The sequence below is a fragment of the Ptychodera flava genome, chromosome 17 (genome assembly GCF_041260155.1).
Source record: "Ptychodera flava strain L36383 chromosome 17, AS_Pfla_20210202, whole genome shotgun sequence".
Lineage (NCBI taxonomy): Eukaryota > Metazoa > Hemichordata > Enteropneusta > Ptychoderidae > Ptychodera > Ptychodera flava.
In genome coordinates this window covers 37,659,418-37,717,566 of record NC_091944.1, presented here as the reverse complement: position 1 = coordinate 37,717,566, position 58,149 = coordinate 37,659,418, and the positions used below count along the sequence as shown (strand labels likewise).

At 34.9% G+C, this 58,149-nt stretch overlaps 1 protein-coding gene across 1 annotated transcript; it reads right to left on the bottom strand.

Annotated features, from left to right (window-relative positions):
- Nucleotides 1-1,029: 1,029 nt before the first annotated feature.
- On the bottom strand, nucleotides 1,030-51,769 carry LOC139116254 (centrosomal protein of 164 kDa-like). The gene is made up of 30 exons (XM_070678842.1): nucleotides 51,631-51,769; nucleotides 50,648-50,764; nucleotides 49,773-49,884; nucleotides 48,608-48,830; nucleotides 47,179-47,322; nucleotides 46,516-46,629; nucleotides 45,722-45,793; nucleotides 43,316-43,390; nucleotides 41,690-41,779; nucleotides 39,410-39,579; nucleotides 38,424-38,651; nucleotides 38,172-38,303; nucleotides 35,468-35,639; nucleotides 35,084-35,206; nucleotides 33,562-33,681; nucleotides 32,871-32,993; nucleotides 31,152-31,379; nucleotides 27,659-27,727; nucleotides 26,861-27,054; nucleotides 24,414-24,537; nucleotides 20,806-20,872; nucleotides 17,651-17,739; nucleotides 15,512-15,630; nucleotides 14,559-14,772; nucleotides 11,881-11,988; nucleotides 10,968-11,112; nucleotides 9,803-10,219; nucleotides 9,181-9,271; nucleotides 5,733-5,891; nucleotides 1,030-4,445 (listed from the first exon to the last, which is right to left on the bottom strand). The coding sequence occupies exons 2-30, from the start codon at nucleotides 50,712-50,714 to the stop codon at nucleotides 4,283-4,285; spliced, it is 4,152 nt and encodes a 1,383-aa protein (XP_070534943.1). The 5' UTR covers nucleotides 50,715-50,764; nucleotides 51,631-51,769; the 3' UTR covers nucleotides 1,030-4,282.
- Between the last annotated feature and the right edge of the window lie 6,380 nt (nucleotides 51,770-58,149).

The window sequence follows — 58,149 nt, the reverse complement described above, 5'->3', positions numbered from 1 at the left end:
ATACAGCCCAGCTTTACCATAAAAACCCTATCACTTTGACCACTCTTTTAATTGACCACTCTATTTTTTTCCTCAAAAAGTAATTTTATTTTATCCTTACCAAGTCAACCATAAATGGAAATTAGAACTTTCTCTATCTCTATCTCTATCTCTATCTCTATTGACTATTTTGAGCAATTTCTTTTAGATAACATACAGGGCACAATAAATGACGGTTCAGAATATGTCAAAGTTGGGATTCAGGAAAGTTGCCTCTACATGTTTTAATCCTCCAAGATGGTAAGCATTTCACTATGAACTGTCAAAAAAAGTTGAACTTTCTGATAATTCTACACTAAAATTATTTTGGCTTTGATGATTTCCTAATTAATTCAATTATTTAAAATCATATTAATTATTTTTTTCTGGGTGAATTGATAGGGTTTATACAGTACAAGAATTACATACAATGTAAGTCAAATTTTGACCAAAAATGACAAAAAAATTCCTTAAAAATACAGATTTGCATATTTCATCACAATTTGAACAAGTCTAAGTTGGGTTACCCCTAGGGACCTGTATACCAAATAACAAAGCTGTCTGACCAGCGGTTATGAAGAAGAAGATTTTTTACCAAAAACACCTTTTTTGGCATTAATTTGCCTATTTTCAACAATATCAAAAAATTAAAAAAATAGTTTCTCAAAATCGTATTTTTCATCTACACAACAAATATCAAATCAGTAAGTACTGCGGTTCTCAAGATATTTGAGTGGACGGACGCCTCACAAACGGACATACATACATACATACATACATACATACAGACTGACGACGGACGCCGGACGGATACCCATCCCAATAGCTTCTATAGACTATAGTCTATAGTAGCTAAAAAATGTCAGCCCCCCCTCCCCCCACCTACAAAAATGCTCAGACAAAACTGCCCATCTGCTCAAAAAGAAATTGCCTGTATACATAGATAATTTTCCTATGCTGAGATGAAATGGAAATTTTTTGCACACTCTATTAAATAAAGCCACTCAAACATTTATATTCATGACTTCATCAACAGCTGATTCTTTGTTTCTTTATTTGGAAAACATTACAAAATATAACAAAAGGATAAAATGTACAAGAAGACATGAATGGAACCTTTCACTTGTCTCATTTCTGAATAAAATAATTTAAACTTGTCAAACTGACACAAAAATATTTTTTAAAAATCACTTTAAGCTGTACAAACCACTTTAATTATTTCAGAATTTAAAACATTCAATACTTTGCTGATGTGGGTTTCATTTGATGGATAGAATTAACAAAGTCAATTACAACAAAAATTACATTTATTTTAGCATTACAGCAGTAAAAAAATAGATACAAATTCTGTTTGTGATTTTCACACAAAAACGTCAAGCTTGAAAAAACTCTAAAATTAGATACTATGGCCTGAACACAAATGTTATAAATGATTTAACATTGATACCATAAGCCTTGCATCAAAGAGTGAATCATAAAGATGACACACAAACATTGAATATTAAACAATGAAGAAACAACATAACCACATATTATACTTTTGTAGAGAACTTTAAACATTACAATTAGAAACAAATCCACTTCGTAAATCACAGTTTGTGAAGTTTTAGGATGCACGAGGAGAGAGGGAGAGAGCATGATAATGAAGGCGATTATTGCAAAATTTAAATAAACATCTGACAGACAAGCTGTACAATGATCAACACATCACAGCAATAATTTGTTGAATATTGACAGAGGACAAATCATTCTCAGCACTTCTAAATTTCTCCAACTCCCATTAAACACTTCCAAGACAAAATGCTCAGCTAGCTCTTGGAGTTAATTACTAGAGTATCTTGTACTGTACTATACCTCCTTGTCTTGCATATCACAAAGTTTGGAGTCTTGAAATATATCATTAACAACACAGCAGCAAAATTATTGAATAGTGCATTGGAATGTATCCAGATGATACACATAAACTAATTTATAATTATGCATGGTATGTTATCATTATACAAAAAACACAAAATGTGGTCATAAATAAATTAGTTTATGTTCAAGACACTTTGACAGCTAGTGGTCAATATGCCATACATCTACATATTCTATAGATAGCATTCTTGTGTGCATAGACAAAGAGTCTCATTAAGTCTACAGACAGATTTCATAGAAAAGCTTGAAATCACAGATTTTGTATTTATCCTCAATAGAACATGGAATGTGAAAGTGATCATGTAAAGTCTTTCATGATCTGCCGTATGTCCAATTTTCCAACGTGGTGTGTGACTAGTATTGACATTCATATTGAATGAAATGAACTCACAAATTAAATCCATGGAAATCTGTAAATTGTTAGTTTAGTACCTTTTTACATCCATATGGCATACAGCAGATAAATCCAAAAACAACCAACATGAAATAATCATTTACAGTCCCCCACAATTCTAGGATTACATAGGGATTTCCACAATTCTAGGATTACACAGGGATTTCATAAGTAAGAAACAAATAAACAGACATCTTTAAACCTGCAATAGCAACTTATATATTATTGGTACAACTTATAGTGTTTTTCCCCACATTTTTTTGGCTTGCAATAAACAATGTTCCTGTTTTGTGTACAAATCATAGGTGTGCTGTTGTTGTTAATTTACTATTGTTCACTGTAATTCACAATATTCAAGAATATAAACACAATGGAGATTGTCTCTTTCTACCTCTTCATCTTGTTCATCTTATTTTTGTAATTTTCCTTTTATACTGATCCAACAAAAAAACGGAAATGTTCAGTGGTGTATTCAGCCTTAAAAAGAGAGAACTGTAAAATGACCACAGATTGGCTAGTAAGAGAAATTTATATGACACTTGTGAAACATGTTGTAGAATGAAACTTACAAAGAGGATATGTACAGTGTTTGCCAGTTATCAATTGTTTCTTGTACAATGAAGCAGTGTTAAAATCATACTTTGGATTTCAATGCCAATACTTCCAAACTAACAGGACACTAGCTTGAGGTTTAAACGTGTGCAGCAATTAACAGCATATCCATATGATTAATTTTTAAATACTCTAAATCCAAGTGTGATCAAAGAAAATTTAAATTTGGACAATATATTTACAGAAAAAACCAAACAAACAGGATAAATTAAATATCATGGATTTGGAAAATTGACCCATCAACCAACTTAGTATTCTGAATCTGCTAACTGTTAACTGTGTGGATAAACTCAACCAATGTGTAGACATGACCTGAAATTAAGATTTGTTCCGTTTTAAGGAATCTTCATACCAAATTTCGTGGCAGTAAGTTAAGAATTCCTGTGTACCATATGTGAAAAAAAATATTCTCATAATTACAGTATTTTCAGTTTTATTATGATTTGAATATGTATGTACAAGAACATTCTGAAAACCAAAATTCAGATAAATTTGGTGAGCAATTTGTAGAAAGTAATATATTTGTACCAAAATGGAGAAAATATGAAAAAAATCATAAAAATACAACATTAAAGATATGAATTTGCATAATTCTACCTTGGTCACTGCAATTAAAAATCAGTGCAATCTGACTAGCAGTTCCTGAGTTCTATATTTTTTCACCATTTTCAAATTATTCAATTTTATTTGCATCTCTTAGGCACTTACATTTCATTTTAACATTGACATATTACAAAATGGGAGCTGAAAATTTTATTATAAAATCTCAGAATCAAAGTAATCCAGCCCTTCAATACATACATATTTACATAATACCGTATATGGATTTCAATGAAGTCCTCCATCAACTTTCTACTATTTATTTACATACCGTTTAAGTTGCTTTCTTTAACCTCCATTTTCTACAGGTATGGATAAACTGTCAAAACAATAACATGTGTGTGTGCAGCATTGCTATCATTGACTGATTGCTGACACTACTAGTCTCTGTCTCTGTACAATACAATAGTCAATACAAGACTGCTCTGTGACTTGTGAAACCTGTCTCCAGAAAATGAGTTAGTAAGATCTGTAACTGTGTTAATGTATCCATAGGTCATTCATGCAGGATTTTCGTAGACTGGGTTTAATGCGTGTATCATAAATTATGTTAATCATTCCTACAAAGCTGTCTGTCAGGGGATAAACAACATCTATAAAAGTAAGATGGACAAACTTCCAACTCTACAAAAAATTCAAATAGCTTTGTGAATATACCATGTTTCAAACCTAAGAGAATGATGACCGAAATATGAGAAATTTGAACATGTATATTTAAAATTGAAAAAAATATATTATCAATTAGTACTGTCTAATTTGTAGTTGGTTATGTTCATCAAGTTCCAGTCTAACTTTCCCAGCTTTTGGATGTGTTGTTTGTGCGATTTGTTCAGGATTACTAGCAGCAAACGGCATTCTGTTGGCTACATTTCCAGACGATGACGATGCGACACTGTAGTTACTTCTGAATGGTACAGAGTCAAGGAAGATATTTGATAAGACATGATTTCATGACAACCTGATGGAGTTGCTTTTGTACGAGTTGCTTACTGATGGCACTTCAATACAGTGAGTCTATCTATAGCAGAACAATCAAATGCATGAAAAGAAATGCTGACTCAAACCATTGACACTTTCTATAAGAATTGAACTGTAAATCACCTTGATTTGTGTACCAGCAAAAGCTTACTTCTCATAACCTAAACAACTTACAGAATAATCATCACATTGTAAAATTGAAATGATGAAAAAGTTATAATTTTAAAAGATTAATGTATGAAGTTTCTTGAAACTCAGGGTTGACAGGAATTGAAAATTACATTACTTGCCAGCTTGAAATGACAAAAGCATGGTTGTCTCTCACTGTGAAGGAACTAACACAGGTAAATTTCCTTCATTACATCCATTCACATTTGTCCCTTGTATTGCAAAATAGCCACAGCTGGTTTCCATCAACTTTAATCTGCAAAGCTGTCTACAAAACAACTACCTCCTACAAGCGATCACTCAGTTTCCGGTTCATTCAAAACATCCAAGACAATGTTCTCCAAATTAATGAAACTCCTCTTTGAATTCTATATCACAATGGATTTGCTTGATTTTATGTAGCAGTATTAACAAATCATATGTCATTGCCAGTAATCTACATGCAGTCCACTAGCAGCAATGATAGGATAATGGCAGAAACAAGATATATTTGTCCCTTTAGACTGCAGTGTTTTCTTGCAAAGTAATAAAAGTACACCTACATTCCTTTCTTAAGGTAGAACTCTGGGACAGATGGTTGGACTCTCAAACTTCTACAATTCTTTTCTGATCTACCACTTGTAGGGGCTCATTTTAAAGCTCTTGGAGTAAGAAAAACTTTCACCTGCTTTGTTTTTGGAAAATCCAAAATTTATTTTTCCCCCATAGAGTCAATACAGGAATGGTGGCCATTTTGAATTTCAAATACCGCAAAGTGTTGGGTAATTTGTTTCACTTGCTCCAAACTTTGTGTGGTGACCCCAAATTTTTATTGTTATTTTGGTAAGAGAATGGTTGAAAGTTTCACTCAGGAAAGTTGGAGCAAAAGTTTAAGTCTTCCACTTTCGAGGTGCACACTACCTTAATCCAATTGAAAGTCTCTGCTTTTATGCCGGCCTATGCAAGTAGTGTTTATAGATGAGCCTTGACCTTGTGATGACCTTGTTAGTTTTGTAAACCATCAACAACTACTGAATAAGAATGTTAGTTTTCATTTAGAGGATACAATGATGCATTATCTGAGGGTTTCAACTTTTGACCAATTCCACTGCTTTTTGTAAACTCTTTCAGCCAATCACTTTGCTGCTGTAGCATAGTTTCAGTTGATCCTGGTTGAGGCATCCACTCATTGTGTCCACTGCTTCCCATATCCCGTAACCGTTCTCTGAATGAAGAATAAGAACAGTTTCAGAAACCATGTTTTTATACATAAATGAGAAAACTGGACCAAACATTGATTTACCAAAAATTCATCAATGTCTGAAACAAATTGGAATTAGATCAACCTTAGGAACCTGAAAACAATTCATTTGAAGGCTATCAGACATGAGATTCAGAGGAGTTTTAATAAAATGCAATGTTCTGCCGAGGCCGCGGCCTTGCGGTATTGCCGCAAGAAAAAATTGATGACCCAAAAAAATTCAATCATCGGGTCTGCAAGGCGCAGTGCGCCGTCAGTCCCACTAAACTTTCAGCAAAATAAACATAGGGCCAAAGTCCCTGAAGCTACTATAGACATGGATACAAAATTAAGTATTTCCTGACTGTATGAAATTATCTCACTAAGGTCATCCTAGGGACCTGTAAACCAAATATTAAAGCTGTCTGACCAGCGGTTTTGAAAAAATAAGCGACCCAACAGTTGACAGAGCTCTGCTGTGTTATGTGGAGAATAAGCTTTTGTGACACATGTATTGATGAAGAAGGTGGATATCTTTGATAGCTCATTTCAGGATGGCCTGACCAAAAATGGAAAATGATTCCGTAAAAATACAGATTTGCATATTTCATCAGACTATATTAGTCTATAATAGCAAATAAACGAGAGTTAATTACATTCTTATTAAAGTAAACAAGACTTGCTTAAATCAAGATTTACGTCATAAAAAAACAGCATATCTGTCAGGTTATAAAGAATCTTGAGCTGGGTATCTTTTAATATCAGTATTTTCATCCTATTAAGTAAGCACATTTTAATTTTCAAATTAACATTGTAAGTAAGTTCTGTTGAATAAGTTGAGACTGTACGTACTCAGAGAAAGCACACTGAAGAGACAAATGTTTGAAACTTAAGAAGTTCAAGGTCATCAAAAGCATTATAAGGAATCATGTTACACTTTCATTGCACTGTTTACACAGATTGCATAAGTGCTATAAATAGCACATGAGGAAACTTACAGCCCAGCTTTACCATAAAAACCCTATCACATTGACCACTCTTTTAATTGACCACTCTATTTTTTTCCTCAAAAAGTAATCTTATTTTATCCTTACCAAGTCAACCATAAATGGAAATTAGAACTTTCTCTATCTCTATTTATTTGACCACCCTATCATGACAAACTATTATGAGCAATTTCTTTTAGATAACATAAATTGTGGTTCAGAATATATCAAAGTTGGGATTCAGGAAAGTTGCCTTTAGATGTTTTAATCCTCCAAGATGGTAAGCATTTCACAATGAACTCTCAAAAAAAGTTGAACTTTCTGATAATTCTACACTAAAATTATTTTGGCTTTGATGATTTCCTAATTAATTCAATTATTTAAAATCATATTAATTATTTTTTTCTGGGTGAATTGATAGGGTTTATACAGTACAAGAATTCCATACAATGTAAGCCAAATTTTGACCAAAAATGACAAAAAAATTCCTTAAAAGTACACATTTGCATATTTCATCACAATTTGAACAAATCTAAGTTGGGTTATCCCTAGGGACCTGTATACCAAATAACAAAGCTGTCTGACCAGCGGTTATGAAGAAGATTTTTTACCCAAAACACCTTTTTTGGCATTAATTTGCCTATTTTCAACAATATCAAAAAATTAATAAAAATAGTTTCTCAAAATCATATTTTTCATCTACACAACAAATATCAAATCAGTAAGTACTGCGGTTCTCAAGATATTTGAGTGGACGGACGCCTCACAAACGGACATACATACATACATACATACAGACTGACGACGGACGCCGGACGGATACCCATCCCAATAGCTTCTATAGACTATAGTCTATAATAGCTAAAAATGAAGTCTGGAGCATACACTTATTTATGTGCTATACGCGAAAAGCGGAAGTATTTCCACGCTGCTCATGCTTGCATGCTGCTTGTGAGACGTGCTGCTTCCATAGCAACCTTCAGAGATTTTTCATTTGCATAATCGTGAACTTGGTTTTCATTGGCTAGATTCAAGTCAGCCAGTCAGCGTTTCTGTTTATTTCAATGCCTCACAGTACTCTCTGGAAAGGAAAATGCTTCCGTGAATAAATCAAAACACCGAGGCAGAACAATTCTTAGTTTCTTTGGACCAATTCCGCCCCCAAAAAGGCAAATCTAAGAACCGGACGAGTGAAGACAATGTGATCGAACATGACATAGTGTCTCAGCCGTCTACATCCTTGGAAACTGAAAACCTGTGCAGGCCGCAGCCATCCACATCGGAAACGCATCAGTCAGAAACAGAGCAGTCTCAAAACATTGAGCAGCCATGCATCGGAAACTAAGCCTTCATTGAGGCATGTTTGATGTTTACATGAAAAATGGTTACGCAATTTCAGCTGGCTCCACTACGACTGCAAAGTATGCATAAAGCATAATAATAAACAAAATATGATGACCGGAGCTAACACGAATCTCCGAATGAGTACACTTAGGACCATAGGACCGCAGTACTCGCAGAATCTGTGAGTGTGAGTTCGAACTTCGAAACAAGAACATGGGTATGGCACGTAATAAAGTGTAGAGAGTGTCTTGAGAATGACCCCCTCATTTCAACAGCGACCCACTTTTTGAGCTTCCATGGGCCCTCAGACCCCACTGATGCAAAAGCTTGGTAGAACACTGAAAATGTTAAAAAACTGGTCCAATAAAATTTAGAGAAGTAAATTTCATCATCTTTGGAAGAAATCATGTCCAAGTCATCAGCATGAACATAAAACAATTTAAAAAGCTATTGGCCATGGAGTTTTGACTAAAAATATGCAAGTTTCCCTTTTGCAATTTTTTAGGATCATTTTAACAAACGTAAAGTGGGTAGTCCAAAAAGAAACTAAAACCAAATTTGAAGTTATCAGACCACTGGTTTCATAGAAGACATTTTGACCAAAAATGAGAAAATTAACCTAAAAATTGACATTTGCAAACTTGAATGCCAAAAGAAAAGTAATCTGAGAAATTTTCAGCCCAAAATTTCTAGAAAATACAAATAAAATTGTATTAAGAAATATCTCTTCAGGTTAACAGACCATTTTCTCAGTGAGAATTAGAAATGTCAGTTTTATCCAAAACAGTTAATGATGGAAGATGGAAACCATATAACTCATAGTTCATAGGAATTTAGTGTTGCAGGGAAATAAAAATTAGGTGCAGCTGGAAAATAAACTGTAACTGCTGTGTAGTAGAAATTCAACATGAGTAATATTGGAATAGATGTATAATGGTTGATACCTTGCTGGTATGTAGCCTCCATAACTTGATCCATATACTGAATTGCTAGATACAGGACCAGCTGGAGTACTATTGAAGACTGGCTTGTGAGCTACAAGTAAAATAGAAATCAGAAAATCTTTACTTATTGATGGCAATGAATCAGATGGACTACAAATCCAATCAAGGATTGATATAGATAAAAGGATGTACCACTTAGGATTAGTTTGTTCATCTACAAATCAATCCTAATCCTAATATTACTCCTTTTATCTAAATTTCAAGTTCAACTGTATTGCAAAGTTTTCATCACAACAACTACAAATACATGAACTACACAAAATATAGTTTTGAAAAATTACTCATATTGATGTCTTTAAAGTCAGTGAAATAAGAATGACCTTAAAAATGTGTAGATGTCTCGAACTTGCTGTTTGAAGAGTAGAGACAAATAAAGTATAAAGAATGCATTATATAGATATTGACAAATTGATATGCATAATTTCAATTTGAAGTCAATGTTTACTCTATGATTGGGATACATTGTAAATACTTGAGATGTCATACATGCAATATTGCAATATTTAATTTCACAGTTCATGCAAAGCCTAGCTATAAAAACTCAAGCAGATGACAACATTACCTCCAAAATAAGTTTTCCATTTTCTTTCCAACATTTGCTCAGTGGTTTCATTCTGGGATGGTAATGCGATTCCAACGGGATCAAATCTTACATCTGGAGCACTTCTTGTTCTTCCTTGCCATTGAGATAGCACTGGTGTAGTCAGTGTAGGATATACACTTGTTGCATAGTATGGTTGGTATGGCAGAGTAGCAGACTGGGAGTACACATTATTGGCTAGTTGTGTGTTTGGTTTCGACTGTGATGTCAATACTCCCATCACTTCATCCAACTGTTTGTTGATTTTATTCAGCGATGAGGAGATTGGTTCAAAGTCCACTGTTGGTGATTTACCTTTCCTTTTTGATTTGAGTTTAGTTTCAAAAACTCCCAGATCATTGAGAAGTCTTGATGATTGTTGTTGTCGGTATTGTTTACCTAGGAGAATGATAATTAGCAAAGGTTCTTGTCAGAACACTCATACTATCATGCACAAGAATTGGAGACAGAAAATCAAAAAATGAAGCATATTTTCAATGATCATTTCAATCCATGAATCCCGAACAAACAAACTTCGACCAAGGTCCATGTTTTGAACGTTGGACTTCACTCGAAAACTTTACCAAATGAAAAATAGTAGCTTCTTGCTGGCAGCACCAGCCACAGTGTGTAGCCAGTGAGGGGGCCAGGGCTGTGTGACAATCTATAGATCTAGATACAAGAGACCAATGCCAGAGGACTCTAATAGTATACACCCTCTATAGACCATACATGGGGATGTACATGATCAGGCCATCTTGACCTCCTGCGAGACTGTCACCATTCTACCCAGTACATATCAAATTTGAAATGGTCTTCATACACATATTTCACATTTCATGGCAGTTCAAAATTGGTATAGATTGAGTACAATTAATCTGGGGTAGATCTGAGATCTGAGGTCTAAATTGGAGTCTTAGAATCTGAGAATCTGAAAAGTCGCCTCTAGCAATGGAAGTGTAATGCAGATATGAACTATAATAAACCAGATAACTAATGAATCATTCTTTTCAACTTAAGAAACACTATATATCTCATTACATGATAAGCCCTTGCTAATGCAATGGTATTATATGTAATCTGATGTACTGCAGGCCACTCTCATTGATTCATAATACTGTCACTGCAGTACTATCAGCAGCCTCACCTTGTATGTGATCTTCAGCAAAGTCACTGCTACTAACACCACTGCTATTTTCTGAATCACTGAGAAAGTCAGGAATTCTATTTCTTGGAGGAAGTCTACTCTCGATATCATCTAGCAACATTTCTGTATTATCAGGACTAGACGTCTGCAAGGTTTATCACAAAGTCAAAACAAATGAATTGTTATTGTGCAAAGTATAATGAGCTTTCCAAGATATGAACCATCGGATTAAGAAATGTGGTCAAAGATTTCCATGTAAACATAAATGAGTGGAACATTTTGGTAATGTTTTATGATTGGCATTGGGTATTGTCTAACACTGTATTAGGCAGTGTTTAGCTTCTATACCACACTTGCTATACATCCAGTGTCTGTATTCTCTGGGACAATTTCAATGATCTAAAGACATTCAAATTTTGCTAAAAGACATCACACCAGATACAGCAGCACTGAACACATCACAGTATGATGTTAAGTCACAAATATGAAACAAAGTTACTGTATGCATTCCTTGCAGTAGCATATGTACAATAGATGAATCATTTGCATGCTTGTATTTCATGATTACATCACTGAAGACATCAATGACAGAGCGCAGTAACTATCCATTGCCACACACATTGATATTACACTGTCACATGTATGCAAATTCATGAATAACCAACACTTAATGGTCTTTCAGCAACTGCTGCTTTTTTTATTGTTATTAAAGATGACAAGCATTATCACTGCAACTGCTGCATTCATGATCTGTGTGCCTTCTGACATTGGAGGGTGTTTTACAACAATTGTACCAACAATAGAACTTGATGCTAATAATTATAACTAATAAACATAAGCCTAACCTTGGACAGTTAAAAATCAATATTGAAATAAGATAATTCGCATTGGAAATGAGAATAAATGAACTTACTGCTTCTGCGAGAGATTCCTCTAATAGTTTCAGCTTTTGTTCTTTTTCTTTGACAAGTCGATGACCAGCACTCATGTTGACCATGGCTTTGTCTAGTTCTAATGCTTCCTGTAATTGAACATTGGAATCACAGTCAACATAATAGTTCATGCACAGCAAATGATTACACATTTTCTGGGTAGTGATTCACACAATGACTGATGATTACACATTTTCTGGGTAGTGATTCACACAATGACTGATGATTACACATTTTCTGGGTACTGATTCACACAATGACTGATGATTTCACATTTTCTGGGTACTGATTCACACAATAACTGATGATTTCACATTTTCTGGGTACTGATTCACACAATGACTGATGATTACACATTTTCTGGGTACTGATTCACACAATGACTGATGATTACACATTTTCTGGGTACTGATTCACACAATGACTGATGATTTCACATTTTCTGGGTACTGATTCACACAATGACTGATGATTTCACATTTTCTGGGTACTGATTCACACAATGACTGATGATTTCACATTTTCTGGGTACTGATTCACACAATGACTGATGATTACACATTTTCTGGGTACTGATTCACACAATGACTGATGATTACACATTTTCTGGGTACTGATTCACACAATGACTGATGATTTCACATTTTCTGGGTACTGATTCACACAATGACTGATGATTTATGGGCTTACAGAGGCATCACGTGGAGCACTAATTTTTGTTCCAATTGCATGCTACTTTGCCTATAAGATACTGTATTACAGCTTTGTCAATACCAGTGAATATTGTGACATCATCCCCCCAGATTATTACAGATAATGTATCCAATTATACAATATTTGGCTCCCAATGTTTTCTACATCAACAAATTCACTGGCATTGCCAAAACTATAAAATAATAGCAATAATGTACCCTCTCTAGGCCAATAATGGACTCAAGCAAACTTTACATGACATAATGTACCAGGCAAAGCTGAGTACATTAGGGGTTGCAAAGTTTACTTCAATCAATTATGAGCCAGGAGGGAGTACATTATTGCTTATTATATTATAGCTTTGTCAATACCAGTGAATTTTGTGACGTCATATCCACACATTATTACTGATAATGTATTCCATTATTCAGCATTGCGGCCCCACATCGAGCATAACAATCCAAGTTTTTTTTTGAAAACGAAAAAAGGACTATGCATTTAAAAGGAGGGAAAGTCTCGGATAAACCATGTAATACACAAAACTAGAAATCTTGATAATGGTGCACAATATTGATAATGTCTCACGGTACGATTTATCACATTTTGTGAGTCCTCCCGCATGCACTTGTCGTCTGCTCTGTTTGGCTCGCGCTCGGCATGCAGTCTCCGTCTGATATGCTGGTTGTACTACTACGTTTGTTTACAACATGGTTTGCTTCTTTGCTGTATAGGTGAAACAGAACTGAGTACGCTTGCAAACTCCTAGACGATACTGGGTTTGACACATGGCATATTATGTATGTCAGTGGCCATGTAGACAATGCAAGCATGAAGAAAGGCTACTCAAACCAGCCGTAAACGGGCCAACAACGGCAGCTTGCTGTAATCAACCTTGACCAGAAATTACTACAAGCCATTCAAAGTCTCGGTCAAAGGTCAGCTACTGCCAACAATCATGACGACCGTGGATTCTCCGTTGACAACTTTCATTCATTGTTTTTCTCTCCTTATCTGTGGTTTCACCTTGCCTTGTTTACGATATCGTGACAGAGACCCTCCAGTATATTTGTCAACTGCACCTTTCAAGCACCTGTTTACGTCACGTTTTCTCGTTCGCGGAAATAAAATAACTCTTCTCAAGAAGCCATCAAAAATTAAATTTATAGACACAATTATTAATGAAATATAAACATTTGAATAACATTGTTGAATTCTTTTGATATCGTTTGCAATGAATGCTGTACTACTAGCGACATAATAATGATCGTATTGATCAGCTGATACCATGGCATGCAGCTCGCTGATCATACTGATGTCGATGCATGAGCATTCCGTTTACTTCATCTCTGGCATTTCACCGAGTCGGCTTTTTGAATGGCATGATATTTAAAGGTGATGTTTCAAGTTCGATATAGACGGTAGGGATGCACTTCCTTTTTATTTCCTTCAAAAATACATCATTTTCTAATTCCAAATTGAATCGTGAAAGCACTGCTCATTTTTTGTGTTGAACGTACGTGTTGAGTGCGGTCAGTGTAGAGTACATGTAAATATATACTGTATACAGAGTCAGGGCCGATCATGCCGGATGACGCTCACTGGTTCAAACTCAGTTTAAATTTCCTTTTTTATTCGTTTTCTACAACTACAAATTCACTGGCATTGCTGAAACTATAAAATAATAGCAATAATGCACCCCCTCCCGAAAGCAAACTTTGCATGACATAATATACCAGGCGAAGCCGAGTACATTATGGAGTGCAAAGTTTGCTGCGTCCATTATGGGCCAGGAGGGGGTGTATTTTTGCTTAAATAAATACACTACAGTCACGATAATTTTCCATATTTATGATACCTCCCGCAATTAAAGTTGTGGAAACACTCCTGGTAAAAGGGCACAGTTGCCAAATTAAACAGTAGCTTCCATAGATTGCGTAAACTTTTATTTATGATGACTTGTAATTACCTTTTCTAGATTAACTTTAACATCTTCCAAGAATGATGCACCATCAGCAGTGTCATCACCATCCAACTGTTGGCTTGTTAAATCTTTCCTCAATTCTTGTCTTGCTTCTTGTAGTGCTAATTGTCTTCTTTTCAATGAATTCCTTTGTCTACGTAGAAATTCCTTAGCTCTTCCTATCGCATCATTTTCCAAGACAAGCCTGACTTTCAAATCACTGTGATAAAATAACAATAAATTCAAGAGTCACTGTCTATTCCATAATTGTAACTTTAATATTCAATTAGAAATGACCTAATTGTGCTGTGTTTAAACACTTTCACTACTATATCTCAATACAACTTCATTTCTATAGCAAAGAGAGGGGGGGGGGCTCAATGAGATGATAACAACTCAACAACAAGATAATAAGGACCAAATAAACAAACTTGGCAAAATCATTCAATCATTAAAAAATGACAACATAATAACTGAGTATCTGTAATAGTAAAATAACCCTGAGACAAGTTCCAAATAGCGAGATCACACCAATTTTGGTGTTCTATGACAGTTGAGCTAAAAGAATGATTGGAGATATTTGCCTTAAGGTTTCTTATAGAAGTATTTCTTTCTTTAAAAGGTGTACTCTCTTCAAATATCTACCCGACAGTAATTTTTTTGAAAAACGATGCAAAAGATTTTGCTAACTTGCATAAGACAAAGCATCTATTGAACATAATATTGCTGACTTTTTATGACCTTACTGGCTTAACCCTGGTCATGATTGATTGAATATTTGTTCATTATTTTGTACATGGGTTCAATTGACTGTTTGTTACCAATGTTTGGTATTCATGTCACCTTCCTTGCAAATCTGACTGATGCCTTGAACAGAACTGATCAAAAATACTCTGTGTTAATATTACCTGAGATATTAAACCTCTGATTTGTATCCTAATCTTTCCTCATAGTCTTACCTCTGATGTTTATATCCTCTGTGATGAAATGGAGTCAAGTCATCAGATTCATCAGAATCACTGGGTACATCATTCCAGGCAAGACGGTGCTGTGTTAGTTTGTATTCTGGTGAATCAGCCTGCAGTGTTACAAAGAAATGCAAAAGCAGTACTCTTGTCAGCCTTTCCATCAATGGTTAACATTCAACTTTTGATAAACTCTATGGATCATAGCATATGTAATCAAAATGAGTGTCTCACCCTGTTTTGAGATAGGGGAAGTATCATCAAAGTCAGCATGTTTGTGAATTGATTAGTTGATATATAAGACTGTATCAAGAAGTTTACAACCTTTCTCTGTTAGCTTTACTTTGTAGATCCATCAGTAAATCTAGAACTTATTCCCAAAACTGACAAACAGGCAAACGATTGTACACTGTCTTTGTGTTAGGTTTGAATAAAATCAGTTCTGGTACTTGTGAATCATTGTGCAGACAAACAACCTACAAAACATATAAACAGCTAAACAACGTAAACATCTGTCACTCGATTCTTTTCTATTATTCAATTATTCTATGAAGCTATTGATAAAACTGCTTGACAGTTTTGCAATATATTGCTGTTCTATAAACAATCACTGTTTTCTGATTTGCGCAAATGAGCATAGAGAACAAACAGGGACCAGTATCTAAGTCTATGAAATGCTCCTGTGAATATCTGTACACAGAGAAGATTTGTCTGACATCATGAAGTATTATTTGTTAGTAGTAAAGTATTATTTAATATTAACTGAAGATTACACCAAAATAAAATCAAAATTAAATTTCTTTGATTGCACAATGTGCAAAGTTTCAAGTAAAATGACAACGACAGAAGTGGATGCTCTGGTAATTCTCAGTGTAATTCTGCATGATTTCTCACAAGATAAATTTAACATTTGATTCATGTCAGAACATTGTGAATGGAGCATTCTTCCTGTCAGGATTCATCTTTGAGTGAAAAGTTTCTTAAATACTCTACAGAGTTGTGTAGAAAAGTCAGGCATGGAATCAAAAGCTTTTCACACACATGAAAATGACAACTGCAGGATTTCCATCACTTCAACAAAAGACAGAAAAGTAATACCATGTCACAGTGAATGCCTATCCATAGCACAGTTCCAATGCCATCAAAAATACACTGATTTAGCAGAGTTTTTTTATTTATAAAAATACCGCAATTATACGGTGTCGCTCAAATTTGATCAGAATTGGTACATACCAAAGATCAACAATAAGTGTTGCAGGAAAATTCTATGTTAATGTTATGACAATGATTTCTGCACAGTACAACCAGAAAAACAACAAGAAATATTTAAACCAGAAAAACAAGAATGACAAAAGTAAATAGGGTCTGAAACTTTAGGTACTGGAGGTCAACTTTAGCAACATGCATAGCAGAAACAGATAGTCCCTCTTAGTTTGAGAATAGACAGTCTCCCCCCCTCTACTGTCTATGGTTTGAGCAGGTCTGTTAATATGTAACAGCTCATAAACAATGACAGGAAATGACTAATTAGCTGTTTCAGTTACTGCCACCACTCCCACACATAATAGGTACCCTGCATACAAATAGGTTAAAGGTCAAAAATCTCTTACTCAGATGTGTGGGCTGTTTCAGTTACTGCCACTACTCCTGCACATTTGCAGGATTTCCCCCTTTCTTTCCTCATTTGCATATTTTTGACACTGACACGTTCATTTGAACATCGTCACATCTCAACCCCTGCATCTACCTGTACACCAAATACTGAGATGGTAGCTTTGGCGGTATGGGAGCCTTTGCGTGTGACAGACATACATCCGCACATCCATACCCACATACATACAGACATACAGACGCCATTGACTCACCATATAAGCTGTTTTTGGTATTTATATAAATACCAAATACAAGCTAAAAACCTTATTTCCAAAATCCTTCTTTGGCTTCCCTCCACAGTAAAAGTCACAATAAAAGTCATCCCAGTTACTTCCTTGGTTGACTAAGAAAGATTGCATTATTTAGACTCCAGCAGCATCTACTGCATTCCATACAGATGCATGCCATAAAAATATCTTCACTGACTATGATGTTCTTGGAAAACAAAACAAAACATTCTGGGCGACTTTGCAGACTCACCAAACTACGTCGACCAGATCTTTTACTTCTGTCTCTGTCTGTTTTCCTCTTTGGACGTCTCTCTTCAGTATTATCTCTTTCATCTTCACCTGGTGATTACAATTGTGAAAAATATCATATAGTATCTACATGTACTCAGTATAACTAGGTTATCTTGTAGAATGTGTCGAAGGCTGTGTCTACATTTCTCTGCCTTGACATACAACCATAGACCCTCGAGGGTCTATGATACAACTTACATAATTCTATCTTAGCAGTCTATATGCTGTCAATGTCTCATTCAAGTATCCTCCATAATTTGGTACTAACAATTACCAATGCAGGGGTTTATTACAAACATTCCATTTCCAGTTCACATGGTAGTACTGACATGGATAAAACTGGTGCTCAGAGGTTAGAGGATGGAATTGAAGAATGTGATAATATGATTATGCACAAGAACTGTTTATCATGTCCTCTGTTGCTGATGCCAAAAAACAGACTTCATGCAAGAAGGAAGGACCTACTACCATGCACAGAAAACCCAAATCAGCTCTGAATGTACAGTCCATTAGGTTTTTGCACCAGTGATGTAAACTTCCTGAATCTTAGTACCTGTATATTCATCTGTGTTATTTTCCTCAATGACTACAAAGTCATTGATTAGAGTCCATTGCGACTGCAACTAACAATGAGTGCCTGCACATGTACAAGAGAACTGCAAAGCGCCCAAGATTTTTAAAATGCCATGCTGACATTGACAATGCCTCAATTCAAAGAATCACTTCATTCTGCTTTATGCCATCATCAATTTCATTTAATTCTTTAATCATGTTTTTGATTTTCATTACTGATTTGTCTCACCTCACAGATGGAATTCAGTGATTGGCTTTGTGATTTATAGATGCCTGTCTGTAAACCAAAGAGGGCTTGTAAATTGCTGGAAATTTTTTGCTTAGCTTACATTGAATTTAACAAGAGAAATTGCCTTTGTCACATAAATTACAGAAATGTTATCCTTCAAAGATTTCAGTCTATGAACTCTTGAAAGCTACTGACCGTACCCAATGAGCAACATAAGAAAAATAGAGTGAGTGATACTTTGGCACATTTAACTTTGTATTTACCTGATCCCCAGGGACTAATGATTGCATCATTCATGCACTTAGAGATTATCACGGAAAATAAAACACTCAGTTCATTAGCTTATAGTAACACATTGTTACTTTTTAGCCTGTATCGCAATTGGAGTGATTGTGAGGTGCATAAACTGAGTAGATGACAAGAGGGAGGAGTGAGGTGTGTTATCCAAACATCTAAATGCTTCAGTTCTTTGCTTCATTGTATAGCACACCAGGCAAGTGTTTCTCACAACAAGCGACCTAGCGGCCGATATAGCTCCGCTGTGTTTATGTAGAGAATAACTATTTTTGACACATGTTGATGAAGAAGGTGGAAATCTTTGATAGCTCAATGCAGTGGCCAGAAAAAAGTGGCTAAAATAGCTGCAAAATACACAATTGAAGATTTCATCATACTTTGAATATATCACATCGGACAATCCCTAAGAACATGTCAACCAAAGCTAACTGATGAGTAGTTTTTTGAGAATAAAATTTTCTGACCAAAAATGGCAACGATTGCCCCAAAAATAAAAATCGCAGATTTCATCATAATTTCAAAAGATCAAATTCAGTTCATCTATAGAGACCTGTATACCAAATTTCAAAGCTGTTAGACCTGTACTTTTTGAGAATCACATTTTTTGACCAAAAATGGAAAAAATTGCCCCAAAAATACAAAATTGCAGATTTCATCATAATTTCAACAAATATCACTTAGTTTATCTATAGAAACCTGTATACCAAATTTCAAAGCTATCAGATGAGTAGTTTTGGAAATACATATTTTTTGACCGAAAATGGCAAAAATTGCCCCAAAAATACAAAATTACAGATTTCATCAGAAATTATATATTACTAAGCTCATCTGTAGAAACCTTTATACCAATTTTCAAAGCTATCTGACCAGTACTTTTTGAGAAACACATTTTTTGACCAAAAATTGGCAAAAATCGCCCCAAAATTACAAAATTGCAATTTTCATCATAATTTCAACAAATATCATTAAGATGATCTGTAGGAACCTGTATACCAAATTGCAAAGCTATCAGATGAGTAGTTTTGGAAATACACATTTTTTGACCAAAATTGGCAAAAATTGCCCCAAAAATACAAAATTGCAGATTACATCATAATTTCAGTAAATATCATTAAGATGATCTGTAGGAACCTGTATACCAAATTGCTAAGCTATCAGATGAGCAGTTTTGGAAATACACATTTTTTGACCAAAAATGGCAAAAATTGCCCCGAAAATACAAAATTACAGATTTCATCAGAAATTCAATATGTATTACTTAGTTCATCAATACAAATCTGTATACCAAATTTCAAAACTATCAGTTGAGTACTTTTTGAGAAATACATTTTTTGACCAAAAATGGCAAAAATTGCCTTAAAAATGCAATTTTCAATATTTCTGCAAAATTTGAACAAATCTGAAATAGATCATCCCTAGGGACATATGTACCAAATATCAAAGCTATCTGACTGTTAGTTTTGAAGAAGAAGATTTTTAAAGATTTTTTTACCAAAAATGACAAAAATTGCCTTAAAAATACAAATATGCAAATTTCACCACGATTTAAAGAAATCTGACTGAAGTCACCCTAAGTAAACTGCATATAAAATTTTAAAGCAATCGGACAAGCCGTTTCAGAGAAGAAGATTTTTTTACCAAAAACAGCAAAAAATGCCCCAAAAATACAAATATGCAAATTTCACCACGATTTGAACAAACTTAAGTGAGGTCATCCCAAGTGAACTGCATATAAAATTTCAAAGCAATTGGACTTGCAGTTTCAGAGAAGAAGGCAATTGTTGACGGACGACGACGGACGACAGACGACGGACGACGACGGAAAATCAACCTATTTGATAAGCTCCGTGTCGCTGACAGCGGAGCTAAAAAGATAACATAAAGACAACTGTCCACCCAAGCCTTTGCCTGCTATATTGACCAACACATGATTTTGTTAGTAAATGTAAGAGTAAATACCATGATGGAGCTATGCTATTTAGAATTCACAGAATCTTATGAATCTTTTGATTTACCTGTAGTCTCCTGAATATCTTCTTCATCAGACTTTCCAAAATCTCTTGGATGTACCATTTCACGTTCCTTTTAAAGGCAAGAATACAGGTAAGTTGGGTTGAGTGAGATGGTGTGATAGCAGGGGCAGAAATTACTTTATTGTTGATCAATAAAACTGTATTGGTATATGAAGAGGTATGTAATGATATGGATCTAACAAAAGTGACCAGTGTGGTTACTGATGTACGACTGCAACTTGAAGGCATGATTGAAACAAGCAGGCTACTACCTGATACAGCTTCACTGTGAATTTTAACAGTAAAAAATAATGAAAATAATTGTCTCTCATATTACAGAGTTCACAGACCATTTTAATAGCTGACAGCTTTAAGTTACAAGTCAGTAATTTTGCAGTGATAGGAATGGGGTAAAACGCTGAAGTAATTTATAGCATCTACAAATCAAAAAATACCGTCAATGACGCTGTACCTTCTCTAATGTGTGGCCAGGTCAGGTAATTGGTTGTTGGCATGGAGTTGTTGGTAAATAGTTGATGTTGTAGGGGCATGAGGTGGGATATGGACCCAAAGAACCCAAAAGATGATTAAATACATCAATTAAAAAAATTCTAAGCTACAGTATAAACTGCCTAAAGATAGTTCAATGTGGGAAAAAGTTAAATAATTCAGAAATAAGAATTCACAGTCCAAAATAATAATGACGCACTTCCTTACTGACCTGAGTGCATGTGAAATACACAACCTGGCATCTGTAAATTAAATGTATACCAAGTGATCATTTTAAGTCACTTTTAACTGTTTTTAATGGATTTTCCAAAGAGTCCTGTGAAAATGATGAAAAACGCTTTATCTGGTCTTGTGTTTGTATAACCACATGGCTGATAATTGTCATAGTATTGAAAAAAAATTGAAAGTGAAGAAATTACTGTTTTTTAATAGGCATATTTTCCTTGAAATACGTGACCGTGTAAAGAATATATGCTAAAAGTGTTTAAGAGTAAATTTCTTTTTAAAAAATAATTTAATCTGTGACCAAAGGATTTTTATTCTTTGAGTTTACAAATTCAAACATAGCAATTTGTTCAATCATCTTGTGCAGCGCAAAATTTATAAAATGACTGAAAAACAAAACAAATTGGCAGAATTACAGTCTTTGTGATGTAAAATTATGGGTTGACATCACGATAACTGTTAATCTGTTTGAAGTTCTAATATACTATAATTTAAAAAAGAAAAGTTCATGCAGAAACGGTAAAATATATTGTCAGCAATGTAGTGTTAATTTTGACTTTACATCAAAATATGCCTTTGCTGGATACCAAATATATAGGGCGAAATATTAAAATCAGCCATGTTCAGCAAAATCCACACAACAGCATTGATCCTTTTCTAATTTCATTTGATTTGCTTATGTTATCCTTGTATGACAGTCAGTACAATATCGAACTTGAACACAACACAGTGAATAAGTATGCTGTAAATGAAATGGTGTGGCTGCATCCACATGCAGCAATAGGAGTGCCTTTGTCTCTCACCCCTCATTTCCAACCTGTCCCATCCCTGAAAAAATAGTTTGGTCTTATATTTATAATGTTAATAATTTCTGTATTTGTTAAAATGTGCGCATCTCAAAAACTTTTGATCATATACATTTTCATTGTTTTTTATAGCTGACCAGTCAGTTAACCTGTTTATATTGAATATTTGCGCATTTTTCCGCAGTATTTGACATTTTCTGAATACCTTCTTATTCAGTTTGTCATTTTCTAAAAGTTTAAATGCTCCATTGTGTGGTCAAGCTTTCCACAAGCATTAAATGTGGTACTTCATATGGGAGGGTCTGCCTCTAGAGGGCGGGCATCATGAATAGTGTTTGTTGGTTAATTCTTCCACGTAAACTTCTGATTGTACTGTAAACATTGAACATGGCCGACGTCCGATTTTCCTGTCTAAAACTTTCACTCATTTTCGTTCATATGACTCTGAAACTCCAGGAAACGATTGGGAAGAAGGGGTTATCTTGAAATATTGAGGTACTCGCCGATATTTTGCAAAATTAAATGAGAAAAAATGCAAGGAAAATGCCGACAGGTTTACACAATGACAGTTTTCAGACTCGGAGGCATATGATCATCTCTGCAGATTATGCAACAGGCCAAGATCACGTGAGGCCATGAAGGGATATCCATGCAACTCAGTACCAAACACTAGCGCTCACAGAGTGAGCAAACACAAAGTGAGTACCCCTAACGTCAGCTCAGTAGTCTGTAATAGATTGTAGTCAACTAAGAAACCTTGGCGAAAGGCTTAACACTGTGGCTATGCCGCTAAGTCCCTTTTCATTTTTGTCATAGCTCAAAATCGTTCTCCCACACCTCAACCTGAGCCATGAACACCCCCACCAGTTTATGATATGACCCATCACAATGGCATGACGTCAACGTTCAACGGATCTTGACAGACGGAAGTCTTGACAGACGGAAGTACTTGACAGCAGCATACTGGTTTTCAACTCTAATACCTTCTCTGTCTATAAATAGACACGAGAAGGTAATAAAAAAGCAGCTACACTTGGCGCACGAGTTATTGGAACACCAAATTAGGTAATTACCCAGCAACTTGGCTGAGTACTTTGCTATTTGACCTGGCGTTTACCTAAACAAGAGTCTGTTTTATGGTCTGAAGACTGATAAGATATCCACCACACTCAGCAGGCAGCTCCTCCACTGAGTAAACTGATATGTCTACACTGCAAAAAACATTTTTGACTGGCAGCTGCATGTAGTTGATGGGAGAGTTTTGAAGGGCCGGAATAAAATGTTGTAAAGTGTAAAAGATGATTTGCCGCTGTCATTTTGTGTCCTGTTTTTGTTTATATGCATGTTATTACCAGTTTTTTAATCGCAATTACATACATTGAAGAAACACTGACTGTCAGAGCAACCATCCAATCATATGATAAAATGGACTGTTCCATCAACGTCGGTGGTGGGCTCATGGAAGGTGGTAAATTTGACGAGTTTTGTAACTCTAGATCTACAAGGGATGCTGCGATGTTTCAATTCCAAATAACATACAGAGGCAAAACCTGTCAGGTTCAGGCCCAGGACACAAAATGAGTACAATAGATTGTGTTACATCATAATATTTATTCCCCCTTTTCACAATTTTCCCATGAACTAGATGCCAGTTGAAAATGGGTTGTTCCAGTGTAGGCATATCAGTTTACTCAGTGGGAGCTGCCTGCTGAGTTTGATGGATATCTTATCAGTCTTCAGACAATGAAACAGACTCTTGTTTAGGTAAATGCCAGGTCAAATTGCAAAGTGCTCAGCTAAGTTGCTGGGTAATTACCTAATTTGGTGTTCCGATAACTCGTGCCCTCGCTGTAAAACAGTCGTTCAAGGGATTTTTCACAAAAAATTAATTTACAAAGTAGAAAAGCAAGCAAACATGTATAAGATTTATGATCAAAAACATGGAAATTTGTCCCTTAAATTTATAAAGTCATAATTTCAAAACAACAGACTGAGGTCAGTTTTAGGAACTTTCCAATCAAATTTGAATGCAATGAAAAGGATATTAGAATATGATCCAGGATAACCTACCTCTTCATTATCCGGACTAGGTGGTGCCAACTCATCCAGTTTCAATCCTGGTGTTTTAGGTGTTCTCATTACATCACCATTTATTGCAATATCTTCATCATTCTCTTCAACATGCTTGGAATCACTGTAACATCAAAGACAACAATTGTACTAACATATCTTCTAAATAGAAATGATTATTTTGCAGAAGTTTGATTACTACATCAATGTTCTGTTCTAATATTCAATAACATCAATATCTCTTCCATTTTTGATTTATGTTGTTGTTCTCTTGATTATCAAGTAATCTTTTCTCTTCTGAATGTATTTATCTGTGAATCATAATACTAAACTTTATCAATACTTCAACTCAAATGTGTCTACACCCACACTTATACGGATATTTTTAAATCTCATGGACTGATTATACCTATTTTACACTGTGGACCGAAATTCCCATCATTAGATTTAACAAAGATAGATCAAATATAGATTTGTTGTTCAGTGTTTTCTGCTTATGTGTCAGATTAATAGTGATGTGTTTCAGTGTCAAAACAAGTCATTATATACCATTTCACAAAACAATCATATTTAAACACATCATTGATTGATACAAGACCAAAGAGGCAATCCCAAAATGTTCTTAGCAAAGCGATATAGGCTACACTTCAATGATAAGTGTGCAGTCTCACTGCTTGAAAAATCAAGAGTTGAATAGTGGAGTAGTCTGGTGAATAGATCCCTTTCAACTCTGAATACAGCATGGACAAATGGTCAATGTTTAACACTGAGAATGATTTCAGAATCTATGGGTGGGAATGTGGTGTAGTGTGCCTATCACTAGGATCAGCGATAAACATTCTTGCCACAAGTCCAACTTCATCCTTCATGTGAGGTTATTTAAATATTCTGTGAATCCAATTGGAAAGCTTCTGCTGAATGAATAAGAGTTTCCATGTGTTTTTGTGATTTATCATATACCGGTACATGTACCTACATTCACGTGCCTTTGTAAAGCTAGGGGGCAAGTGCCCTCACTTCTGTGAATTTTATTTATGTATCACACCCAGGCCCGGTGCCAAAATATGGACAATCACGTGCATTTCTGAACTATCTCAATTCTGGTTGCTACACGCGTTGCTATCCGCAAACATTCCATCGTACACAAAGCCAGCGGGAGATTAGGAAAACGTCTGCTCACTCAGATCGTAGTTGTGTATGGCAACAATAGAGCCACGACGGTGACATCGACTTATATTCCTAAATTCTAGTGAAATCCTGAGTATACTAAGTGCGTGCTTGTTCAGTATATATTACAATAAATTGACATCATGCTTTTGTCATTCTTACATCTCGATTTCAGCCTGGATCTCTGTTGGTCACGTAATAGTACGGATGTTGCTTTGTGCGTTTTAGAATTCTGCAGTTATGTATGTCAATCCGCAAAGGGAAGCGGCCATCGCATTTATGAAAAATTGACACAAATGGCGAAGAATTTTTGATATCGCACACATTTTTATCGCCTAAACAATGTTGAATATTATGTAAACTACATATTTGTCATTCCATAAGGTATATAATAAAACTTTTACAGCCCTGATACAGCTTTTGCAGGGCTTGATCGTACGGCGTATGGGCCCTCACAAGCTCAGGCCCTTCCGCCGTATGACCTCGGGCCGCAAAAGCCGTATCAGGGCTGTAAAGATTACTATGTAACACATCATTTTTGTTGTTACCTCACAAAACTTGCATATAGTACTCCTGATACTGAGACATTCAGTATGAATACCAATTCTTTTCAATACTAAGGTCACACCATCCTATAGACATTCAGTATGAATACCAATTCTTTTCAATACTAAGGTCACACCATCCTATAGACATTCAGTATGAATACCAATTCTTTTCAATACTAAGGTCACACCATCCTATAGACATTCAGTATGAATACCAATGCTTTTCAATAGTAAGGTCACACCATCCTATAGACATTCAGTATGAATACCAATTCTTTTCAATACTAAGGTCACACCATCCTATAGACATTCAGTATGGATACCAATTCTTTTCAATACTAAGGTCACACCATCCTATAGACATTCAGTATGAATACCAATTCTTTTCAATACTAAGGTCACACCATCCTATAGACATTCAGTATGAATACCAATGCTTTTCAATAGTAAGGTCACACCATCCTATAGACATTCAGTATGAATACCAATTCTTTTCAATACTAAGGTCACACCATCCTATAGACATTCAGTATGAATACCAATTCTTTTCAATACTAAGGTCACACCATCCTATAGACATTCAGTATGAATACCAATTCTTTTCAATACTAAGGTCACACCATCCTACATGTATATACCATAGAGTACAAAGGCCACTGGAATCCAACACAAAGTATACGATATTTGTTTGTGCTGACCCAAGTTACCTTCTCTCTTTGATAACAGTCTTACCTTGATTTCTTGTCATATTCTTCTCTTGATCTCTTCAGCTTCTTGATGTCAGATTCTAATCTGGATTTCAATTTCTTCAAATCCTGTAATTCTTTTTTGAGTTCTCTGATATCATTCTGTAAACGTCTCTTCTCTGCTCGTAATTTTTCTAAATCCATAGCATTGGCATCACCAGCTCTCTTAACAAATGCTTCCTGGTATTTCACACAAACATTAAACTAAAATGACTCAGCTTATTGCTACATAATAGACCATGGTGATCAACATCATGAATCCAACTAACAGATTAATCGCTGATCTGATACATATATTGCTACATAATAGACCATGGTGATCAACATCATGAATCCAACTAACAGATTAATTGCTGATCTGATACATATATTGCTACATGATAGAGTATGGTGATCAACATCATGAATCCAACTAACAGATTACTGGCTGATAGGATAACATAATTTTGATAAGGTGGGTATGTTGATGCTGATTCATCAATAGCTGAATTTGTTGATGACATTACATTTTTGATTGATACTCTATTCTTCACTCATGTAACAAGATACTTCTAACATTCAGGAAAAATAAAGATACTTATAGGTCTTCCCTTCTTGTATTATAAGACTACATTGTTCGGAAAACTATTAGAATGAGGCATATATATGTATTGTATACAAAACATGTGGCTGTGTATATGACTACAGAACTAATAAATTGTGGTGTCAAGATACCTATGGCTATATATTACAAATTCAATGCTATAGTGTATAAATCTTATTGCACAAATTAAAATACACTCACATCTTGTTCTTGGTCAAATTTCTCCATATCTTCTCTAAGTCGTTCCTGTCTTCTATCAAGGCTTTTTTCCTATAATATGAAAGCCTTGTGTCTTTATCATGCAAGTTTAACAGTTCGTCTCCTAAGAGACTATTCGCCATTTATAATATATAATTTGGTATGTCCCATAATAGTCCTTCTTGTTAGAGTGACAATGGTCCCATATAAATACCATAATCTAATTTGATACGTATATATTCATTTGATACCCTCTAGCGGGAAAGTATTCAATGAAAGTAGATATATGTAAATATTTCACAGTTACAACAACTTACTAAAATATTCTCAACACACTTCAATTATGGTTATCTCCATTTTTGTTTGCATTTAGGGAAGAGGTCATTTTCAAACAGGCAGTACCGCCGGATACCTCCCGCGGTATACCTCTGCCTCGCTTACCGCCAGATTACCACCGCTCGGAGACCCTGAATATTCATGAGAAAGTCATAACCGCGGACTGGAAGTGAAACATTCACACCTCTACTACTCCTAATGATCACGGTAATACCGTGGGCACAGCGGTAAATGGCCTGAACGGCTACAGTTTGCAGTATTTTTTTGAGAGGAGTGAGAGAGAGAGAGAGCGTGTACGTCTTGGTCTAAAAAACTAGTAAGTCGTCACTGTTGCGTATGTTCACTTCCGTCACTCTGTAAAATATTGCACACTAAATACCTATTAAAAAGGTGCAATCTATGAACACCCCCTAACATGTCTTAGGTGTAATCGATGTCACAAAAAAGAGTTGACGATTTATCAAATGTAAAGTTCAAGTTAATTACAACACCCAAAATTTGTTCAATTTGTGCGAGATCGGGAAGTAAAACTCGGGTCTTACATCAGCAGAGCCATTCCATGATAGCAAATATCGACATGGCGTCTGGAGACAATTTGTCGTGTCTATTTTTTGTCTGCATTTGATAGCAGCATAAATGTCCTTGCACTCAATAAAGAAGGCACTGAAATTACCAGTTAAAATCGGCGAAACGATGGGGTGCGACGTTTTAGCCACTTGAGTGAACATCAGATCGTTCACCCAACGACTACGTAACAGCCTATCACCAACCCGACATGCGAACCGGGCAGGCGAAGTTTATTCCTTAAATTTATGCCATTCTGATATTTATACGCCTACAGACTTGGAGCAAGTTTACGATCACATGTTTATGTTAATAAACTTCATAAACACGTTCAATAAAGAAAGCATTCTGCTATAAAGTTCGGGTCAATAAAATACGCTGCTGGTATAATTGTTTTGAAGTCTGAAGCTCTGCATTCAAGATTACGGAATGGTAGGTATTCTTTGAACTCTGAGCAAACAGAACAATGAATGTAAGCAAGGAATAAACTAGAAATATTTATGTGTTTATCACACGACACCAATGTTATGTCTTGTGTTGATAGCATTGTAGTTTTTTACAGAGTGACAGAGATATTGCAAATCTAGTTGGCGCGATCACTATGAAATAATCAAGAAAAATATAAATTGACCGACATATCGACGTAGTTTACGGCTCTGCACGCATCGATAACCATAGCCGCGACGGGGTATGTGCCGCTACGGACCACGCTTCTCTAGGTAAAAATCACTCTGCATTTTGATAATTTTGAATGAATGTGTCTGTGGACTATTCTGCACAGTAAAATTTAAAAGATCATTTCTGTGCTGATCCTCATAAAATGCCGACATTTTGTCAAGCGACACCGCTCACCGTTACCATTTTTTGTATATCCATGGCGATACGTAATTAAGCCCACTGCAGCTCTGAAAATTCCATGATCTTGATTTGTTTGAAGTCCCGTCAGCGTGGCTAAACTTGGCTGACGTACGTTCAATAATGATTCTACATAAATCAGACTTGTTATCCAAAGACTCTTGGTGTTAAAAGGTCAATTTAGACGTTGCCTGATTAAAAACATTGTCCCAAAATCGTTTGCTGAACGTGACACTCTATGCGATGATCTTTTTTTGGGCGTGGGATTCTATGCATATGATGACGACATCGAGTTCGTGAACCCTGTGACGTATTTGATTTGCATAATTGATGTCCACCTCCAACTGCCCGAAAGTAAGCAACATTCCATTGACCATGAAAGTACAGTAAGACTTTACCGTACATATTTTTTGAATATCAGCATCCAGCTTTGATGTCCAACATATTTCTGTCATAATATCGATACTTGATGTGATGTTCGGTCTGTAAAATCACCAATATATGTCGGAAATTTGTGACTTCATTTCTCAACACTTTTTATTACTGACGCGTCATGTGTCTGGGCACGCTGGGTTCATGAAATCGCCGAAACTTTACTCGATAAATATCGGCAATTTATGACTATTTTAACATCGATGCTAGATCAGTTAACAATTACGTGTACACTCCCTCTGTTAAGATGTCCATCTTTTCCATTTGACCATATTACCTCTGCAATTTAGGGATACCCATAAACAATACTGCAATGAAATGACGTGCCTCTATTTTTTTTCGTCCATGATTTACGCCGGTATGTCAACTCGCTGATAGAAGATTGCACTCGTAGCGAGAACGCAAAGCAGAGTGGCTTCTGCGAACTGTGCGCGTAACGTTTTGCACAGATTTGGATTGAGAAGTGCCGACTCACACAACATGCTCACACAGTCGCATTTTCTGGAGAACTAAAAATTTACTTAACGCAACATTTTCGTGGTTGCCAAGCAACTTGTGGCCATGGCCCTATTCTGAGCTAATGTCGTTAAACGGCAACAGCACTCTTGGGGATTCCCATACTGATTACAAGTCAGACACTGCCAGGTGACCATGCATGAGGCCCGTTCTCTTTCATTCACTCAGTTTCCAAATGGCTGACCGCAAAAATCAGAAGACTTCAAAACAATAGTTTACTAATAATGTACTAAGCAGCGTGGTTTTCCGTGGTCTCATTATGCATGCAAGCTCATTAAAAGCTGCTAATTGCCTTACCGCCGGTCCCTCCAGGGTTAGAGGTATACCGCGGGAGGTATTGGTGGTACCGCCTATTTGAAAATTTCCTCTTCCCTTAATCACATGCAAGACTTGTCATGCGTGAAAGCTGCCATTTAAACACTGATACCACTACAATTCATATGGAAATTTCTGGAAACTTCTGCAATATATTACTGCTACAGAAATCTATCCAAAACCATTATATATTCAAAATTTCATAGGAAAGGGAAACTAAATTTTACTGATGACAAGTTATCTGTTAACCTATGCCATAACATATAAACCTGATGCAAACACAGTCACATATATTCCTATGTATTCCTACATGTAATCTATATTGTTAATTTTATATATTAAATAGTTCATTCAATTGTGGAGAATGCACTAACATGAAAGGTGTTTTCATAAAAATATTGAAAAGATTGGCAGTGTAAAATAGTTTCTCACCAACAGGATTATTTTGGTATTATTTTGGTCCATAGCTGTAGCTCACCTCTTTTTCAACTTGTTTCAGTTCTCTCTGTAACTCTTTCTTCCTTCTTTCTAATGCCTCTGACATTTCTTTTAAAGCGCCATCCTGTTCTTCGTGCTTTTCATGAATTTTGTCTTTCTTTTCTTCAAACTGTTTTCTCATTTCATTCAAAATCTTGTCATGTTCCTTTGACATCTTCTTCTTTTCTGCTTCAAGTTTCTCTCTGAAGGATTTCTTCTCCTTTATTTCCTGGAGATAATAATTATGGTATCACTGACTTTATATGGTTTATACAAGTAATTTTGCCCTTTGCAAGATGTTCATACTCAAATGAAATGCACCTTTAGTACTGGAGACCCTTAGTAATAATGATTTGATGCTGCTGTTGTTTTGAAGGTGATATGGAGGTCATTCTAATTTGTACATAGGGTGTGTTATATCCATAAATGCATGAATTAATGGACTTTGCAAGCAAAGGAACACACAGCAGATGTGTGGTGACTAACTTGTTGACAGTGTTACATCATGGTAAAGAAAATAACAAATTCTGTCAAATATTCAGCATCGTCAGCTTAAAGGGTCAGCAGTTGTAACTTTTGATAATTTTTCCACTATTTTTGTTCTGTATGTTGATTGCAAATTCACTATTTTTGTTCTGTATGTTGATTGCAAATTCACTATTTCTGTTCTGTATGTTGATTGCAAATTCACTATTTTTGTTCTGTATGTTGATTGCAAATTCACTATTTTTGTTCTGTATGTTGATTGCAAATTCACTATTTTTGTTCTGTATGTTGATTGCAAATTCGCTATTTTTGTTCTGTATGTTGATTGCAAATTCACTATTTTGTTCTGTATGTTGATTGCAAATTCACTATTTTTGTTCTGTATGTTGATTGCAAATTCACTATTTTTGTTCTGTATGTTGATTGCAAATTCACTATTTTTGTTCTGTATGTTGATTGCAAATTCGCTATTTTTGTTCTGTATGTTGATTGCAAATTCGCTATTTTTGTTCTGTATGTTGATTGCAAATTCACTATTTTGTTCTGTATGTTGATTGCAAATTCGCTATTTTTGTTCTGTATGTTCATTGCAAATTCGCTATTTTTGTTCTGTATGTTGATTGCAAATTCACTATTTTTGTTCTGTATGTTGATTGCAAATTCTTCTTCTACTCCCATAACATGTTTCAACACTAAATATTTACATGTAAATTGTCAACATAGTGACTACGTGTAAAAATTACTAAAATGCACTCTTGTTTGCTTACATTTGAATTCTAGTGTTGACCACAACAATGCAATCTATAAATGTACGAAGTTTACAAGCTCAACATTGTATATCTGAACATGCATTTGTAAATAGAATAAGAGACTCAAGTTGTTATTAAAAACGAAAGTGTAAAAAAGTCATCAAAAGGTACAGCTACAGGCCCTTTAAAAACCATAATTTCTGTTAGTCAGTGCGCAAAATACCAAAACTGTCCCTAAACTTAGTTTTTAAGGGTTTTTTATATGCAAAATAATGACAAAATGTCAAACTGTGAGCCATTGTTGTAAAACATTGGTAAATGTCTTTACAGTTACCGTATATATTTCAGCTTTGAAAAAGGAACTGAACAACTTGAAAGGGACAGGATTGTAACACTAAGAAGATTTAACACCTTTCATCAAAACTCAGTTTGAGAATTGATACACTTGCATCTTGTACATAACCATCTATTAAATCCTTAGTTACCTTGTCTTCATTCTCTTGTTTGATTTTCTTGATATCTCTTTCATGTTGTTTTGTTAGATTATCCAATTCTTTTTTGTGTGACTCTTTCATCTCATGTTTCTTTTCTTTTAAAACATTCTCCAGCTGCAAGTCAATATGGCATTAACTATGATTACAACATTTTTACATTTCTGATGTGAAAAGTATAGATATTGATAGTTGCATTAAAAGCATAGATAACAGTATTTGCCAAAATATACCAGTAGTCTACTTCATTTGAATTACATTATGCATTCTATAGTCACTTTACCAATGATTTGGAAATGAATTTGACTCAAGAGTTACAGGGAATCTAGGAGAGAAATGTGTCAGGGAACTTACAACAGCAGGTGTCAGGAAACCAAGAATGAAAGAAGTAATCAATGCTTTCATTGTTGCTGTCACAGAAAGTGCACATTCAGATGGTTTGTTCTATCACTCCTGTGCATGTGACGTATTCATATACGTATTTTTATCCATCATGCATACATATGTATATACATAACAAACACACACACATGCACTCTGGATTTTCAACCTGTTGGATATGCTCCTTTTGACATAGACCTACAACAAAATGAGAGCTAAAAAATGAAATAACTGTGACATTCTTATATCATTAGAGTTATTATATGGAGTTTTTGTATCTTAAACATATTTATGTCATACTTACACCATCTTGTAATTCCTCCACAGCAGATTGTTTTTCTCTTGTAGCTTTTAATTTTGCTTCTTGTGTCTTTCTATCTTCGTCTTGAGCTTCTTGTAACTTGGCTAATAAGTCATCCATAGCCTAAAACAGTTGAGAAGAGACAATTATAGCAATCAAGGCAATGGGTCTACTCAGGAATATAAGTTGTGTTACTTTTGCCACAATTTGGTACAAATGAGGTAATTCTTGAGATATCTTGAGATATCTGCTTGTATATATTTCTGGAAAGAATGGATGCTTTGCTGACCCTTCAAAACATTTTTACATACAGCACTAGTAAACTCCATACCAGGAACAAGTCATCGTTGATGACACAGTCCCCACTTTTAAGGGGTATTTTGATCACAGGTCCTCGGAGAGGATAGAGTCCTCTTCATTAGGTCTGTGATAAAAATACTTTTGAATGAATTCACTTGATACATGTCTGAGTTATGGTTCAGGACATGAAAAAATCGTAACAAAATGGTCGCACAGTGGCCATATTGGATCGCATCACAAAACAAATTGATGTGCATAGCTATGACATTGGTCGATGTCCTTGTACCAACTTTGAATAAAATTGGTCGAAACATGCGGATATGCCTGAGAAATGGCTCTGTACATGAAAACTGGCGGCCATATTGGATCGTATCACAAAACAGATTGACGTGCATATGTATGACATAGATCAATGTCCTTGTACCAACTTTGAATAAAAACGATTGAGATATGCCTGAGTTATGGCTCTGTACATGAAAAAATCGTAATAAAATGGCTGCACAGCGGCCATTTTGGATCGTATCACAAAACAAATTGCCGTGCACAGCTATGACATTTGTCAATAAGCTTGTACCAACTTTGAATAAAATCGGTTGAAACGTGCCTGAGTAATGGCTCTGTACATGAAAAAATCGTAATAAAATGGCCGCCTGGCGGCCATATTGGATCGTATCACAAAACAAATTGACGTGCATATCTATGACATTGGTCAATGTCCTTGTACCAACTCTGAATAAAATCGATCGAAACATGCCTGAGTAATGGCTCTGTACATGAAAAAATCGTAATAAAATGGCCGCCTGGCGGCCATATTGGATCATATCACAAAACAAATTGACGTGCATATCTATGACATTGGTCAATGTCCTTGCACCACTTTGAATAAAATCGGTTGGAACATGCCTGCGTTATCTGTGTACATGAAAAAAATCATAATAAAATGGCTGCCTAATGGCCATATTGGATCGTATCACAAAACAAATTGACGTGCATCTGTATGACATATGAAGTAATCCTTGTACCAAGTTTGAATGAAATCGCTCCAGGCATCTCAGAGATATCTGCGTGAACGGACGGACGGACGCACGCACGCACGCACGCACGCACGCACGCACGCACGCACGCACGGACATGACCAAACCTATAAGTCCCCCCGGACGGTGTCCGTGGGGACTAAAAAGATAAGAACTTTGTGACAATGTGTAATCTCTATGAATTGACTTACTCTTTGATGCTTTTCAACAAGGTCAGATTTCTTTTGGTCTATTTTCTGTGAATGTAATTTTCCTATCTCTTCTAGGGCCTCTTGTTCTTCTTTGTCCAGTTTCTGTTTGCATTCTTCAATAACCTGTAAAATTCATATGACATAGGCATAAGCATACGGGGACTTACATTACTTTCAGAGAATTTACTTAGTGAGTATTAATCAATTCAGTCTGGGTGGTACATGCATGTAAGAAAGCATGGGACAGTGTTAATAGTGACTGTATATGTGACTAGTAACAACAACTACTTGTCAGAGACTTGTAAACTTATCAATAACCACAGTGGATATTTCACATAATTGTTGTTGTAAAAAATTTATAATAAATGAAATTATGAGGCTTACTTTATTTTTCTTTTCTTCAAGTTTCTTCTTTTCTTTGTCGACAGACTCACTCACTTCTTTTTCTATTTTATCCATTGCTTTTTTCTTTTCTTCTTCCAATTTCTCTCTTTCATTTTTCTGTAAATCTTGCAATTCCTCTTTAAGTTTGGTCATAGACTGTGCAAGTTCATCTCTGTTTAAAAAGGAAATTGGATATTACTTAGTGTTCTCTACAATTTCAAAATGAATACAAAAAGCTTCACTTGAAACACAGAGTTTTATGGTAAACTCTTATTCAGCTGTGACCGCAAACGTAGCAATGTTACAGTAGCGCGTGCTTTGAAAGTGAAAGACTTAATCTTTTGCTGAAACTTTCCTGCATGAAACTTTCAACCATTCTCTTACCAAATTGAGAATAAAAATCAGGGGTCACCGTCACTAAACTTGGTACTACATAAACAAATTACTTAACATTAACTGATCATTGAAAATCAAAATGGCCGCCATTGCTGTGTTAAATAAAATTTTATATTTCCGGAGACAATTTTTCATACTTCAAGGGCTTTAAAACGAGCCTCAACAAGTGGAAGATCAGAAAAGAATTGTAAAAATTTGATAGTCAGAATATCTGTCCCCGGGGCACAGTCTACCTGAAGACAATTTTTCACAGATATAATACTTGCTATAATCAACTTTGCTATTGAGCTAGTAATAATTTGCCTTCAGTCTCCACCAAAAGAAAGCTTACAATATTGCTGTAGTCAACAATGATATAGAGCTCTGTGCTCTCTCTGGCCTTTCCTAACTGTTTGTACATTTATGAACTGGGATAGTTGGTACAAATTATTTAACGCTGAACCCCCATCCCTCATCACCCAATTTTCAACAACCACTTCTGGTACTCAATGATGGGTCATGGATGCTTGCAACCTTTTCATTTCTTACTGACATCCTCAACCCTATGAAGTGTGCCATTTGGTCAACCATCACTTGAGTATTAGTCAAGTAATCAATGTTTATTACATAACATAAAACTTAAAGTATATTGTAACACAAATCATAACTCTCTGTGAAATCAATGATTGGTTAGTTTGTGCAGTGAAACCTGTCTAAACTGGAAACCTGTCTAAACTGGACCCTTTTCCAAGTCCCATTCCTATAGAACTTTATAAACCGAACACCTCTCCAAACCGAACAATTTTCTCAGTCCCTGTAGGGTACGGCTTAGACAGGTTTTACTGTATATCAGGGGGCAAGTAACATTATCATTGCTTGCACTAGTTTTAGATGCTAGAAATCTGTCTTCTGTTTTTTCACACTCCATATTATGAAAGCTCTGTGAAACTTGAAAATATGCATGTCATTCAGAGGTGGTGCCTCCATAACTGAAGTCATCACGCAGTATCCTGCTCTGATCAGAACACTGGACAGTCAACAACAGCTCTGATTCTTCACTGTGGGTTCACACAAATATTCCTGTGTCTCCATTATAACTGCAAATTTAAATGTGCAAGTGAGAAACTGAAACTGATGATCCCGCTAATGTTTTGTTTTGAGAGACTAATATTTTTAAAGTGCTGCAGACAATTGTCATTTTGTAGTCTGGATAAAAGTACAGTGTGTGACTCTGCACAGCATTGTTCATGGTGTACCAAGGACAACCATCAGTATTCATAAAATTTTCTAACAATTCCTTTTTAAAATGTTTCAAGGAAACTTATCTACATTGGCAAATTCACTGAAAAGTTCAATCAGCAGCTTGTCAAACAACAAAATTGTATTCCAATTAGATCAGAGATATGCCATTTTCAAGTTAACACGCAAACAATAGATTTTTAGACTTTTGCCACTTGAGGATACCCTAATTTGACTAGCGATAAGGGTTCTTCTACTTCGCTCCTGGGGCTTGAATGTCCAAAAGTATTGATCTTCAGTTTCACACACATGTGACTAATTAGCTGAGGCCTAAACATTTCATACGAAATTCACTCTCATGTAAAATGATCTGAACGTGTTCTTCCTCAGGAAATTAAGACCAAATTTGAAAGCTATTAGACAAGTGATTCTAAAGATGCAGATGTTTTGACCACAAGTATATACCAAAAGTTAAAGTATTTACTATACCCGAAAATGTACACATACACATGCAAATGTCATCATTATCAGAATGACGTAATCCTGGAAACCAAAGAAACAAGTTTCACTGTTATCCGAAAATGTACACATACACATGCAAATTTCATCATTATCAAAATGACGTAATCACTGGAAACCAAAGAAACAAGTTTCACTGTTATCGGATTACTTGTTTGAAAGCAGATTTTCGGAAAAATTTGGAGGAAAAAATTCATAACATTTTTATCTTTGCAAAATGTATGCTAATATGCAAAAATCTAAATTAGATCACCTCTGGGTATACAAATACAAAAAATCAATAGCCAGTACGTAGTTCCTGAGTTTCTCATTTTTGACTGCCATCAAATTTAAAAGCTTATTTCATAACTTACAAGATTCTCATATTCTTTTGCACAAAATTTCAAATTAGCAACCTACGATGCATCTTGACACCAAACACTGAGGTGATACAAGCAGTGGTACTCAAGTGTTTGCAGTGGATGAAGATACATACAGATGATGGACATCTACTGATCCAATAGCTACCATGGTGTAAACAGTATGAAGCAAATGAGAGCAAAAAATGCTGAGAATAAAACAATGTCAGTACCTTAGTTTCTTTTCTTCATCTTGTTGTTCTCTTCTGACACTTTCACGCATTTTCCTGAGAGCATCTGATTTACCTTCTTGTAATCTAGCTTCTTCATCATCATGCGAATCACGTACTTCCTTCCTTATTGATCTGAACATAGAGTAAATTATATTCTTATCCATGTCATCCATGCAAGGACATACCTTAGAAGATAACTAGCATGAATAATGTCTCAGACAAAGACAGTCTTAGTAAACTGTGACATTTTACCTGAGATAGGCTTCTTTCTCCTGTTCAAGTTCAGCTTCTGCCTTTTCTTGTTCTTCTTTCATTTTCTTTTTGAATGACTTCAAAGCATCTTCTTTGTCATTCATAAGATCTAGCTTTGCATTTTCCAGTTCTTTGTTTAACCTTTCCTTTAAATCTGACAGTATTTTTTCATGTTCTTTCCTCATTTTCTCTTCGTCATCTTTGAAAGTCTTATTTTGATTAAACCTCCTGAAATACAATAATGTGCCTGGAGAGTTAACATGGCCACTATGATCACACCATAATACAATATATTTGCACTTTGGAAGTTGTTTTCACAAGTTTAAAATCTGATGTTTAATATCAATACAAAAATTATTCAGACATCATCAACAGTTATTTCGATCTCATTCCTCTTGAGGTTCTGATAATACAAGGTGTTCCACAGAGTGTGGCCTTCTGAACGGCTTGTAACTTTTATAAATGTGAGAATGCTAGACATGAGAGGCACTGATGATGACATAACTTGATTTATCTCACAGTATAACCTTTTTGAATGACAGTGTACAACTTATTTAATTTAATTCTCTAAGTTGCGGTATAAGGGATACAAAGAACACAAAACATAGTCTGTGATATTTGATGACAAGACAGAGATGACACATACTGTTGTTGACTTATTGTTTCACCTGTAGCTCAATGTATTGCTGCCTTGTTTTGATTGGCTGACAGGCTAGAATTTATCATCAGAAATACAGGGCAGCCAATGTAAAATTATGTTTTCTCATTGACTGTTACAGAATTTTATTTCCATCAACTTTCTTCTTATTTAATACAGTTGATTTTACAGTACAAGCATTCTGTTCAGCTTTTTTAGCACACACAAATTCTGTTATTCTCGATTGTGGATCAGAGTGACAGAGTGCCCTTGATTTAAAAGCAAAGAACTGCTGATCATAGAGATGAGCAGACAGTCACATAGTCTATGGACAATAAAGATAACCTACTTTTGGGCGGCATTGGCTTGAATCTCAGCTCTTTTCCGTCTTTCCTCTTCTTCTCTACTCTTCTTATCTTCTGGTAGTAAGATTTTCTTCTTTAAACTTCCAGTTGTTGCATTAAGTTTGGTCAATCCCTTCACATCTCCCAGATTCCTCGATGGTAATGTGCTGGACATCTACAGAACAAAGTTTGCAGTCCATTCAATATACACAAAGTAATTAGAATTTACATGTTACTCTTATTGCTGTCCTTTCAGAAAATTTCATCTCAAAAGACAGGAAACAATGGATAGGATTATTAAATAATGCTGTCACTTGTTCAAATGTAACATGAGGTTATACAGTATGCAATAGCATGTTTCATAAAGTATCTGATAGAAAAAAATACCTTCATTGACACTAATGCTACATAAACCTAACTTTGTGTATCTACTGTACCTTACATGTACTCATACATTTCAGTTCTGAATTACATGTGCCTCAAAAATCAAACTAAATAATTGGTTTTTTTTGGAATAAGCTGAACAATTTATAACACAATTTATGTTAATGATGTTACTGAAGTACAACTATGTCAAATAATTTGCACACTATATGTATCATTTACAAAAGGTGTCATCATGCGGATATAAAAACATAGGGCCAAAGTCCCTGAAGCTACTATAGACATGGATACAAAATTAAGTATTTCCTGACTGTATGAAATTATCTCACTAAGGTCATCCTAGGGACCTGTAAACCAAATATTAAAGCTGTCTGACCAGCGGTTTTGAAAAAACAAGCGACCCAACAGTTGACAGAGCTCTGCTGTGTTATGTAGAGAATAACTTTTTGTGACACATGTATTGATGAAGAAGGTGGATATCTTTGATAGCTAATTTCAGGATGGCCTGACCAAAAATGGCAAAATTAGCTGCAAAAATACAAAATTGAAGATTTTATCATAATTTCAAAAAAAATTACATTAAGATAAAGCCTAGGACCAAAAATGGCAAAAAATTGACCCAAAAATACAAAAATCGAAGATTTCATCAAATTTCAATATCACACTTAGACAACCCCCAGGAACCTGTATACCAAATATCAAAGGCATCAGACAAGTAGTTTTTGAGAAACACATTTTTGACCAAAAATGGCAAAAAATAGACCCAAAATGCAAAAAATCAAAGATTTCATCAAATTTCAATACATCACACTAAGACAACCCCTAGGAGCCTGTATACCAAATATCAAAGGTATCAGACAAGTAGTTTTTGAGAAACACACTTTTGACCAAAAATGGCAAAAAATTGACCCAAAAATACAAAAATCGAAGATTTCATCAAATTTCAATATCACACTTAGACAACCCCCAGGAACCTGTATACCAAATATCAAAGGCATCAGACAAGTAGTTTTTGAGAAACACATTTTTGACCAAAAATGGCAAAAATTACAGATTTCATCATATAGTCAATATATCATATTTAGTTCATCTGTAAGAACCTGTATACCAAATATCAAAGCTGTCAGACGAGCGATTTTGATGAATAAAGTTTTGACCAAAACTGACAAAAAATTCCTTAAAAATACAGATTTGCATATTTCATCACAATTTGAACAAATCTAAGTTAGGTTATCCCTAGGGACCTGTATACCAAATAACAAAGCTGTCTGACCAGCGGTTATGAAAAAGAAAATTATTTACCAAAAACGCCTTTTTTGGTGCTAATTTGCATATTTTCAACAATATCAAAAAACTAAAAAAAGTGGTTTCTCATAATCATGTTTTTCATCTACACAACAAATATCAAATCAGTAAGTACTGCAGTTCGCAAGATATTTGAGTGGATGGACGCCTCACAAACCGACATACATACATACAGACTGATGTCGGATGCCGGACGGATACCCATCCCAATAGCTTCTATAGACAGTGACTATGTCTATAGTAGCTAATAAACACTTACTTATCAGTTTAATTTGCACACAACAAATACATATTCTTAGTCTTTGACTAAACTTCACATATTTTTCTTGATATATTTTTGAAACATTGACATGAATAATACTATCTGTCTATAAGTCCATATAAGTGAGTTCAAAATTAATTTGTTCATCACAAATGAATTTGTCACGGTAATTATTGTGGTAAAGTTACATGACTCGGTATTAAATGATAAATAAATAACTAGACTAAAGCAATTTGAAGTTTGTCAAATTTTATTTTTGCACCAACCAACCTGGAAGAGATAAAGACAGAGCTATTGAGCTTTACATTCAAAAGCTTTGGACTAATCAACTGACCTTTGGAGTTACAGCTTCTGGTACAGGTGTAAGATTTTCTGCCTCCATTAAATGTAGTCTGTCTGACAAAATAGGACTGATACCAAAGTCCTAAATGATGAGAAAAAATACATAACCATTTACTGATGAGAAAAAATACATAACCATTTACTATCTTCAATCACACAATGTATTGCAGATTCTAAACACACTTGGTCTAAGAATATTTACCAACATCCTTTATCACATGACTTCATTGCCATGCATAATACTATGGAAATGTAGCCCTACCATTTGATTCCTGTATCACATTGTCTGGCAGTTACTATGGTTCAAATAAAAGTGAGAATATGAAAAAATAAACTTCCAATGTATTGTTATATGAGTTGTTTTTTGTACATGTTCAATTTTTACTAAGAAATTCTACACATTCTATTTGTTGTAACTCTGATAGATAATGCAGACTTTACCTATCTTGAACTAAGAGGCTACAATACAATTTCTATTTCGCATCTGATATCATTTTGTGAAATATTGCAGTATTTATAAGGTACACTATAAAACATAAATGAACCAGATATTGTTTGTTGACCTAAAAAATACACTTCAAGGAGCACCAGCCCTGCCAAGGTACTCCCTTTTGTTTTAAGACCTCAGTACACAATCATTATATTCAGGCCACAACAATTAGAATGAATATAATCCTTATCAAGGTATGTGAAGATGGCTTTCTGGCAGACAGTGACCCATTCATTCAAAGAACCTCCAATTATACAATGAACAACTTACATCATAGTCTCATTGGGCATATTTTGTCTTGTGAAAGTTACTTAGAAAATTAATTATACATCTATTTATCATCAGGGTTTAGATTCTTTTTCTCTTTGATTTTATCACACAATCAGTGAACAGATAGTCACCGACAGAATGGACACAGCTATCAACAGCATTGTCAATGTTGTCCAATGTAGAATACATATATGTAATATGAGAAGGTGGTATACACAAACAGCCAGCCCCCTCCCACATGGTCGATGAACATGTTATGATCTTGTTTGCTGTATCTCAGCTATATGACTGATAATCAATGATATAGCTATCCCATCTATCTTGTTTGGCCCATTTTGAATGTTGTCCCGTGAAGCTATAGCTCTGAGAAAGTGATGTCTAATTAAGTTTCTCAAATTCTTGGTAGCTGCATGACCACCTCAACAAATCTCAGTCAATGATGCAAGGTTTTCTGCAGACATAGCCTTATTTGGATAATGAAAGCTGGAAAGTTCTCTTTGATTTATACTGACAAGCTTGTGCAAATGGAAAACATTTAACCATTATACTGAAAGGAAGGTTCATGAAGGACAAAACTAAAACTGAATCCTATTAGAGTTTGATAGCAGCAGCTTCACAGCCGCTCAGTTATGATGACATGATACAATTTGTTACTAATGCTCATGTATTGTGATATTTGATTTTTATAGAATTATTTCCAAGTAACCCTGTAAAGATTAAATATGCCTAATTATCCTGAATTTACAAATGACACATACACAATGATTCACAAACTATCTTCCTTCTGATTGAGATCAGAAAGTAACTAGAAGTATGCATGGCCATACAAGACAAGCATTTGTGATTTCAGTTTCTTACCACTGATCCATTATCATCGGTATCTCCTGAAGTATCCGATTTCAATTTCATTAATTCTTCTTCAGGTTCAGATGTCTGCAAGAAAACAACACAAGGGGTTTAATCAAGGTTCTTCCATCACCTCTCCATCACCTGTCAGACCTTGGTTTCATGTAACTTGTAATATGTCAACTACACTTTAGATTGTAGTGTAAAGGACAATGTTTACATTACAATCAGCTTACAGATGCACTTCCAGTACCACTGCTATTTATTAACAAGCTTATCAAAGTGGAGATACTTATTTAGTCACATACAAGGTTACAATTGTTGCATCTTGAACAAACATAACTCTGACCACAAAATCATAGAGTGAAATAAGGCAAGAATGATTATTACAGTGGAAGACACAGACAGTATTTATCATTCATCACTGGTAACCTAAGGAGTTGTTACAGTCAATTAGCTGGATGCTCCCTCATCAAACCCTTTTATTTCATATCCAACGGTTTTGTCAGGTGATGCCTGAATTATTATTTAACCTTTTCAACACCATGGTTTGGCCCAAACCAATTGTTACTTATAATGACTAGGGACCCGTTTACAAAGAATTGAAGAGAAGCCATTTTAAGGTTTTTGGAAAATCCAATATGGCTGCCAGGTCACGTGACCAAATAAAATTTCAAGGGTCAGGTGCACGAGTACTCATTGACACCTATAAGCCCTGCAAGTTTGAGAAGTGTTCGTTCAGCCGTTTTAGAGATCTAGGTGAGCAAAGAAACGGCAGAAGAAGAAAAAGAGGAAGAGGAAAACAGTAGAACTCGAGCAATAACAATAGGGTCCCAGCCGGTCGGCTTGGGCCCCTAAATACCAAACACCCTATGTATCACCTAGGTTGAGGTTTACCACACAAAGTGACAGAAATATTTCTTAAAATTACACATTGTAGATGACAACTTATGAATTAGCTCACTCTTTGGTAAACCTATGTACAAGCTTTTAACTATCACATAAAGTTTTGAAATTTTGTATGTTGCTTTAATAAACCCCGGCACGAAAAGGACCGGGATCAGGATTAAGTATGGTGTTAAGAAGATTGTGAGGTGTTTCTGTCTTTTGTTTTCCTTTGAAATTGCAATCGTTATATAAATATGTTGCTAGATTTTGGCTTAAGTCCTCACCAGGCTTTAAGGGGTTTGTTTTTCTCATATAATTTCAGAGTACATCAGTACAATCTCTGACAGGAAAGCAAGCACTTAGGAAGTCTTCAGGTTAAAAAGCAATTGAAATACCAATACAGTAACTACAAATGTTCTAGTACAAATAACCATACATGTATACGTATGTCTACACTAACAGCTACCATGAAATGCTACAGAGGAATGCATGCAATACAGATATGTATGAACAAACAAACAAACAGCAGGCAACAAATATTGCATGAATATCAAATAGACATTTTGGCCTTTTGCCCATATGTATTTATAAGCATGCACCTGAATGAATGTGTGTGTAATGAGTCTAAGCCATGGAATGTCTCTTGGAATATACAGTAAAAGAAAAGGTAATAATTATGGGAATACCTGAGACTCTCCCTGGAATAGCAGGCAAAAAAATGTTAGAAATATCACAAATTCAGATTTATTGTATAATCATTTCTTTTGAGATACCATTTCAATATTGATTGAAACATACCCATCAGTGTATTCTGTATTGGAATAAACTACCAGTCCGTATTCTGACCCTGATGTTGATATTTTTAATTGGCAATTTCTTTACTAAACCAGACACCTACTAAGATGCAGTTTTCATGAACACAAAGGAGATGATGTTTTTATAAACAGATATATCAGAATTAGACTGAGGGGACACACTGATAGTAGATATTTAGGAAAGTGATACCATACTAGTATATGTAGTTACTGTTGAGTAGGAGCTTAGAAGTCAGGAAATGAAAATTTGCTCCCAACATTTGGTTATAATAAATGTACACTACATAGTACAGCAGAGAGAGCACACCAGGTACACTTCAGCAAAACACAAATGTGAATCCAAGTACTGCATTAAAAGTAACAAACAGAGAAGTGGGTATGAGATCTCTTTATTGGTTCAGTACAGGTATGTCTCCCTGATTTGTTCTCTTTGCAGTGGTGTCAAATGAGATCACCTTTAGTTACACAACAATGCTGTGCATAGCAAGTGCTAGCATCACAGCTTGTAAACCTGACATTCTATGATTTGATAAATCCCCTTACACGCATAGGTAGTGTTATATTGTTATAGCAGATGATAAACAAGAAAACAGTCACATACTGGCATTTATCAATTCAAGCATCAAGTATACTGCAAAATATTCTGGAAGATGGCGATGGTATTTGACATTATAGTTGCCATTGCATTAATAGTCCAAAGGAAAGACAGACTTACCTCATACCCAAGCTGTCCTACGTCATTCAAATCCATATCAAGTTTCAGATCAAGTCTAGGACTCTCTGTTTCCTGAAGTAAAAATAATTAATCAAAAGTAGTTATTATTGTGAATAGAAATGTTTTATGTTTCAAAATTGGCCAAGAAATTTCATCACTATTTGATTGCATAGGATAATCTCTAGTTACCTTTTATCCTAAGCCATATTTGAAAGCAATTTGAAGAGCATTTTTAGAAACTTCTTACAGAAAATGAGGAAATTGGTCCTAAATTTACATTTTCATTATAGTTTGTAAAAACCTGACTCAAGGATTTTGAAAGTTATTCATCACATTTCAAAGCCATTTGTTGAATAAAATGTACCAAAAACTATCAAAAATGAAAATGGTAAATTTTAAGGCATCCCTCATATGGACAATACCTGTAATCTATGACAACTTTCTTTAATGTTTGATGTACTAAACAATACATTTTCTTGGTCTTCTTCTTAAAGTATGTTGAACTATAAATAAGTACACTAAGTGTGACAGTTTTCGGACGACCTCAGTTTTCGGACATTTAATGACATGCTGTTCGTCGTACTCAATTCACTAGGTATTGATAGCGTTTTACAAGTCATGTGACAGCATGTTAAGTCAGGTGACACTGCTGTCCTGTACGTCACTGACTTCAGCTTATATGATAATCTCACATTGGTATAACCAAATGTGAGCTAATAAAAGATAAAAAAATTGTGTGAACTTTGTTGCAAGCAGCAAACTCCAATTGCTACACATTTTATCAGGAAATCTACCTCATCATCCATGTCCAACATTTGAATATGTTCTCCTCTGGATCCTTTCAGAAAACTCCTGCCAGTCCCTGTCAATTCAAAACCACCAGATTTCGATGTGGATCCAACTTTGCTCTGAAAATACATGACAAATCAGTGAGTTATTTCAAATCTTGTTTCCTAAACAGATGACAAGTTTTAAAGCACCTACTGCTGAGCAACAGCACCAGTCATCTTACCAACAGTGGTGAATTTGGTTTTTACAAGTGTTATTTTCTCTGTTTTCTAAACAAATGATATACAAAAGTTTCTTTCTCTTTAATAGCATTATGTCATTTTACAACTGTTTACTAGATATTGCTGATAATTCAACTTTGAAAAGTTACCAAATCACATGGGTTGATCATTACATTGAAGACAGTGTATTTTTATCTATATTGTTATATATAATTTCTAATTTAACTGTGACTTCATATTTTAGTTTTGTTTAATTGACATGCTCTATCTTCCAATGACTTTGTTCACTGGTTTTTGATCACACCAATCTGACACTTACTGGTACTTTCAGTTCATACATACTAATTCATTGCAAAGCTGCAAACCAAGAAACCAAGAATTAAATACCATTGAATTGAGAATAGCTCGCTTTACTGTTATCTATGATAGATTTCCTTTAGGACTTACTCCAAATGTTGATGTCAGTCCAGCTGTTGTAGCTAAAGGATCAGATCTCATAAGTCTATTTGGAGCACCAGTTGTGCTACCCATGGTACCAGGCATACCACCAAAGCTACCACCAACTTCACCTTTCAGTGGGCCTAAACTACCCTGCAAAATTAATATAAAAATATCAGATAAATTGCCTGAGAGTTAAGTGTTTGTACCATTTTTTGGTTAAAAATTGCTTTTTCAACAGCAATGCACTCTGTCCACTATTTGTAACTTTGTAATGTAGGCAACAATGAAATGAATGGAATTGTTCTATCAGTGCATGTCCATTATTTGTAACTTTGTAATGTAGGCAACAATGAAATGAATGGAATTGTTCTATCAGTGCATGTCCATTATTTGTAACTTTGTAATGTAGGCAACAATGAAATGAATGGAATTGTTCTATCAGTGTAACTTTGTAATGTAGGCAACAATGAAATGAATGGAATTGTTCTATCAGTGCATGTCCATTATTTGTAACTTTGTAATGTAGGCAACAATGAAATGAATGGAATTGTTCTATCAGTGTAACTTTGTAATGTAGGCAACAATGAAATGAATGGAATTGTTCTATCAGTGCATATCTTGCATAGATGTCCACTATTGACTTGATGTAGATTTTTTAATATCAATATCAATCACTGTTTTCAATTTATTCCTTGTTCAACTGTATTTCACAACAAATTATATCTTCTCACTCAGAAGTGACTACAGTATGGCATGTTTAATTATAATACCAGTCTTCCTAGATACAAAGAGATTTGTTATCTATGAAGCAGACTTACAAAATCGATTTCATATTAGAGACTTTACTGCTTTAACTGATTTTTAAAGAAATTGTTTGTGTTTTATCAAAAGCAAATGTTACTTATTGCTTTAGGATGAAAATGCTCAACAATTCAGGAATCATAAAAAGTGGCACATTTTAAATTTCCCACACGCTTTCTGAAATGAGATGTCAAATAACATCTGAAATATTATTCAAATCAGAATATTGATACAAAATATACTTGCTTAAAATCCAATGTTGCATGGTACTACTTTCATCATACAAACATCAATAAATTTGCTTTAATTAAATTTTGTATTTTTTAATTCAGCAATTCAGTTTCAAACTTGTCCTATTCTTTTTCACAAACAAACTAGTGCTTCATCTAAGGTTGGGGAACATTGGTAAATGATTTGTGAAGCAAAGCAACATTGATGCTTTCCTCTAATCTGATTGCAGTTGATATGCCATGGGGGAACATTTACCTGCTGTCTGCTTACCACCCTCTACAAAAACTACAACACTACAATTGTGTCATAAAAAAGTCACTTAGAATTCAATGATGAAAACTATAGAGAACATCCATTTTTATGAAAACTGTACTGCCCAAAACTTAGAGCCCTTAATACTTACTTGTGGCTTCTTATCAAATTCTTTACCAAACTTCTTGAAATCCTTCTCCTTTTTATCTTTTTTCTTCTTATCTTTTTTCTGTGGCATCTGTTTGCTTGGTATTGGTTTCTTTCTTTCTTCTGTCACCATATTTCTGTAGTATTCATCACAAGGATGGTCCCACATACTCTCTCCAGAGGCAAAATTAAAGTAGTATATGTCACCCGATCCACTTTGATCTTGACTGAAAGAAGAAATTGTTATTTACTATTTAAGTACACACTCTTTAAGTTGTTGACGGAGAGAATGGCACAGCTGTTTATTGTTAGCAGTTTAAACCTTGTACATTTTGATCAATTGTGGATGGTTTACATCAGCTTTACTGACAAGTCAATCAATCCTAAATAAGCTTTCAAACTAAGTTTGTCGATTACAATTCAGAATTTTCATCCAATGATATACACTTGACAAATGACAGCTACAGGGATGTAGAAAATTTTGGTTACACATGGCAAAAATGAAAGCATAGGCAGTTACAAGTGGTGTGTGAGTGCACAAAGTTTGTGCAAAGTGTCATGAATTTTTACTGAAACTAAATTTTCACAAACAGCCGGTTGTTTTTGCCGGTTGCCGGCTATTTTCTATATCCCTGGGCTACTTCACATATAAGAAACACTTGAGATTACCTACCTTGTATGCAGAGGGCTAAATATTGTCAACGACACTGTGCAAAGTTTGTTAGAGAATCAGAGCTATAGGGAATCTCCTTACAGTCCACTGATGATTATTAGTAAAGGGCATGACAAACAAAACTCACTGTGTTTAAAGGGAGAGGGTTCAAATCTAATCCAATTATCATGTGGTCAAACTACATGTAGGCCATGGAAACTGTTTATAAACACACTACTCAATCAAAATTGATTTGTTATGAAATGTTTGTTGTCCAAAATTAAAATAATTGTTTTGTGGGGGGAATGTTGCATTTTCCAATTTTAGTTTAGGAGGAGGGAGGAGCTTTGAGGGCAAATGAAATACTGCAGGTATTATGTTTGCCATGTGTATGTTTAAATAATCCATGGTCCCAATAGGGAAAATAATTTAAATAATTTTTAAGGCAAGTGTTTATGTGCATTTCAATTAAAAATTGTTAGCAATGGTTTAGGAAATTATAACTTCTGGTACTAACCATGGTTTCCAATCTTGTGGCAAAGGAGCATTTATACCTTCACGGGCTATCCACATCAGGTGTGGTTCTCGATCAACTTCTATACCTATCACCTGTGCATACTCTCGTATTTCTGTTGAAGAGAAAGATAGTATCATCGCCACTAACAAATGTCAATCCGTTATGGGCACATAATCTACCCGCTAAATATTGCCAATCTACACATTGGGTACATGTACATGTATTGCAGTTTTTTCATGATAGCATAAAGTAGTCATGTTGAAAAGCAGACACTGTTTTAACTTATTTGTACTGTAAACCCGGTACCCATACATTGTAATAATTTACTAAAGTGTTTGAAAAGTATTTGACATGCAATAATTCAACAGTTGAACAAATTGTATATATATTTTTATATGATTTTTCAGAAAAAAATATTGTGATCAATCAAGATCTCCCTCAGTTACTGTACTGGTATCAACATCTACAAGGTTTTATGTTGTACTGCTGATTTGTACTGACCATGTCAATATCTACTGGGCATAAAGTGTTGGGTAGTACCGTTTTGGAAATGATTAATTTTCCTGCAATACTTGTTGATGTATAAAGAGTAATCAGTACACCAAACCTGCTTTACACATATCACTTTGCAACGTATGATGAATACAGTCTATGTCATGCAGTAAGATGTGTTGGACAACAAAACTTACTATGATTTCAGAAAGTTGCATTACGAGAGGGTGGTAAAATTTACTAAACATTATTGAATTGTTTGCCAAATGCTTGTACCTAAACAATTCAAAGCTGTACGATAACCACTTTCACAACATTCTGTATAATTCCTTGTTGGAAACAGTTGGAGAATATGTTTTATATTGTATGGTGTTTGCACAAACCTTCCTCAGTGGGTTGATAATGTTCATCATAATCCTCTTCGAGGATCAGCTGATCTCCCATCATCATCTTGGCAGACTTTTATGTGTGTACAAAGCCAACATGAAAAAGATCCACACCTATATTGAAAAATACAGAGTTTCATAATATATCTAAATACACTGCACTAAAAGATACTAAGGTCGATCTTATGGATACAGTCACTCCCTTCTACCTCCCTGACGATTTATTCTATCTCCATAATGAGAATGAGTAACTCTGTATTGACACAGTAATAAACTATGAAAGTAACAGAGAAATCGCTTGCCCAAAAATCAAGAAAAGAAATAGGAAAAGAAAAGGTATATGACGGACATCTCCATACTTTAAAAATGACATGCCAACGCTTACAATGATGCACGTAATATTTAAAATCAATTTTGTGATCAGATACATGCTATGTACGTACATACTGTTGTTTATGAATGGAGCAAACGTCGAATGTACAATGTTGCTGTACGCGAGGTCGAAATGCAACATTAAAATAGAAAACTATGCAATATGTCATAGCAAAGTGAAAGGGCCGAAAGAATTACACTATCATGAAAGGAAGCCAAAAACAGTGCCAGTTGGATACGAGTAGTACTATAGGCTATTATATTGTCTCAAGTATGCGTTCGAACAAGTCTATGTCCTATGTTTTGAAGACGTAAAAATACAAAAACCTTCGCTGTTAAACACAGACATAGGGGAATAATGGGCGATGAGAAAGGTGGTCAGAGTTCCCTGTTTCGTTTAAATCCGTATTTAGCCACTCAACAAACAGATCGAGATTACTTTGCGATCGGTGAAGGGACAATATTCCGCGCAAAATTGTGCTAGCTGGCACGATACCAAAATTCATGTTCAGGTATGCTTTAACTGTTGCAGCGACAGAAGGGTCACTTCTATCACTTTGTACTGAAAATCTATGCTTTGAAACGCCAACTTCTACCGCCCAACTTACCGTTATGTAAAAATACAAATCAAAAAGCCGCCGCTTAACTTTGTTTTCTCACAGATTCAGGATATAAGTGCTTGCAGCTACCACCGTGTATGTAACATCGACTGTTTACTGTCGTCCGCCATTGATCAACGGGTCGTCTGAAATCTCGCAAAATCTCGCGAGTACAGTTGTTTCGTCTGCACAGCAGGAATCCGGAAGACAAGATAAGACGCACAGCGTCTGTTGCCTTGGCAACTACTTAGTTCCGTCCAGATACTCTTTACTTTACTGGTATATCATTTTGAGACTGTCTCGTCTTCTCTCTATCTCAATGGTACACCATACTAGGTATATAGCATGAAACTTGCTCAGGAAATGGATAATGCATCTACAATTTCCTCAGATTTACCTTTGACATCATTCATAATTAAAAGGACAAAGTCGGCCATTTTTCATGAATTTTGTTTGATGCAAGATACTACTTATATTGTTTGACATGTTGAAATATACTGAATGAATGGGTGACTACATGCATATATTGGACCCCGGTTTTAGACAAATTAAATGAAACCATGGCAAAAATGAATTAATGGTCATGACCATTAATTCATTTTTGCGATGCTTTCATGTTTCGTGTCTAAAACCATGGTCGAATATATGCATGGTCACCCATTCACTCAGTATATTTCCTTTTTCAAAATAAAATTAATTCTAAATTGTTTATTTTACAATGTATCAAAAATTCCTTCCACTCTACTCATGTTAACTATTCTTTATTTCACCATATATTAATTGCTGCCCAAATGTTTGGAGCCTTACTGATCTCTATGCCTACAACAAGACTTTTTTCTCGACTCAGTGCCCATGGGATCTATACACAGATTCATTGGTTACTGGTCAATTTAAGACTCTGTCTCAACAGCTTAACCCATATTTACAAAGGAATTCATAATTTAACCCCTGATTACTTAATTGTTTCATACGTACTACACTTTATCAAAACACTGCCTAGTACAGCATTGTTTCCCTGAAAACCATCAGGATTCTGAGTCATTGACTATGAGATCTTGTCTTTCTGTATTCTATTTTATACTTGTCTGCTAGTTTGACCTGATTTAAATGTCTTGTTTTGTGCTCTTCTTGTTTAATTATAATTGACAAAATCGCGAAATGGCGAATGAAAGAAACTGAAAAATGACTTCATAAATTAATAAAGAAATAAAAAGACAGAAATATATGAATGAAATAAATCAGAAAAAAATCAAAACAGACAGCCTATTCAATGTATTACTTGTGCCACTCACTTCCCATTGTCCTGTTACTTTATCACTTTATCACTTTATCACTTTATTGCATAACAACACACTTCAGAAAGTGCAGTATAGCAAGAACAAAACTAAACATTGCATAAAACATTGTTGTCTATGTCTTTACCTGCAGCTGCTGGGGGAAACATAGTGTTTGTAATATATTTCATGAGAGACAGCGTATCATCTGAAATTAAAATGTACAAAACTTATCTCTTTCATTTAAACTATCAAATATAGGATAATACAACTTCATTGCAGAAAAGAGAACTTCTCTATCACTATGATATTTTTGACACTTCATTAAATAGTGAAATTCATCCTCGACGGAAGACTTACAAAACTTACAAAATCTGGATTCAGGTGGAATCTTGGTTTTGACCTTCTGCCCAACTCGATTTGTAAACAGTGATCAGAAATACGAAGTTTTGTGACCAATTTTCTACAGCGTAAGTTCTTGATATCCAGTAAGTAATTCTCTAAACCAAACTTAGTTTTAAATTCTCTGTACGTTCTGAGCTTATTATTTCCCTTCCCAAGAGACTTATTATCATTGTGTAAATCACTGTGCCAAGAACCTTGATAATGCTTGCGTAAGTTATTCTGGACAATTTTAATAGTGGCATTAATGTTACAAACAGCTGACCAAATATTACCCTCGCTATAAGTATCTAGTATGTTTTGAATGAACTCAAACCACTTTGAATGATATCTTGCAGAAAGATACGCTGAACGTAACAGAATGTCATCACTGAAAACTAACTTGTGCCAATATTTTAACATGCGTTTGACTATGGCAATTTTGATAGGATATCTACCAAGTTCACCTATAATACCTGCCTGGGGAGCATGTTTTGAAACTCCCAGTAAATATCTGTAGAAAGAAAAGTTATCATCATTTAAGAAATTACTCTTATCATTAATTTCATTCCCCCAAACTTCACAACCATAGGTAAGAATGGGAACAATCAAATGATCAAAAAGATCTAAAGCAACTTTCACAGAAAAATTCCCATTATAAGAAATACCTTTACGAAGACTAAAAAGAGTAGCTTTCATCTTAAGATTTGAAAATTTGCTTTAAATTTACAATTGGGAGTTATAACAAAACCGAGATAACAATTCACAACATCAAGGGCAAGTCCATTATAGGTAAGTAATGTAACTTTCAGTAAGTGATTACTTTTGTTTAAAACCATGACTTTTGACTTCTTTGTACTAATAGAAAGCTTCCACTTCAGATAATAAGAGTGTAATTTATCAAGACAACTTTGCAAACCTACTTGAGTTTCTGAAATCAACAGCAGATCATCAGCATATGAAAGACAGTTGATGTGCAATGAATCTAATGTAATGGGGCTGTCCTCACTGGAGCCAAAAGTACCTGGAAGGTCATGTAAATGTTAAATAACGTAGGGCTCAGATTACACCCCTGTTTAACTCCTACTTTAGATTCAAACTTGTCAGTGAGGCTATTGTTAGATTTTAACACAATAGTTAACATTTTCATAAATAGACTTAATCACAGAAAAGAATTAAATTACCATTGATACCATAATTCCTAAGTTTCCAAAGCAAACCTGGTCTCCAAACTTTATCAAATGCTTTATGAAGATCAATAAAACAACAAAAAAGATACTTGTTTCTTTAGTTGCAATCAGTTTTGTTCATATACGAAGAATAAATATACTTATCAACAGCAGATCTCAAAACAAAAACTAGAGCACCCATATGTGGGTAAGGGAAATGCGAGAAATTAAAGAGAGAGAGGCCGGTATTTTTCAAAATGACACCGTGCGTAAAATAGTGAACCTTTAAAAGTTGGTGACCTACCCTATTTTCAGGCGCAACAAACACAGTGACCCTCCATCTATGTGTTACAGTCCACTTCAATAATATTTAGACCCTTTCTCTTGCGGCCATCTCAGATTTTAACCTTAAATTTGCCCTAATTTGTGTAAAAATTGATCAATTAAAATTCTGTACATTAAAGCCCCAATACCTGCAAATGTGCAATAAACTGATCTCAAAATATCCCGTTTTTCTAACAGTTCTCTTTGAATAAGACAAAAGACTGAATAAGTGTATAACACTGTCATAAGTGTCGAAAGTGGCATGTAAATTCAAATGTTTTAACATCATTTTAGATTTCCCGCCATTTTTAAAAACTAATCATGTGACAAAGAAAATAAAGATTACTACAACAAAATGTTGACCACTGTGTGCTGTGCATTCAAGTAAATGGCATCATGCTTGTTCCTTTTATGATCACAACATGTATGTACAGGAAATACTGCTTTTTTGTACTTTTCTATGGGGTGCCATTTTATGAGTGTGGCACCCGTTTATTATTTAACCCGTTAAAACACATAGGCATGGTCCAAATCAGCGAGCAAGGATACTTCAAGCCAAGTCCTTCAGTTAGCACATTGACAGAAACCAACTATGATTTGAAAATAAAATCATGAAAATAATGCATAAAATTCGCAGCTATTAGGGCTTTAACTTTGTAGACCGTATGGCCAGATTGCTACTTTGGAAATATCAAGGTTTTAAGCCATGTCAATTTTGAGAAGATTTTTAAAGTATTATTCTTCAGAATTTTCTATGACCTTTGACCTGCCCAGTGAAATTATTATTTTAGAACTATCCTCAGCTGGGCTTAAAACCATGATGATCCTTTCTAAATGTGAATATGAAAAAATATGAATTGTATCCTTTTAGTATACAATTTCATTAAATTTGAACAGCTTAAAACCTGGCACAAACACCTGCTATTTCACTTGATCACCTATAACTCAGTGATATTGAACTGTCTCTGTACTCAAACTGTCACTCACTGTGACATCAGTTTCTTTGGTATAGGATAACCTCAGAAGCTATCATGGGCATCAACAAAAATATCACATCTCCATATGCTGGCCATACTGGCAAGTTGTTGTTAGCTTGAAAGTGAACTCACTTATTCAAATTTGATGTTATTTACCATCCATGCTGAGTTTCAATCGAGTTCTAAATACCCAGTCTTTTTTGAATCCATTTTCATGACTACCATATATATATATATATATATATATATATATATATATATTATATATATATATATATATATATATATATAATATATATATATATATATATAGACTTGAACGATTGAGAACGATTGAGACTATATATATATACACAAAATATATATATATATATATGTATATATATATATATATATATATATATATGCACATACATACATACACACACATACATACATTACATACATACATACATACATACATACATACATACATGCATGCACGCACACATGCATGCAGGTATCGGGGATGAGTTACATACACATGGACATTTATCGTTCGCATATTTCCACATTTCAAACCAATCAGCAATGCAAGCAAATCAAATGTTTTATTCAAACAAGTCTATCATTACAGAGACATAACATAAGCATTTTTTCGCTGTAATGAAATTGAACGACACAAAATTGTCAGTAAAAGCAGGAAGCTATGCAAGGTTTACATCTAAATATGCAAGATATGCAAGAGAATTTACTTGTATCACAAAATTTAATGTGACATCAGCTGCATTTATCGGAATATCTCAATTTACAGTGTTTGCAAAGGAGCACTTTATGCTCTTCCACTGTAGTGTCTCCTCAACAATTACTATGTAGATTATTCCTGTCAATATGGAAGGAGTACAAGCAACCAGGCAGACACACTGTCGGCAATGTCCCTTTGCTGCTTAACTCTTTACATTGAGTGTTTCTTTTGTTATATCAGATCAAGTATTCTACATTGTATAGATCAGCATGTATCAGCAAATCATGGAATCATCAAAATATCCCATTACTGGTACATCTTAGGTCGTGCCAGTTGATATTGATCACGGTTACTTCTGGAGGGTTCTCCCAATAAACAGAAGTTGAATTTATTTGGCAATGGATACTGTTGATGATGTAGAAATAATGAAGTTGGACTACTTCATAAGAATGATAAAAGAATGATATAGTATATAGGTAACATTAAAGAAAAAAATCTCAAACAAGTAAAAGCAATTTCTGTTACATGAAATGTGATACAGCCCTTCAAGAACAAAAAATAAAGACATATGCATTAATCTATGATTATTTATCCATGCGCTCATTCAGTAATGGTCTAAGTGTTCATAGACAGGCACCTGGTTTGACAGTCTCTGAGTTGAGTCTTAAGACAAGGGCAATTTCGGAAAACTGAAGAAATTAGTCTAAAGTACCTTGTGGCTACTGGAGGGACTGTCATTTGCCTAACAAAAAAAGTGATGTGCAACAATGTGCAACATGTTTCAAAATGCAAATTATGTTTTCATGTTTTTTTTTAAATGACGTAATTTGCAAAGTTGTTCCTAATGGAATGTTGATATTTCTAAGTCATGGTGTTTTCATTATCAGAAATTTCAAGGACAAACCAGTATCATTATACTGATAATTTTGAATCTGAATAACTTCTTTCATAGTTAAGTCAACAAAATTGATTTTTAGCTGAAAATTCCACAGACCTGGCAGCACTAAAAGATATATTGTCATTTAAACTCTTAATGTTTGAAAAGGTCAAGTTGGATTTCATCCTTGCAAACCAAGTACTGTTAACCACTGGGCATCTTCTCAACACTACCCTTGGCAGATACTCCTATACACAGCATTTCACAAATGGGCAATCACATGATTGGTGAGGATGGTATTTATACAACCACCTATCATTGCATGTTATCTTTGATTTGTTCAAACATACTCTTCTTCACACAGGGAGTTGTGTGTGAGGGCGCAAGTCAACATCACAAACGCTATGCATGCAAGTGAGACAATGTATGGCTTTACATATTTTCAGTTAGGATCTGTATTTTATTGCGTATTTTTATGAATTAATCACTATGACTCATGGATAATGCCTCCAGGGCTTTCTTTCTACATTACAACCCTCCAATGTCTTTATAGGGTGAATGTGATCTGAATACTTGGTGATAAAAATGTGATAACTGATAAATTTTCATATGAAATGAAACAAAGTAACAAGATAGCAACTTTCAATAGGCAGCATTATCATAGAAGTGTATTAAAATGCCATTACAGCACAATACAAATGTGTCATCAAAGGAGCTAGAGGTCTGTTACTTATGTAATCGGATGTTTAAACCAAGCCACTGCTGTCTTAGTTTTCTTATTTCTTTTTATCACGCATGGTCA

Coding starts and splice junctions, on each gene's coding strand:
- LOC139116254 (XM_070678842.1), bottom strand. CDS start 50,714: ATGATGATGGGAGATCAGCTGATCCTCGAAGAGGATTATGATGAACAT. Junction 31,380..32,870: donor AACAAGAGAATGAAGACAAG/GTAACTAAGGAT, acceptor TATTATCTCCAG/GAAATAAAGGAGAAGAAATC. Junction 14,773..15,511: donor AGAGGATATAAACATCAGAG/GTAAGACTATGA, acceptor ATTTTATCACAG/TGATTTGAAAGTCAGGCTTG.